Consider the following 71,779-nt stretch of genomic DNA (forward strand, 5'->3'; position numbering starts at 1 on the left):
CACGGGTGCGCTTTCCCTGCTGTTGTTTGCATTAGCAGTAGAACTGTTGAAGAGCAAAGTATGGATGGATTCTCATTATGAGGATGTGTCCTGCTGTGGCAAGCTGCATCATATCAGATTATATGTGGATGATTTGCTGCTATTTCTACAGGACATGCGTTCGGACCCCAACAGAGCCATGCAGCTTCCTGATTGATTTGGGTCATTTTCGGGCCTGAGGGTTATCTGGGAGAAAACCTGCCTGTTTTCGGTTCACTAGACTATGGATGCAGCCCCTACCACACAGGGAGTAGCATAAGAACCCACCTCAATCAAATGTATGGGGGTCCATATATATAAAACGGTAACAGATATTGTGGAAGGCAACATTGGTGCAGCCATAGCACCCTAAGAGCAGCAATAACGTTCTTGAAAACTCTCCCACTATCGGTGGTGAGGAGAGTGGCGGTTGCTAAAATGGTGGCACTGCCTAGGCTCTCATATTTGTTTAACACACTACCAGTTGTGGTTCCCAGAGCAGTATTTAGGGAAATAGACTCTTTACTTATTGATTTATTCTGGAGCGCCAGTAGACGGAGGGTGGCACTTGTTAAACTGCAACGCCTGGTGACAGAAGGGGGCCTGGCGGCCCTGGACTTCGAGACATACTATTTAGTGGTGCAACTACAGTGGATGACAAGAGGGTTTGGGTGGGGGAGGATGGGTGCTGCCCAAGACAGTCTTGAGGGTCCACAGCAACAGTGGCTAGCACAACTGATATTGGAGCGTCACAATGCCGAGGCAGACAAGCAGCAGTTGTGGGCAGTTGCCAAATATTGCTGGACACATTGCCTGCAAAATACCAGGATGAAACACGCATACTGCCCTGATATACTGCTGGCGTGGCTGGCCGCACAATTGCTGATGGCTCACCGGGGCAGGTTGTCTGCATGGGGGAAGCAAGATATTGAGAAGCATGGGGACTTGTATAGAGCGGAAGACCTGCTTACATTTGACAAACTGTGGGCAGATTTTGACATACCGGCTGGTCACTTCTTAGTATATGGGGCGATAGTGGAGGCTATTAGACGCATGTGTCCGGGGTAACTCGGGGAGCCTAAAACACATCAGCGTTTGTGACTTTATCTGTGACAATTCGGGAAACATCAGGGTGGTATGAGCCTGTATAAAGGATAGGTGGAGAGCAGATGTGGAGGACCTTATTGCGAATGATGTCTGGGAGAAAATACTGGAGAGGACGATGAACGTATCCAGGAAAATTAGGTTTAAACTGATTAACTTTTATTTCTTGCATAGGCGTACCTTATGCCTGGCAAAACTCAATACATCTCCCCCCCATTCTCATGGCACATGTCCTAGATATAGGGCTTTGGTTGTTGCATATGGTCTGGGATTGCCCATAGCTTACTTTCCACTGTGAAAATGTCGTTCCTCTGATCAATGCCGTCACTGACCATAACATCGCTGGGGCTGAAGGGGTGTGCTTTTTGGGTTCCTACCTGCGTCCTGCTAAGCACAAACTCACAACTAAATATATAGATCTGGCTCTTAACCTGGCAATTGCTCTGATAGGCTGTAGATGAAAGTGTCATGCTCCTTAGGGAAGAAAAAAGAGGCATGGGCTCCATGGATGCTGAGAAAACATGGGAGGGGCTGGTGGAGGAACTGAGGGCAGATGACCGGGCCTCGGACATTGATTCTCCCTGAGAAGCCAGTGAGCAGGAGCGATGGGATATGGCAACTGGGGAGTACCTGTATGAGAAAGCGGGCAGTTGATTTCGCTGAGCCGATCGAACACACACTTGAGCTCCGCTGTCGCCCCCACTAGCGCAGCACATACATTAGAGAGTACTACAGCACTTCGCTGCCAGTATTTCACTTGCTCAGCCATACATTGCACCACTGAGGAACACAATACTGAAAGGGTTGGTTAGGGGAGGGATGTAACTGGGAGGGTGGTTAGGTAGTTGGGAAATTGGCCGCTCGGGTGGCAGATGAAGGTAGTTGAACTGTACCTGTCACACAAAGAGTCCACGGGTCCAATAAGTGAGTCAAAAGGGTGTACGGATCGAACCAACTATGCTGGAGAGGGGGATCCCTTTTAAGGACGGTTCCCCTCACACACCAAAGGTTGCATGCTTCATCATAGGGGTGCCTCCTCGCGTCACGAGCCTAGTCGTGACGTGAGCTACAACCCCCTCGCTGCGAGGGAGGAGCTCAGGGATGTTTTATTGCAAGAGGGGGTTATCCTAAAACCCTATGTGAGTGTGGTGTGTTGTGTGGGGAGTGCAGTGCTGGGGTAAATAGTGGTTAAAACTGACTACAAGGTTAGCCAGACAAAGTTTATTATGCTACCTTGTGACAGGGTTAAAAACAAATGGCTGATAATGTAACTGCCGACATTAGAGACAGCTGCATTTTGAAATGATCAACATGTTTCGGCCTTCAAACCTATAAAAGTGCTGCAGCCTTCATCAGGATCATATGTAATCTACAGATATTGGTGAACACAACAGTGAAAAGGTGTAAGAAAATAATCAATAAACGGTGGTGTTTAATACTGAAATAGTGATCCTGTAGTTCAGCAGATTCAGTGATGGAACCTGTGGTGAAACAAAAAAACAACACACCGCACCATTTACATTGCGGTAAACGAATTATATAGCGCATGGCTGAGCCACAGCACAAAAGGCAAACAAATGAGTACATAACATTATGTAGTAGGTCTAACCACTATGAATTTTCACCGAGTGGTTACTTGTTAGTGCAAAACTCACCTACATCAGTCAGGGAATTTACCACATCTGTCCTGGGCTATGAGCCATAGGTACATGTGCCAAACCAACCTAATGAATAAAGTTGATGGCTTTAAAGTAAACAGAGAATGTTTCAAATAGCGTTTCAAGTGAAAAGAAAATGTTTCAAAGAGCGAGAACAAGCTGGACAGTGTGTGAGCAATCGTAAGCACAAGTAGTCAACTATAAGGTGCTTCCATCAGAGAGCATTGGGAAACACACGCGTAGCTGTGCACAATAGTTGTAACATAATGTACACAGTCTTGCTGTGTGTAGTCTGCATAGGCAGGTGAGCAGAGTGTCGCGAGAGTCTGGTGTGCCCTAGAGAGGTGTTGTTTCAAATGCAGTGTGTCACCAGTGATGAAAATGGGTAGGTAACTGGCGCATATGGTTCTATGACTCGATGTGAGCGCTGTTGGAAAAATCCAAATCCGCCTCTATGAGAGACTCGGTGCGCGATAGGGAAAGTATATGTAAGAGAGAGCTCTGTCTATAAAGCGCGTGTACTGGTATCCCACTAATGAGAGGGAGACATAAGTCCAGTAATTAGCTCTGCCAGTAAAGTTATTACGTCAAAACCACTATAAAAGGGCAGTGAACCCCCAAAGGTGTTATAGCCATTCTGAGGGGTAAGGACAGATTAGTCACGCACATGTGCACATATTATGCCGCGAAGTGTGCGCTATCGGATTATGCCGAGTACACTTCTCAAAAAGATGCGGTGCGCATTAGGAAATTTCATGTAGAGCGCTGCCCGTAAATGCGCGTGTGCGATATCCCGCAAAAGAGGGCGAATGATAAGTTTTGCCGGTCTAGCACATCTGTACAAACCCCTTCCGTGGAGGGAATCATGGTCGACCCCCAAATGTTCAAAACAAAACTATTAAAGACGCGATAGAGAGGGAGCCTCACAACAAAGTATACTTACTGCTCAACGTGAGCGATGATACCTGATGCGTATGTCTGTCAGACAGGGGGGAACCTGCTAGTGGAATAAACGCTTATATAGTGACAATGCACAGCGGGACCCAGCTGCCTGGTTTTGCCGCCAGGCAAGCTGGGAGTGGTAGTCCATGAGCGAAAGCGCCCGCAATAATGGGAATTCATATGGAAACCCTAATATAACCACTCTGGGGCATGGGATGCAGGAGTAGTTTTGTAGTGGGGGCGGAAAGAACATCCGCAATTGTAAAACTCTGGGAGTAGAGGCCACGTGACCCTGGGTAAATAGTGACACAGGTGATGCAGGTATCACCTGGGCTGTGTTTCAGGGATGACAAGACTGAGAGAATGCGTTAACCAAATCAATAAATGACAAAGTGCCCCAAATAGGTGTCGTGTAATGAAATTGCCAGTAGATAACTACCTCAAAATGTGAGTAGATGTAATGTACTACTTAGACAGCATAATAAAGTGCATGAAACCCTGAATGCTGAATGGGCTATGTGAGTGACAGCCATGGAATATCATCATTCAGCCATCTTTGTTCAATTCACAGCAGTTTTTGGTGAGATTAGGTGCCAGCGAATTTAGGTTGGGTTTTTCAAGCACTGCCCAGGTGAGTGTGTCTGCCTGGTGGTGCATTTCTAAAACATGTTTTGTTAGTTTGGTTGTTTGTTTTGCGCATCTAATCGTGCTCTTGTGTTCTAATATGAGTGTGCGCACTTTGCGCGTCTTTATGTCCACGTATCTGAGGCCACAAGGACAGGTGATGAGATAGATTACCCTCTCGTTGTTACAATTAGTATGGTGTCTGAGCTACCAGGGTCTCCCTGTACCACTGTCAATGGTCTTTCTAACTGTTGTTTATTTCCATTTCTTCTCTCACAGGACCCAATCAGTGTCCTTTTTAACCACCGGCTACTGTTGCAAGCCAATACTTGTTGACAGTATAGGTGAGTTCCATCATTGTCCGGACTCCTATTGATTCCACTAGCCATTGACTAATATTTTAAAATGAATAGTATTCTGAGCACATTGAGCACACGATAGTGGTAACCAGAACACGTTCACTGTCCTGCACCGCGTGATACAGTGATGACATTGTGTGTTTAGGTCTTGTTCGCCAGCACGTTCCCTCTTATAAATAATAGGGAATTAATTGATGAGACACTGTATGCTTGCAGTCCGGATTCAGAGCCAACCACAGCACCGAGACCGCCTCATCGCAGCCACTGACGACATCCGAGCCCTGCTCGACAACGGAGAAACAGCGGCACTCATCCTCCTAGACCTCTCCGCAGCATTTGACACTGTCTGCCACCGCACCCTAGTCCAACGCCTCAATGACACCGGCATCCAAGGGAAGGCTCTGGAATGGATCACCTCATACCTCGCTGGCAGAACACAGAGAGTACGCCTCCCCCCCTTCTGTTCTGAGGCCACCGAAGTCATCTGCGGCGTTCCGTTCACTCAGCCCCACCCTCTTCAACGTCTACATGAAACCCCTCGCTGCCATCGCACGCCAACACAACCTCAACATCATCTCCTACGCCGATGACACTCAGCTTATCCTCTCCCTCACCAGAGACCCCAACACCGCCAGAGCCAACCTACACGAAGGGATGAAAGACGTCGCCGATTGGATGAACATCAGCCGCCTGAAACTGAACACAGACAAGACAGAAGTCCTCATCCTTGGACCATCACCCTCCGCATGGGACGACTCCTGGTGGCCCCCAGCCCTAGGCACCGCACCCAACCCAACAGACCACGCACGCAACCTGGGCTTCATGCTGGACTCCTCCCTATCGATGACCAGACAAGTCAACGCCGTCTCCTCATCATGCTTCCACACCCTCCGCATGCTCCGCAAAATCTTCCGGTGGATCCCGACCGAAACCAGGAAGACGGTCACCCGGGCTCTCGTCACCAGCCGACTAGACTACGGAAACACCCTCTACGCCGGAACCACAGCCAAGCTTCAGAAAAGACTCCAACGTATCCAGAACGCCTCCGCCCGACTCATCCTGGAGTCCCCCGACGCAGCCACATCTCGAGCCACCTGAGAGACCTGCACTGGCTCCCCGTCAACAAGAGGATCACGTTCAGACTCCTCACCCACGCAAACAAATCCCTCCACGACCTGGGCCCCAAGTACCTCAACGACCGCCTGACCTTCTACACGCCCACCCGCCAGCTACGATCCGCGCACCTCGCCCTCGCCGCCGTACCTCGCATCCAGAGAGCCACCACCGGAGGAAGATCCTGGCGGCCAAGACATGGAACTCCCTGCCCATCCACCTGCGGCTGACCCAGGACCACCTCGCCTTCAGGAAACAGCTCAAGACCTGGCTGTTCGAGCAGTAGCAGACCCCCTCCCCCAAGCGCCTTGAGACCCTTTTGGGTGAGTAGCGCGCGGTATAAATTCCATGATTGATTGATTGATTGATTGCACAAACCATGTATTTTCAACATGTTACCACCCCCCCTTTCTCCTCTTTTTCTTTACCTTATAGGTTAACAACCAGAGAACGTGGTATGTAGAATTCACTTACCCTTTCTAGTGTAGATAGCGTTTCTTTGATCCTGAGGAAGTGCCCTGATCTAACTGACACTTATGGCATGAAACATGTTGATCACTCGAGAGCAGGGCATACACATCTAGATACATTGCCACTAGTCCCTTGCCCCTTTCGCTCTTTTATATCAGGCAGTTTACCTCCTTAATAAATTGTTCGCTAGGACTAACTGACCTATTTTAAACTCACATCTCTTCACATCTACACACACTAAGCCCCTAACCCCCACTGCACCCACCGGCAGGAACAAACGATCCCCAATAAAGAGCCCCGGTCTGGGTGCCCGTCAGGTATTGCAGCGCCGACCTGACGAGGGGCAGGCTCATATGATGAAGCATGACACCTAGCTTGCTAGGTGTGTGAGAGCCCTAGTTCCGACAAGGGGAACTCCCCCTTCTTTGCATACATAACAGTGGTCATCAGTGACTCACTCATCTCTACAGCTTCCCTCATCTCCAGCCTGAATCACAGAGGAACTTCGTACTCTTGTTGTACACAAATTCATGTGGAAACCCTGCTTTAGCCACTGTGGGCAATGGATGCAGGGGTAGTTTTGTAGTGGGGAGAACTGTGGAAGGCGGAAAGAACATCCGCAATTGTAAAACTCTGGGAGTAGAGGCCATGTGACCCTGGGTGAATGGTGACACTGGTGATTCAAGTGTCGCCTGGGCTGTGTATCAGGGATGACAAAACTGAGAGAATGCGTTAACCAAATGAATAAAAGACAAAGTGCGCCAAATAGGTAGCGTGTAATGGAATCGTCAGTAGATAACTACCTCGAAATGTGAGTAGATGTTATGTACTACTTACACAGCATAATAAAGTGCATGAAACCTTGAATGCTGGATGGGCTATCTGAGTGTTTTAAACAGGAGGAACCAGGAGCTATATTTAAACAGGTCCCGCACAGGTGCTCAAGTGCAGTAATAAGGAATTCATGGGTATGCAGTTCTGGGGCCCGGAGCATGGTTAGGACAGCCGCTAGTCGCACTACCTTCCTGCCTGCAGAGCAACGAGGTGCTCTGACATCCCCGTCGGCACAATCCCCCATACCCAGGAGTCTTTCACCTCGGGAGCACTGAACCCGGGGTGCTTTATCTGGTTACTAGCTTGGAATGCTCCAGAACCAGACTTGCGGTAGTGCTAAACATACCCATTTGGTCCTGATGAAGTGCCCCCAGACCCGTTAGGGGCCATCTGGCATGAAACATGTCGACCCCACGCACCACACTAGCCCTATAGGAACATTATATCCAGTTGGGGCAGATTACTTCTAATTAGACCAGTGCCCCCTGAGAATAAATACATTTAGCTAGGACATCCCAAGCCCTATTTTATCTCACCCACTTACCCACTGCACTACTAAGCCCACACACCCGCACTCACCCTATGGCTTCATCCAAAACATCTCCGCCAAAGAGCCCCTTCGCGGGTGCCCGTCGGGCATTGCAGCGCCGGCCAGATGAGGAGTAAGGTCCTATCATGAAGCGTGACATCCCTCGGGTGTGTGAGGGCACTTTTTAGAAAATACCTGTCTTCTCTACCCATAGGAAATCCACACCCTTGTATTCCCTACTATGTGAGTGACATCCATGGAAAATCATCATTCAGCCCAGATTTAGATGTACTCAGTTTGAAAACCCATCTTTGTTTGATTTGCAGGAGTTTTTGGGCTAGATTAGGTGTCAGCGCACTAAGGTTGGGTTTATCAAGCACTGTCCAGGTGTGTGTCTTTCTGGTTGGGCATTTCAAAAAAATGGTTTGTTAGTTTGGTTGTTTGTTTTGCGCATCTAATCGTGCTCTTGTCGTCTAATGTGCATGTGCGCACTTTGCGCGTCGTCATGCCCACGTATCTCAGGCCACATGGACAGGTGATGAGATAGATTACCCTCTTGTTGTTACAATTAGTATGGTGTCTGAGCTCCCAGGGTCTCCCTGTACCATTGTCAATGGTCTTTGTAACTGTTGTTTGTGCGCAAGCTGCGCATGTCCCACACGGAAAGTGTCCTTGGACGGGTGGAAGGTCCCACAGGGTGTTGGACCTTTGAATGGCCGCTGGAGGTCTCTTGAATTGCGCCCTCTTTTAAATGCAAACAAGGGTTTTTGCTGGTTTAGTTGGCCCATGTTGAGGAAGTTCCAGTTGCGCATGATGGATTTTTTGACTTCATTAGAGAGGGAGCTAAAGGTGTTGACGCACACCAGTCTCGTTTGTGGTTGTCTATTTGGAGGGTTATCCAATAAGGCATCTCTATTGTTATTCAGTGCTGGTTTCACCAATTGTTTTAACGAGCGCTGCAGGGTAATGCCTGTACAGAAGGTTGCAACGTAATGTCAAAGCGTGTTCCTTGTATTTATCCACACTGGAACAATTCCTCCTCCACCTGAGAAATTAGCCGAAGGGTAGAATTGCACACAGTGACTTGGAGTGGTGACTGTCGTATTAAAGAAGGGTGTTGCGGGCCATGGGTTTTTGGTACAGTTCTGTTCCTAGGTGACCGTCAGATGGAACGAGATGTCAGATTACGCTCAAGTGGAAGTCAGCGTTGGGCCCTATGGTAGTTGGGTGGCAGCAGGAATTGCTCCGAAAGGCTGTAGATAAAAGTATCATGCTTCTCAGGGAAGAAAAAAGAGGCATGGGCTCCATGGATGCTGATTTGGGAAAAAGGGGGTGGTGATGGACAGAGTTTCTGAATGATGCAGAATACTCTTACCAAGTCAAGAGATCATGGTTTTCATCCATCACCGTTTTTTAGCTCACTGCACCATCCCAGCTCAGAACCTGGATACATGCAAATTAGTCTGTACCTGTCCCAGTGCATGATGGGAACAGGGCAAACCAAACTACCAAGCCAGTTCTTATACTGGGTAGGAAACAAGCTTCCGGGGACCGGTTTCTGGCATCACAGCCTTCGTCGGCCCGGCTTGCCTGAATCCTGATGGTGCAATGAGCAAGGGACTCACGTCTGAGCATACCCTCCCACACTGAGTGTGGATAAATTTGATTTGGGAAAAAGGGGGTGGTGATGGACAGAGTTTCTGAATGATGCAGAATACTCTTACCAAGTCAAGAGATCATGGTTTTTATCCATCACCGTTTTTTAGCTCACTGCACCATCCCAGCTCAGAACCTGGCTACATGCAAATTAGTCTGTACCTGTCCCAGTGCATGATGGGAACAGGGCAAACCAAACTACCAAGCCAATTCTTATACTGGGAAGGAAACAAGCTTCCGGGGACCGGTTTCTGGCATCACAGCCTTCGTCGGCCCGGCTTGCCTGAATCCTGATGGTGCAATGAACAAGGGACTCATGTCTGAGCATACCCTCCCACACTGAGTGTGGATAAATTCGATTTGGGAAAAAGGGGGTGGTGATGGACAGAGTTTCTGAATGATGCAGAATACTCTTACCAAGTCAAGAGATCATGGTTTTCATCCATCACCATTTTTTAGCTCACTGCACCATCCCAGCTCAGAACCTGGCTACATGCAAATTAGTCTGTACCTGTCTCGGTGCATGATGGGAACAGGGCAAACCAAACTACCAAGCCAATTCTTATACTGGAAAGGAAACAAGCTTCCGGGGACCGGTTTCTGGCATCACAGCCTTCGTCGGCCCAGCTTGCCTGAATCCTGATGGTGCAATGAGCAAGGGACTCACGTCTGAGCATACCCTGCCACACTGAGTGTGGATAAATTCGATTTGGGAAAAAGGGGGTGGTGATGGACAGAGTTTCTGAATGATGCAGAATACTCTTACCAAGTCAAGAGATCATGGTTTTCATCCATCACCGTTTTTTAGCTCACTGCACCATCCCAGCTCAGAACCTGGCTACATGCAAATTAGTCTGTACCTGTCCCAGTGCATGATGGGAACAGGGCAAACCAAACTACCAAGCCAATTCTTATACTGGGAAGGAAACAAGCTTCCGGGGACCGGTTTCTGGCATCACAGCCTTCGTCGGCCCGGCTTGCCTTAATCCTGATGGTGCAATGAGCAAGGGACTCACGTCTGAGCATACCCTCCCACACTGAGTGTGGATAAATTCGATTTGGGAAAACGGGGGTGGTGATGGACAGAGTTTCTGAATGATGCAGAATACTCTTACCAAGTCAAGAGATCATGGTTTTCATCCATCACCGTTTTTTAGCTCACTGCACCATCCCAGCTCAGAACATGGATGCTGAGAAAGCATGGGAAGGGCTGGTGGAAGAACTGAGGGAAAATGACCGGGCCTCGGACATTGATTCCCCCTGAGAAGCCAGAGAGCTGGAGCAATGGGATATAGCTACTGAGGAGTACCTGTATGAGAAAGTGGGCTGTCGATTACGCTGGGCCGATCGAACACACACTTGAGCTCCCCTGTCACCCCCACTAGCACTAGATAGTACTACAGCACTTCACTGCCAGTATTGTACTTGCTCGGCCATACATTACACCACTGAGGAACACAATACCAGATGGGTTGGGTAGGGGAGTGATGGAGGGGGAATGTAACTGGGAGGGTGGGCAGGTAGTTGGGAAGTTGGCCGCTCGGATGGCAGATGAAGGTAGTTGAACTGTACCCAGTGGTCCACATAACACGGGGGTCGCCTATGGGCGCTCTGGGATTGTGATGAGGATGTGTACTTGCTTAATTGTGTTTCACAGGGTTTTGACCATGATTGCGTTAACTCTTGTTGCCAGTCCTCATCTGTGACTGTAAGGATGTGAAAATGCCAATAAAATGTGTTTATGAAAATAAAAAAGAATGTTTCTTCTCTTCCAAGATGTGCAGTTTTCTAGTTCTTTTGGAACCAAAGAATCGCATTCTAAATGCTGCAGCCTTTTGTGGTGCGGCTGTGCGCTGTTCTTTCCGCAGCAAGTTCCTTCTAGCGGCTACAGAGGGTGCCCTGGCTGATGCTCTCGCAACTTCAAAAGACACATTTGAAAGGAACTCAAACTCATGCTCTATCATTTCTGACAACGTGGAGCACACCAATCCATTTGAACAGCTCTAAATTGCTCCTGGACGCCAGAAATTAAAGATTGAGTGGTGTAAACACAATATATTCAAGCTTTCAAGGCAAGATGCATGCCTTTAAAGACTCTATTTGAAGAAAAATCTACTTTAATCTCTGTGGGATCTTTCAGGAGTGACTCGTCAGCCATAGCAGACACCTCACATGTGGGCTAGTCAGTTGTCCCTGATGTGGTGAGATCATAACATTTGCCAGAAACAACAAGTTGCAGGAGTGGTCCCTTTAATTTTTAAAAGCTCTGCGAAGTACACAAAAATAAATATTCTCTATTTTCGCTTCGTTTGGTTCCCTTATTCCACACAGCCAGGTCTCACTTGGTTTGTATCTCTTGGTGAGACCTTATGTATCTCAGAGGGTCGGGCCGCTGTCTCTTAAAGGGTACATGTATCTCGCAGGGTCAATGCCATCTCAGAGGAACCGTGTATCCCAGACTTCATTGGCAGTTTTCCAGTTCTCCGGGCTCCATCCAGACACTTGTACAGCAATGTGAAACCAAATGCAAATCTCAGTTTTTAATCCCTAAATTTCCATTCAATTAAAAGCCTCTTTGGTGAGCTCCCTGTCTGTGTGTGTGCTTATGTGTGGGTTATTTATTCTAGGCAACCAGGCTTAGACCGAAACTGCCTCAATTAATTCGTTCAATTACTGATTCAGTGAGAGTGGCTGCCATTTGCATGTAGAGGCACGGGGAAATTAATAGGATATACATTACAAAGCACGCTCTTGTGCCCGAGGAAGAGCTTTGTTAAAAAAAAAAAGAGAGAGAGAGAGAGAGCAAAAGAGAGAGAAGGGGGCCTTTCTTCTGACAGACCTGATGAGGGCAGAAAAGAGACATTATCTCTTTAAATAGTCATCTATCTTCTTGACACTAGATCCGCCCCTCGTCCACAGCTCATTGGACGAGGGGAGGTGGCTTCTAATGTGACGTCAGAGCGATGGCTATAAATATGGGTAGCAGCACCAACACTTTCGAATTCGAACGTCGAGAAGGAGAAGTTCTTAAAGAGCCTTTGGAGCGTCGTACTGAGGCAAGCGGCGCCAGGAGGATCAGCTCAGGGCGTAGCGCAGGGGTACGAGGCTCTGATAGCTGCCGGATAATTGCACGGACTGCACCCGGCCTGAGTGTAGGGTATAGTGTAGGGACGGGATCGTGTCCTTTTTAACTCGAGTTTAGAGGCATTTAACGCCCTCGAAGATCCGGGGCTGGAGCAATTGCGCGGCATCTGGACTTGTTCACGTAGGGGCTTCCAGCAGAGTGAGGGCGCCTGACAGACCGAGGGTGCTTCGCACAGCCAGGTAAGGTCCGAGTGGCAGCATTCCTGGGAAGCTGGGGGGGGGGGGGGGGGGTGTCACAGCGCACTGCTGTACCTTTTTGAAGAAAGACGCGAGGCCCTTTCCCACTGCCCCTGGAAGTTGACATCCTCTTAGCACGTATAGAAGCTTTCACTGCCTAGTCGCCTCTCATCTCGTGTCTTCCAGGTAGGATGGTCCTATTGCTACATAACACTCACTCCCTCTGTTTTCCTGGGAGTATAACTCCACCTGTACCCCAGCTGCCTTTACTGCAGTGGCGTAACTCAAAATGATGCCCCCCCCCCCCCCTCTCCGCAAATATGACGAGGAGCCCCGAGTCTCATTTTTTTACAGATATTCCCTTTGTCATGGGTTTAATGGGTACCCTCTGGAAGGACTGGGGAGGGGGGCAATGAAGTTAGCTTCCTCCGTCGCGTGGGCCTGCGTTACCCCCTGCTTTACCGCCTGTGTCTGACGTGGAGTCATCCGATTGAAACTTATGATCTGGTGCACTTTACTGTGGCCTGCACGCTTGACTAAGTGACATAGCCCTGACTTGCGGGGCTGTTAGGCGCGTTTGGAGCTTTTTCAGGGTTTGCATCGCGAATGTTCTGGGTTGGACAGCGTTTTGGGGTTTAAAGCCTGGATCCCCCGTCCAGTGAGGACCCGATACCACTGTGCTCAGCTCAGCAATGTCTCTAGACGTGCACTCTTGGTGCCACTCGCTGCACCCCGCGGGAGTAGTTGATCCGAAGTGTAAGTCTGCGCTGTACGTGTACACTCGTGTACACAGCACACACCCAATTCAGATCGGTCCCCCTGGCTCGCTTGAAGGGCCCCGTCCAGCGAACCAAAAGGTGTCTGATGCAAAGTCGACTCTATGGGGTTTGCCTTCGTCGTGTACGATGTTCGCGAAATGTCATGCCACCCATTGATGCGTCGCTGTACTTGCCGCTGTCTCGGCATAGGTGGTCGCACCTGCATTCTTCGGCTGTGGCAAGGTTTGGCATAACAGCATGGGGTGTTTCTGTAACCTTGTATTTTTATAAACGTCCGTGATTTCAGGTGTGTGTTCTACAGCTCATTGGTTTTCTCAATGCCCTCGTGAGGTTTCTGGACGTGTTCGTTTGTTCATTCACTTGTGCGGTTGTCTCGCTAGGGTGCGCTAAACTGAATTGTTTCAAGCTGTTCACTTCTGTTTCAGACACTTACGTCGTGACATGTTACTCTCTGATAAGTCAGTCACTGCTCTTGACCTCTGGACCCCTCCTTCTTTCGCACTCCCCGCCTAGTGTACTTGATCGCCACTTACCCCCCCCCCCCCCCCCCCCCGTCGGGAGTGCTAGCCTCCCCGTTGCTTCGTAGATGCTGTCATGCCTGCGCAAGCTAGTGACAATACGTTCGCTTTCTCTATAGCTTGTCGTCTTATTCAGTCTTCTTAGGCGTAGACTCTATCGATCATAAGTTTACTTGTTTTGTCTCTGCCTAATATAACTTTAAACTTATTTTTTCATCTACTATAGACCGTCTCGCTCCTTCGCGAGTTGTCTAAGCCGTGAACTCAGTTGCTCGGTCTGTTTGTAAACAGAGCTCATTTGTGTTTTGCTTTCTCTGCGGACTTGTTAAGCTATTGTATGTATTGTGCCCTCACGTCCAGTCCGCTGGGCCAGTTGATTGGGGATGCCCTTGGGCCGCCAGAATGGCGTTGCTGGAGTGCATCGCATGCTCCAAGATTGGCAAAGTGATGTATGCAAAAACGAAAGAAGACCACTTTGGTGGCAGTGAGGTATGTCGTAGACAGCGTTGCCCTTAGCCGAGCAGCAATACCGCGCACTTGTCCTTTTTAAAATAGATCAGTTAAGATTAGATGTTGCTAAGTCCACACAGCACCGTACACGTGGACTCCAGGGTGGAGTGTTAGCAGAGTTCTTGCTCATGCCTGAAGCTAGGTTTGTCATTGGTCCCCAGCATCTTTATGATGAGAGCTGCACACACATTACAGCCAGCCAACCGTGCACAACAGACACTTTATACAATGAGTCCTGTGCAAGAGGTGGTATTTTTGTGACTTGAGACAATTTTGGCGCAGGTCCTCCGTCCCTGCTTGAGCCCGGAAGCGATGTTACACCATTCTCCAGCGTCCTGCAGGCGACAGACATGTTACAGTTTACAAAAACTCCAAATAAAGTTTGCTCAGGTCCACGCCACTTTGTCAGGCTAAACACTATGTAAATGACTTGCGGCGAGGTGCATTGTAAGCGCATTTCTCTTGTGGGTGCCTTAGTAATTGCCCCTCGTGGACCAACGTTGGGCGCGCTGTCTTTATCGAACCCGGCACATTGCAGTTTGGGAAATTGAGGTGATGCACTACTGCCCGATGTTGATTTTGTGAAGTTTGGGGTGGTGTGCTCAGCTGTAGTTGTAACACTCGCGCATTTAGAAAGGGCCCATTCAAAGCATGAATGATGACACCGTGTCACATGGCCACTTAGATCAATCGACTGCGTTGTTCACTGGTTGGCGGCATTCGAGGAGTGAGACTGCTTGCAAGCGGGGCAGAGCTGATCGGTGCAAGCGATCAGATGTTCTGCTAGATACACTTGTAGGCGCTGAATCCGAGGTTCCGTATCATGTGGGTCAGCTAGAATGGATGGACTAGTGCAAGGGCAGAGAACGCCTACGCGTTCCTGTAATTTACAATCAAAATATGTGAAGGACGCTGCTGGTGTTCGCGAGAGGCGTGACTTCCGGTCGGAACTCTTCCCAGAGCCGTGCGCCTGACACGCCCCCCTGTGCGCAGCCCCGCTTCCGAAGGCACGTGGCCGTCAACTTGTCCCGTATGTAAACAATCCTTGCTTGATGAAGTGCTTCTGCAAGTAACCCGCGCTCTGGTATCAGCAGGGCTGTGTGGACACCTCCCAGACCTGGTGAACGGGACAACTTGGCGCTACTTTACAGGGAACATTTACAGTCTTTTCGAAAATACGCAAACAATATTTTTCCAGTAATAATTGAGAGGTCACTGAGTGACCCAAGTTAACAGCGAATACAAGTTAAAGAAACTGTCCGAGGGAGGGAAGTAAGGCGATGCAGGAAGGATGTTCGAAGAAGGGCGGGGCAAGACAAGCGGGGGTCGTACAGCCAGGAAAGTGGGTTCACCAGCAGGGGGTTTAAAGACTGTAGAGTGGTCTCTTCCATTGTGTTGTTTTTTGTTCTTTGGTCAGAGCAGATTAGAGCTGGGCTTTTAACTCCACAGGAGTACAAGTGAATTCACTGGCTTCAAACAGAATACAGTAGCATATCAAAAGATAGGCGGCGACATTGTTACAATGGGTAATTAATGTAGCGGAACTGTTTTGCAGTAAAAAGAATAGTAGTGGAACGTGGTTTAAGTGGCCTTTATTCCTTTCTGTGTTTGAAGTTTCTGCAATCCACGGAGGACAGTGCGGGACCGTGGAGTTTACAGTTAGACGTTGCTGGCCTGTTGTATTACAGCGTTTTAATTTGAAGTCTTTTTAAGGCAACCTTGCTTTGCATGTGTGCCGAAAACTCTTAATACATTCAAATTCGTGCACGAGCTGCAACAAGGGGACTATTCTAGTGCCAGGGATAGCAGTGGTCCCAAGGTGAGGCGTGCGAGGTGACCACCTGCGTGCCACTGTACACGTGTCACACGATGGTTCTCATGTTTATAGTGGTCAGGTTTACACTACGTGTTTTACTTGTGACATCGTTACACTAGGTACAATCGTTGTGCCAGGAATGAGGTGTACTCGTGCATGGTTACCAATGTGCCGTCTTGGTGCCAGTCGCACAGTGGTTGGTTTGTCGTGCCAGGGTTACAAAAAGGTGCCCCTGTGCCATGGCTACAATAATCTCCAGGGTAACATTCAGCAATGCATTTGGGGTGCCAGGATTAAATGGGTTAAATGAACGATGCCATAGTTGTGCCAGGGTTGGACGTTGCAGTGTGGTGCCCAGTACGTGCCAGGGTTTTAGTGAATGGTGCACTATTTGTGCCAGGATGAGTGAACGCTTCGCCGTGCAAGGTATACAGGGGGGTGCAATGTTGTGCTCGAGTTGGTGAAAGGCAGTCATTGTGTCCGGCTTGCAGTGAGTGGTGAGTGGCCGCGTCGGGGTTGCAGCGGAGTGTGATCGCCCAGATAGGTTTATAGAAAACACCGAGGCCATTGTGCCAGGTGCACTATTTGCTCCAGGGTTAGTGAATGGTGCAATCGATGTCCCGGGGTTGTGCAGAACGGGGCAATCGCATTTCCAGTGTTAAAGTGAGTCTTCCAGTAGCTGTGCCAAGCACCAATGCATGGCCCAGTCGTCATGTCTGGTTTACAGTGAACGGTGCAAGGGCTACAGTAAAGTGTGTTCGCTGTGCAAGGGTTTCAGTGAGCTGTAACGTCATTGTGCAAGTGAAATATTTTCCCTTGGTTACCGGTAACATCGCGATCGCTGTCGGGTACAGTCTGTTCCAGGTGTACAGTGAGGTGCAGTGATTTTGCCGGGGTTCCAGTGATGGCGCAGCCACCGGACGAGCGTGCCAGTGAAGTGTCAGTCAGTTTTTACAATGAGCAGCGCCAACTTCGTGAAAGGGAACCCACTAGTGCATACTGCATTGTTGCAGCCACCTTGCTTCTGCTTCCTGGCTCTCTATTTTTCCTCTTTAATGGGTTTCCCTGCCCCCTCTGTCCAGCCCATTATCAAACATAATGTAAGCAATTACTGAGGCCTCTGCTCAAGGACCAGAAAAAACTCATTACACTTGGTTTCCAGAGAACGTCCGCGCATCCTCTCTCCCGGCCCCGCCCCCCACCACCCACCGTGGTCCCTTCATTGCCCTGTAATTGGAAAAACCATGTGGTGCACAGACTGGGGCCACTAACACACCTCAAAACACGCTGTCCAAACGAGTTTCTTGAGGGTCTTGGCTGGCACTCCAGGGTCGACCCTGTCGGCTGTTGTGATGGGCGCGTCCTTTCTCCCTCGCCAGTCTGGTTCCGGAGATACGACAGGTTTAGCTGGTTGGACTGTCTGCCCTTCGTCTGCTCTACGTCTCTTGACCCGGTTCTGCTTCCTGTATCGAAGCCTCTTGGGCAACCGCACACCTGTAGCTTTAAATTAAACGTGCAACTTCCGAGAGACCTCGGGGCGCGAGAGCACGGGTCGGTGCAAGGCACGGTTCACGGCTCCTCGGTACTTCTTACATGAAGCCCTATTATCCTAGGCAGATACTGGTCATAGGCTCGCGTCACTCTTCCCGATATCGGGCCTGTTACACCCTAGTACAGCTCTTGTGCTGTGGAAAGATACTGTTCGTTTTATCCAACGTCTTTGAAGTGAGCAGAGGGTGGCGCCGCAAAGTTAGGTTGCAGATGGACCACCTGAGCTGGTTTCTCATTCAACTTTCACCAGACTTGGTGCACTATCGTGGCGCTTTGCCGCTGGGGCTAACTAATGCTGGTACAATAGCTCGGTGGGCTGAGCACCTGTTGATGCCCTATCACACGACCTGAGGTCTTTAAAGCTCAGTCCTACCAAACCCTCTTTAAATGTCAAGAGCTCCTTGTTGTGGTGCATGTGTTAGTGCACTCAGTGCTAACATTTTCATTTTCTCTGCATAAAGGCCCTTATTTTCCTTATGTTCCAGCACTGCACATCTCCCTGTGCCACGAAGACCCGCTAATTGTGCTGAGTTGGGAGTGAAAGCTGAGAAGCCACGAATTCCATTTTTAATTTGTGCAGATTCACCCCAAAGAGAAGAGGCGGTAACGCGGGGTGTATTTTTTTGCTTGTTTGGGAGCACTTTGTGAGAATATATATATATATATATTTTTATTTTGCTCCCTCAATAAGTTTGTACACTCCAGCTGATATGCGCAGCCTGCATTGCTTACAATTGTACTGATGCAAAATGAAAGCAAATGTTTGTTTGCACCATTTTTCTTCCCTCTTGATGGGGAATAAGAATTTGCTCCACTGCATACAGTTACACACTGGAGTGTCTTACGGAGCACAGATTTTGTTAATTTGTTTCACTTGCAGAAAGTGGAGAGGAAGTTGGGAGCAAAATCAAACTATCCTTTTTCTCCTATTTTACATAAACCCATAGTGCTGTCTGTCTGCTTATTTTTATACATTTCATGCATCAAGCTCTTTGTTTACTAAAATAGTGTTGCAAATGTAAAAGGATTCTTAAGTAAAAGATGTGCAGTTTGTACAGTGTCTTAGCAATGTTTTCTCCATTTCTCCCTGGTCAGGAATGGTTTGTGGACTGCAGTGTGGAATACCTCACCCTAGCCCTTTAAGGCTTTTCTGTCCTGTGTGCATATCTGACCACCAAAACCACCGACTCCGTGTACTCAGTGTTATGGGTTCACAGGGCACAAACCTTTTGGCGGTCAGATATGCTCACGGGACAGAAAAGCCATAGAGGGCTAGAGTGGCGTAAATTCGATGTGCATCGCTCTACCAGCTAACTGAAGAAATGAGAATGCCTAAGCGAACATTAGTGATGCTTTACTCCACTGGGAACAAGTTGAAACACATAAAACAAGGGGCTGCAGTGCGTGTTTGCTAGAATGCAACGCTGAGCTTTGCCAACTTTTAAAACTGGATCGCAGGGAGCATTAGCGACTCACCGGCCCATCAATCCAGAGACCTATTGACGGTGGGACTAGTAAAGCAGCAAAACAAACACAGGCTCTTATGTCACTGTCAAGACTTTTTTTCAGGGCTTTGTGTCCAAGTACTTGCTACATATCCCAAAGATTGTTTGGCAGCATTCTTACATGATAAATGTGTGGTTCTTCATGACTTTGGGCTCTGTGTGCTTTACCTGCTTTTTTTTTTGTATCCTTTTATCGTTTCTGACGTCCAGTATGGAATCCTTTTGGTGTTCAATAATTTTTGTTGGCATTTATAGAACAAAAGTACAGTACAAAGGTGCATAGGCCTTGCGTCAAACAAGGAGTCATAGTACAACATGATTAATTGTTTTACGGTACATAGAATGAAATGTGTAATTATAAATCATCTTACCAAAGGACAAAATAATACAGGAAACATGTTAAGCGGACAAATGGCACAGCAAAAGAAATCCTGTAGAGCAATAAGGTATACGTTTGCGTGCCTTTAATTCCTTATAATAGAGCAAATTGAAGTAAGAGAATCTGAGAACATGTCTAAAGATGGCAAGGAGTGTAGCAAGGTGTAGCACTTGACCTGGTCACGCAAATAATGAATGTAATAAAAGGGGAAGGAGAGGCGGGAAGCGAAGTGCACAGCTAAGTCCCACATGTAGAGTAAAGGCAAGTGTCTAGACTGTAATGTAATTAAATCCTTTAACAATGACTTGCAGCTTACTACGATCTTCTTTGGAAATGTACAGTTCTGTTTTCCCTTTTTTGTTTTGGACTGAACTGCATTCCATACTATTTTGATCTCTTCATTCTCATGTGAAGCTTTGTGCTGGGCCTGCTGCCGGGCAGCGTCCATCTTGTTGTCTTATGGAAGTTACTGTTCTACCTACATAAAACTGATGTGACTCTTCGACTCTTCGAGCTACGTTAATCACGGTTATGCCTTGAACCCTCCCCCGCCTTCCTTCGTTTTCCAGACTACCATCCTTCACAGCTGTAACCCTACAGATGACGCATATGTGGCACCTCTGAGGCTTGTTGAGCTGAAAATGAATACTTCAGCAACTACAGCAGGCACTTAAAGGATTATAAATGTGCGTAGCTTCCCCCCGCCCCCTGCTTTTCTGAGTTGGTAAAACTGGGCACCCTCTTGTCTGCCATCCCTAAGGTGACTGGCAGGAGCAGAGGTCTGATCAGCCTGACACGTTTAGGGCAGGTGCACTCTGTACTAGCAGGGTAGTACTGGAGTGTGACTGCGTTGGTTGATCAAGCCTCCTTGGGTGGTGTTGTCGTCCTCCCCGATGGGTGCGGTTTTAAGGCCTCTGGCTTGCAATATTCGGTGCGCTGCTGTCTTGCCCTGCATTACTTTGCAACCTTCACATTGTTGCTCCATCCATGATACTTCTGTTTTGAAATTCGTTCCAGGAAGTATTAAGCACTTAAAGGTCAGTAGGAGTGTGTGATCTCCGTGCCATGGTACTGGGAGGCCTCTGTAGACCCTTGCAGTTATTGCACCAATTTGGAGGCTTTCTGTGTCACACATCCTTATGTTGAAGCACTGGGGGTCTCTATAGCCTGAACACGGTTCCTCACAGCCCATTACTGCAGGTGTTGGCTTTCTTTTAAGGGTCAACCAGTGTGGAGAACGTTCTTTGTCTTATCATGCTTCTGTAACAATCAGCAGACATTCTAGAATGTTTCTCTTTGTCAGCTGAGGTTTTGAGACCTATTGTGACATCGTTCATCGGATGACATCATCCCCTTTGGTATCGCTCTTTAAAAGGCAAGCCTTGATCCTACTGTGCCCTGGGCTTCCAACAAAGGGCTCAAGTATGACTGTGTCGCAGGCCATTAAGCCTTTCTTGACCATGTTCTGATTTTGTTGGCCTATTTATCTTTAAGTTTGTGGGTTGAGATCTGAAAGATCACTGCCTTTACGGTGCTTGCTGAGCAAGGAAAGATGTATTCACATATCCTGTTCACTTGTAATGTGGCTGATCTGCCCAGACTAGTACGGTTATGGCTCTCATAGAGAGCCTCTATTGTTTTTAAGTTTCTGGAAGTCCTAACGCCTTGCTGTCATTGCTGTCGCGTCACAACAGTTGATAAAGCAGGTTATCCACTATTGAGTGACGTCATAAAGGCCTTCGTCAGCTGAGGGAGCTCTCTGAGAGCCCGTCAGCGCAGCTCTGCTTTGACTGAGACCAGAAAGCAGGAGGGGGGAGGCTGGGAAGGTAGTAGTTTTTACTTAAGGGTAGCATGTAAGATTTTTCACATTTGCGTCTGGGAGGAGGGGCATGTTATGTATAGCTCTCCCATTATCCTCTGCTCTGCACAGTAGTTGAAGGCAGGGACAGGTCATTTTGGGGGCTGTGCAGAACATTATAGAAGGGTAAAAATTGAAATATGGGAATGTTTTTCACCTCGGGGTTCTGAGTGACATGGACAGCTCAAAGCTTCTCTCGTCTATTTGACATCACTCAGAACCTTTGGGTAATTCACTGCCACCCATCTATAATTCTATACTTATTGCAGCAAAAAATGTAAAGGTTGGCCTAGTCATAGCACTATGTGCCGTCCTGAAAATATAATTGTGTAACCGTATCAGGAGCCTTAAAGGTTGCGGCCAGGGCAGGGCCCCGGGTAGGATAGCGGTTAATCAGGACCCTCATCTCCTATAACCGCTCGCGTGCCTTCCCCTCCATAACACCACACCGGCAGGTGCCTACTATCTCTTGTCCTGCATTCATCGGGACATGTGCGACGGCGCGCGACATTTTTAGCTCTTCGATTGAGGAACCGAGTGCTTCTCTTTTGTGGCGTGGCAAAGAGGAAGTGGGAATCTGGGCGGCAGTGTGACAAATAAGCAATGAGAGGATCTTTTCAGAGTTTCTGTGCTGCGCAGGGAGGGGGCGCTGCACCGCGACTTCCGGGTATCCTGGCGGACGCTCGCGCTCTACTCCCAAAGGATCCGTGGCTCTCCTGGTCCAGAGAGCCTGCTGTGTGAACGATGTTCCTGCAGCGACCTGCGCGGCTCCCTGGCCATGTCTTCCTGTCCCTAGGGCTGACCCGGCTTACGGCCCACCTTCTGAGAGGTATCCCCACATGTACCCTTTAAAAAAAAAAAAAAAAAAACACGGAGCTCCATCAGACATTTATACACTAAACTCAGTTGAACAATTTTTAAACATTAACACTCTTCTCTGGTTTCCCTCCGTGGAGGGGTCGTACACAGCGTGGCGGATCAGCCGTTCTTGTCTGGGGCTCACATGCCAAAGAATCAGAGGAGCTGTACCATTGATGGCAGAAAGTTTCTGCAAGATACATTCCAACCAGATGGGCATCTGGCTGCTATATGAATAGCTAACTATTGCCTACCTAGCTGAAACGTTCGTGGACTATACTTGAACATGGGGCCCTCTAAATTTGTCGTATGATGTGTAACGATCTTGTCTGCTTCTGATGCGTGCCTGTATCCTTCAAGTGTTAGCCTATTTCTTTGTAGCGCCCTGACTCCCTCAGGAGGCTGCTTTGTGCTACTTACCGGCACATAAACACCTGAAATGCTGTCCGAGTTGGCATTCGCCCTATAAGCTCCCAGGCAAACAGATGGGGGTTTACCTTCTATCACAAAATCCAAAACACGTTTAGAGAACGTTCAAATGGTTACGAATATACACCCTGAGCTCTGCCATCTCACTCTGGAGTGTATATGTAACTATAGTGTTAGGTCAGTTAACATTATTTTTTGTATCGCTGGCTGCGCATTTGTAATTGGGAGTTGCATTCTTTGATAACAATACTTCATAAACGTGTTTTTGACAGTTTTTTTTGTTTGTTTTAAAAAGTGTATAGCTCAATGAGTTAATGCACCCGCTGCTAAGAGCCGTGTAGTCTTCCCAGCCTGTCGTCCTTTCGATTTAAGAACGTGTACAGAGTGATTTGGGAAATGCCTTAAAGGTACATTGTGATTTCATTGGTAAAGCCCAGCGTCAAGTAGTCAAGTCAGTAGTCAGTAGTCAAGTAATATATTTGTTGTTGGACACCAACAACGGTCTGTCGCTAGAAGCGACTGCGAGCTGGCACACACTGGACACCCTGCAGCTTTCTTTCTCTTCTAATTGAGAGCACCATCGACGCTGATTTCAACAGAAGGAACGTGTGCCTAAAATTGTAATCTTTGTTAATGTGCAGTCTGTCAGGAAAAAACCATCTGAAGCAACGGTGTCCCATGCAAACTCTCTTCTTATGCACCTCATATATACAGTTAACTCTGATATAAGAGATGGGGCATCCCTTATGTTAACCAAATGTGCCATCCATCCGTTTGAAGCTATGTTGAGTGGGGTGCACTCTAAATTTGACTGCCTGAGGTGCTTGTGGAGCAGGTACCGCTGTCCCTTGCTGGAGGCCAGGGTCATTTTATGCAGTTAGTAAGTTTAGCCTGGCACGAGGATACTTGGGCCGTAACTGTAGCAGAATGTGCCATGAGACCTCTGCCAGAGAGAAGAGAGCTATGGGTTGACAAATCTGCTGGTCAGTGCTGCTTGTGCAATTGTGCATAAGCAGTGCATAAGAGTTGCCATTTCTAAATATCAGCAACATTTGAAGTATCGTCTCCAATGCCAAGACTTAGCTAAGATTTGATGTTTTGAGGGAACTTGTGGCACACCTCTACTACACTGACCCTAGCAGGCCAGGATAGTTGACTGGTACCCACCCTTGAAGACTGGTGGTGTCGGTAGAAGCACCTTGGCTTCGGTGCTTCTAAATGCAGGCTGCAAGAGCATGCAAGCAGACTAGCTCCAACTTGACCTCTAGCTGGCCTGGCTGCTGAAGGTCGGACTCCTGGTGGTAACTTAGCAACGCCTTCCTGAGATCACAATGCCAGAAGCACCCCTGCACCAGTGAGGGTGCCTCCGAGAGGGCTGATAAGCAGATCTGGAGTGAGTTGTGACAAAGTAAGAGGATGGTGTACCTGTTCTGTACAGTTCAAAAAGCAACAAGGCGATCACCTTTTTCTTAATCCCCTTTCACTTGCATGAGATTAGTTAAATATATATATATATTTGAGGAAAATTAAAGAGGCCCTAAGTTTGTAACATGGTACTATACAGCTTGATCAGTTTCTGGAGAAATACATGGCTTAATAGTTTACAAGAGACTAGTGGATGTTGCCAACATCACCTGATGACCGATGTGTCAGCAAACCATAGAAGGCCACCTCCATCGACTGGCTGACTCTGACCTTGCTGGAGACTGATTTGCCATTTGTTGAGCATCATCCACTGCAGAGGACATGGACTTCATTGCATGTCATTTTGCCCTGGTATCATTTCAGATATTGGTCTCCACTGAATGTCTGTTCCCATTTCTTGGTTGAGCATCATGTGAGGTAGAGGGAGTTGAGGATTTACATGTCTCATTCAACCTTCGTCTACTGGAGCTGTATTCACCATTTGCCTTCTGTGAGCTCCATTTAAGGGCATATGACACAATCCGGGTGTGATGGCCCTTCACCTCGGCCCTATGTTTTCCGGCGGATGCCTCCTGTGTCCTTTGCACGGGAACACCCTATTCGGTTTTCTTAATCAGCCTTTATATCCTTTGGTCCTGATCCAGACTTATCTGTTTCTTCAAGGTTCTGCTACTCCAAATAACTTTAGTGGTGCAGGCTCATTTGGTACTGAACCACCAAGTCATGTAAATTATGCCAGGCACTGCTGGTACCCATGGTCACAGAGTCTGCCAATTTAGGGGTAAGATATTGTACCTTTTCCCATCAGATCACTGCGTAGTGACCGTGCGAGAATTTCAACTCTGAATAAAGGATTCCAAATCCACCTGGGTTTACATTTCTTTCCTGACCAGGAGTTTGGGGGAGATTGAGAGGCCCCTCATTACTACTTTGAACCAAGGCAGGGGCTTCCTTGCAGCGCTCAGTATATGGACTGTATATATTTGTATGTGGAACGCCACATAATACATTCCAAACTTCGAAAGTATGTTCATACATAGTGCAGAATAACCGCAGCCACGGGTTAGCAGTGGTGCCCCTTCACCCGTACGTAAAAGATGGAAGTGTTCGGTCACTCGAAGGCCCCACGCAAATGGCCCATTCAATAGTGCACAGTGTGAATTTCAGCTGACCCCGTGTATTTGGCACTGGGCTGAGTTAGTGCCGTACAGTTTTCGTTCTTTCCTCATAAAAACGAATTGGTTATGTCCTGTAGTGACCTCCCGTCTAACCTCTGGTGATATTTCAGGCCAACAGATGTGGTCAGCACGTCCTCTATAAGTAGCCCAGACCTGGAAGCACCTCTTGTTCCTTAAGCTTGTAAAGCAACATTACCTGGGCCACTTACCAAGACTGGATCTGTGCGCCCAGCTTTAGAAACACGTTTCTCTACCCGATTTAAAAACCCGACTGAAACCTCGGCTCGGACTTTGCAGCTTGAGAAGGCGTGTTAATGGCTTCGTCGGGAAGGCTGGCCTCAGCAACCTTGAGTCGAAAGATCAAATTCCCACGGCTGACCTTTCGTCTCTCTGCACGAATAAAATGACCACCATTGGATTTGTTTACGTCTGTTGCGAGTGCTAGAGCACTTGATCACCAGAAACGTACATAAATAACTGCATTAAGTAAACACATTACTTTGCTCAATCATTCTTCACACAGCAGTGTTGTGTGCATTGTCTGCATTCTGACCGGGTGAATAAAAGTTGAATAAATGCCCATTCTGTCCACATCTTAGAGGCTGCATTCCAACTATGGTGAATGTGTAGACCACGCTTTCCCACCAGGGTGTTCCACCTCTTATCTAAATGTCGATTTCTGCCCTACTTATTTGTGCATGGCGCTGGGATCAGCTCTGCGCGACGTCACCTTCAGCAGGTTCGCTGGAAACTGTCATTTGTGGTGGCTAAACTTTGTTTACCATGCAAGAGTGTTTACCAAATGGCCACAAGAGGGCACTGTTCCACTCTGATTTTAATCTCAGGGGATTCATGCAGAGGGGATGGAGCAGGGCGACTGGAAATATCCCATTCTGTTGATGAGATCACGTTTCCTCATGCAAATCTTCTGCAGCACGTGAAATGTCGGTCTGGTCTTCACTGTTTTTGCTGTATTGGTTTCCTTTCTTCATAAGGATTCTGTACTAGTTAGGTTTCGTTGTTTTTTTATTCTGCTAACATACAGCCTTCCGGCCACTCCAGAATCCGCACATAGGGGCATCATACAGGTACATGGTTGCCATCTTAGAGTTACTTTCAGACTGTCAGTCCTCGTACTTATCGGATGATACGAAACTAACCTAAAAGTTCCATCATGCAGTGTTGGCTACAAAGCCATGATGTGTCGAAAGTGACCTAATCCGCTCAGCTGCTCTGCAGACCTGTACTTCCTTTTCTTGTTTAATCAACGCTTCCCCAACGAGTAACCATTATTTTAAGTAGAAACAGGTTTTCCATTGTAACCGGAGCCTCAAGCCGCCCCCGCTCGCAGCCGGAGTTCCATTTTCACGGTGAGAATCGGGCACCTTTCATGGCGTTTACTGGGCCTCGCGTCGTCTTCCCAACATGCCTCCAGTGGAGCATGACTGGAAACCCCACGTCGAAACACTCTATCTACAACCCCTGCTCGAGGCCTAACCCAAATCTCAAACGCGTACCAGGCTGGAAGGTAGCACACCTTGTTACTGGATTCTTTTCCTGGTTAAGTACGTGCCTGACTTATTTCATCGTATTTACGTGATGCATGCTGGCAGTCCAGTCAAGGACCACATGTATGTAGTAAAGCACTTTGTACGTGTTCCTACCATTACTCGACCTATGCATGTTTTCAAATTTATGCCTAGACATGGGTCATGAGCTCACTGTGCCACTGGATTCAAGCTATCCTGGCTGAGGGCTGAAAGCCTTAAACCGGTCCTAGGATGCTTGTTTCCGGTCCACGGAGGACCTGGCTTGGCAGCTCCGGGCTGGACAGTTCCCATGAGGCACAGGGTCAAGACTGATATGCATATGGCCAGGTCTAAACTGGGGTGACATGGTGAGCAAAAGAATGATGGCTTTAAACCAGATCTCTTGACTGGGGTGAATGTTTTGATTTGTTCAGCATTCCGTCCATCAATTGTGTGTCTTTTGTTTTCTAATTTTGATGCCACACCGGCCCACTCACCGGGCTTCGCTGATGTCTTACAGCATGATGCTTCACACTGACAGCTAGGGCACATGCCAACCGTGTGACTGACTCTTCCCTGGCCCTTCTGGCCTGCAAAAAGATAGTTGTCAAGTCCTGTCTCCCATTGATGCTAGTCGTCCTCTGCCTGCTCACCTGGTGCTCTTAGTTACAAGCACAGAACACTGGGTGACAAACACACGCACACACTCCCTGCAGTACTCAGAGTGGCAGGTGTTCATAAATGGGACCCACTCGAACATTACCCATCTGAGGTACTTGTGTCTCCTTTGGAAAGGAGACAACGTACCATAGTGGCAGCCGGGGGAGCAGTTGGGAAGACTGTGCAGGAGGCTGTAAGATGTCTTGGAGCTGAGAAGTGAGAATAACATTTTACTGACAGAATTTTGAACTTGGCAGCTATTGAATTTGAGACTACACATTTCTTTGGGAATCTGAGGCGTGTAAAGTAGTCCCCTTCTGTGCAGCTTCTGTACAGGCTCTCGTGTAGATCGCCTGCTTTACCTGCATGCATTAGCTCGTCATTTGCATTCGTTACCCTCTAGCCTCTAAACTGCCCTTTGTTTTCTAGGTAACGCTGTCAGCAGATTAGCCCCTGCCTCCTGAGTAGATAAGCATCTTTTCTCCAGGCAGCCTCAGTAGACTGGTCGGGTCTTGCAGGTAGGCCCTCTTCTGTAGGCTACACTGGCACTCCAGGTCGCACTTCCCCTATAGATTGCTCTGTGCCTTCCAGGTAGCACACCACCTGTGGATTGGCCTGAGCCCTCCAGGTAGCACTTCTGTAGCTTGCCCTGTGCCCATCAGGCATCCCCTCTACAGACAGGCCAGTGCCCCTCTGGAGTACACTGGATTTATCTGGGGGGGTGGGGGGGGGAATGCCCTTCATGAGATTCGTCTGTATGCTGAACATAGCCCCATACAGCCAAGTGAGCCTGTATCTTTATCTCCTATCCTGTGTGTCCCAGCCAACCAGTGCTGCCCACCCCGCCAGCCTACCCAACATTGGTGATGTGTAGCATTGTCTTCGGGTACCTCTTGAGGCACCTTACCACCCTACCTGCGATTAGTTTGGTAACTTAAGTCCTGCAGTGTCTGCGTACCTGACTGCTTCACATTCCAGTTGCAAAACACTTAACGTTTCATTTTTATTTTTATTTTCCGAGCATGATTCTCGAGTACATTGACAGGGAACTTGTATTAGAGCCCTGGCTGTTTAAATTAATCAAAATCATGTGCGGTTTATTGGACACGTGTTTTAAAGGCCTTTTTTTAACCTTTAGCTTGCATTTTCTCTCAACATGACCCATCTTGACTTTATTACCGTTCACTTTTGAATCCTGTGTTTAAGAAGCATGTTGACCAACGCCCTAGATGGATACACTATGATGATGGCTAAATGCGCGCTTGCCCTTTCGAGAGTCCGTGCTTGCTGCTGCTCGCTTTAGTAGGGTGCTTTGAAACGCTGCCGGTCTGACCTGTGCTCTCCTTGCCTTTCATTAGGGACGAATCATGGTGAATAATCGGAACTCGGAGTCCACCACGACAGCCGTGAGCAGCAACGGCTCCCCGCCCAAGAGCTGCGCGGGTTGCGGGGGCAAGATCGCGGACCGCTTCCTGCTCTACTCCATGGAGCGGTACTGGCACACCCGCTGCCTCAAGTGCTCCTGCTGCCAGGCCCAGCTGGGGGAGATCGGCACGTCGTGTTACACCAAGAGCGGCATGATCCTGTGTCGGAATGACTACATCCGGTAAGAATGCTTACTGCTTCCGGGGCTAAGTGGGGCGGAATGGGTCGCTGACATCCGGGGTGGATGGGAGACTGAAAACAGTGGCGTAACCAAGTCTCTTATCCCCGCCAGCACAGTAGCCTGGCCTGAGAGCTCATTTGGGGGGGGGGGGGGGGGGGGGTCGCGTGTACCTTGCGGTCCCCCCTCAAATTTCGTTATGCCTCTGTATGAAAATGTTGGCTTTACAGCTTGAGGTGTGTAGCAGGTTGCAGAGCTTCAAGGGTCGCTCCTGTCAGTTCACCTCTGAAACTGGCTTGTAGAATCAGTAAAAATGTACTTAATCAGGTCTGTTTTGGGGGGAATTTGCTGTAGAGCAAGGGTTCTTATGGAACTGTCCTGGTGAATGACTGCTTCCAGAATCCTACCCCTACTTTGCTGGGCCTCTCAGACTTTGGTGCAGATGCTCCACTTGTTCGAGTGCTGCAAAGCTCCATTTGTCCAAATTAACTGCAAAATAAAAATGTTTCAGTGGTTGGGGAGAAGCTCCCTTCCAGGTCTCCAGTCCGAAGAAGAAAATAATGAAGGAAGGATTTCTGAACTTTTAGCCTGAAGGGTCATTTCATAAATTGCTCAACCTAGTTTGTGTTGACGTATACGCCTCAGCAGCCACCATAGACCAGCGCAGCCTTTCACTTTATTACTCTCCAGCGCTCATCCAGGAGAAGCCCATTCATAAAATGCATAAGGAAAAGATGAGGTAGCATGTCCGAGTTGGTCCATTTGAAGAGACTTGTTCACCCCACCCATCACTCCCTCCGCCTATGGGATGTGCTAGTTACATATGGGGGTGGACTGGATAGAAGGGTAGCCCTAGTACAAGCTTCCCAGGTAGGCAAAAGTGTGGAATTGGGTGTCTTCTGATGCAGTTTGTCAGATTTTGAAGGGTGTATCGCAGTCAGCCAACCGGAAGTACACCTCCCCATTGCTTTAGGCTCCATCTCCCTCTGGATGTTAGTGAATGTTGCCTCTCCGGCATGGCACTTTCTACAGACTCAAATTATTGCATGTTCTATAGTGAAGCACCAGCGTGCGCCATGACGTCCATTCTTTAAAACGCTAGGGCCAGTGGAAGCGACTTCATGCACTCGTGACTGCATGGGGCGCACTTTTTGTTCCTATTTTAGCCCCACAAAAGGCTGTTTGCTGCTGAAAGCCTAGGGCAAGAAGTGTAAATCGGTAGTAAGGAGGGCTGTTAAAGCTCTCTCCTAGACGTGGGAAAACCCGTCACTGCTCGAGTCGGACTCCGGTTGAATATCTGGCGCTAGCTCGGCCCTTGAGGGCGGCTTCCATTGTTTTGAGTCAGTAACTGTTATCGAGGTGCTGATGCACTCTGCCTTTATTCTTTAAGTCACGCGTAGGTAGTGATAGTAACACTAAATCTCCGGTCTTCCCTTACGCCTACATTTTTATTTTTCAAGAACGCCACTTTACATATTATGTATATATCCTGTTAAATTAAATTGTCCTACTTTTATTTTGAACAGAGTACTAATTTAGTTCATGAAATAATTCAAAACAACAAATTGTCTTTTGGAGGTTAATGGAGTCTGAAGGGAGTCTTAAAGTCGAAAAATTGGACATCTTGTAACTAGGAAACTGTTTCAAGCACAGCTTCCTCATTTTAATCAAAATTGTGTTCTCATGGAATCACTTTATTACTTTGTGCCTCATATATGTTTGGAATATCCGACACCACCCTATAGAAATTGATTTCAACGTTTAGTCTGCGTAAATGCTCCAGTTTGTCTTAGTAGACAATTTGATATGGGCCATATATCCAATGAACATGCAAATTGGCCTTTCTTGGTTCACATGGCAGTGTTAATGCATTGAAGGTAGGGGGGGTTCATGTTTAATAAAATATTACCTTTAAGAAATACTAATGCAGTAATACTCTAATGTACTAAAATGAAACACAAGTACTCGAGAAATTACACCTTTTGTTAATCCTAGCTTTACATATTTGGTCTTATTTACATGCTGAATCTTGTTGGCTCGGTTCTTGCTTGGTCTCAGCCACGCCAGACCTCTGGTTCGGCTCCTGCCAGGTATCTCTTGGCAAACCCAACCCGTCCTGTTGCTCAAGGATACCAGGGGCACAAAAGGAGAATCCAGATGCTGCTGTATGTGTGCGGCATTTAAGACCCCAAGGAAATGCCCTTCTGTGGGCTTATGCAACGATTAGGATACAAACTGGTCCCCAGAGTATTACAACTGAGCAGATGCAAGGTGAGAGTTCAGAGTTCAGGCGAGGACTCCATCGGTCCTTTGGAGATGTTGGTGCGCATGTGCGCATCTGTGCCAGCCACTGTCACCACTGCCGTGCTCAGATGTGGCACTTGTATGATTGTTGTCATCCCAACCATTGTTAGTACGTTTTATTAAGGTTGGTTCTAGTAGTCGAGGAAGTCTTGCTCAGACATATGGTGGTGTGTGGGGTGTGAATGAGTTGTGATTGGGGGTTGGGAATTCTAGAGTCCTGAGGGATCATTCATTTTTGTTCCCTAATAAATACAATGCAGGAATTTACCTGCTTTCGACCACCTTGCGCTGTGGCCTCTCTTGGTGCATCCAGACGGGCTGCCTTTTAAAGTTGCGGTATGGGCTTTACGGGCTAAACAGATTGTCAACAGTTTAGCTCGCACACCTTCAGGATATTGGCCGCTACTCCAATGCCAGTCCTTGGCTTACTCACGTCAGCACTGAAGTAGTGGGCTCTGCCCAATGGCCTAGGTGAGGAGTACGAGAGGGGGGTGGGGGGGGGGGGGGGGAAAGAGTGTACGAAACGAGAAACTGTCCTAACATGGAGCAAAATAAGCTACAAACTACAGCTAATTATGGCAAGAGGACCAGCAAAGCTGGGTGGCTGAGGACTGCAGGCGGATGAAGTATGAAGAAAGCGCATTAAATGACAATGGGGTGACCCGGTGTTCCTCGGAACCAGGGAATCCTATGCTCTACTGACAATTTGTTCTGTCGGGAGGGTGAAACATTAGGTATTTGGTTATACAACATTTTATACCAAATTACTTGCATGAATAAATCACTTTCAATAGAAAGAGGAAAAAGTATGGAGGTCTGAGCAGTTCAGTTACTAAAAATGAAATGAGTTTAATAGGTAAAGAATGCATATCCATTCCAAGAATCTAACATTATGGTGCTCAATTTGTGATAAGTGAAAGGTGCTCTATGCTTTTTCCTCTTCCTATTGTAAGTGATTTATTCAATTACTTTGCATAAATTATATAACCAAAAACTAACGTTGTACCCACCCGACAGAACCCATTTTGTCTGCATCGGACTGAAGAAAGAGGCATATCTGATCTCGGCAGGTTTAGGATCTGCGGACCCTCCTCTGCTCCCCAACCCACAACGCCCTAGCTCTGAACCCCCTGCTTTTAGAGGCTCATGGGTGAAAGGCTGCTGCAATGAAGCCACTGTTGCCTGCCACCAAGTGTGCTGCAGCCCTTGCACAGCCGTGCCCCTTTCTAGAGGTGCTATACATGTCTTGTGCCTGAGACTAGTGCTGGCTCAGAGCGATTGCTGTCCTATGCTGAGCACTGCGGCGTCTGGGCTCACACAGCCAGAAAGGCCGCTACAGGTTGCAACTTATTAGCAGGTCTCGATTTGCTCTATTCGAGAACTCAGCAGAACATTACCTGCAGGACAGGTGCACTACCTGCAGTGTCATTGCTGAGAGAGAAGGGACAGCCATTGCTGGAAACCAGGTTACACATTTTAACAGTGCCTACAGAGCAGGACTGAGGGGCAGCGCATAGCTGGTACAATATCTCCAAGTTCAACACTTGCTACTGACCCGATCAAAGGACTTTTTTTTAGGCTCCTTCTGTGAAAGCGAATGCATTATTCATAGCGCTTCAAAGCTGAACCTTGTAGCAGAAGCCGAATAATTCCATTACTGTTCAGATGGGCTAGCTCAGTGCCTGATTAAAAAGGTAACAGTGGTACTTTGTGTGGCAATCACTAATGCAGTCTCATCTTTGCCCAGTCAAGCAGCTCATGGACTGTCTGTGGCTTGCTTCCGAGACGAGCAGTTTTCTTCATTAACTGTGCAGCAGTCTGTGCAGCGTGGTTAGTTCCGCACTTTACTCCCAGGACATCACTAGATAGTATGTCCCCAGTTGCCCTTAGGATGCACTAGCTCAGAATCACCCAGGTGGAAAGTGTTCCGCGTGCTTTGCTTTTCGATGAGTTATGTGGGTCCTGAGCCCTCATGCATCCACTCTGCCTACCCGGACTATTGGGAGCAGTCTCCCATGCAGCCATTTGCAGAGCCTGTTCCCTTGAAGAATTTGACCGTCTATTTCTGGATGTACATCCGTGTATTCCTGAGCATTTCCTCCTTTAATTTGATACAAGCCATCCACCTTTCTTTACTGCCTTTCTGCCATGTAGGAAACTTGTCCTTCAGAAGTGTCCTGAAAACTCACCTGTGGATCCCAGAATTGGGGGCGGGTAGTACTCCTCTGCAGCGCCCAGAGCTGGATGCAGATGCTGCTCACCTGAAGCCCCCAGAACTGAGCCGGTAGTGCTCCCTATGGTCTCAGAACTGGATCTACTCTAATGATTCTTCACGTTGTTCCTGTCAGTACGTCTCTTCATAGTCTGTCCTCCAGTTATCGTTAAAGACAATGGCATTATTGGTTAGTTAGGCTCTCTGACAGATTTGTTGGAAAAAGGTCAAGGCGGGGGAGGGGGTGGCCTCATCACCTTATTCGGGGGTGGGGGATGCCATTATGCTACTGGGACAAGGGGAGATCATTTATTTCCAGATGTCCCAAAAGCTGTTAGTCACTGCGTGAAGAGCAGGTTGAAGTGTGGTAGGGTAAGCTATCGAGTCTAGTGGTCTGTGAAATGGGTATTTGCGGCCCAAATGAGTGATGCTGACCAACACCCGCTAGTGCCTTTGCTCCAGTCTGGGTGGCAATCCATCTGTTGTGGTATATGGTGCAAGCCAGTGCGCTTAGTGTCCTGCTTTTCAGGATTGCCACTCATGCCCATGTTTTTTCACGGTTACATCCACGGTTTTCCCAATGCCCTCTCTGGTTTTGCTTGAAGATTGACTTGTTGCTGTTGGGTAATTGGAAGGAAACATTTTCATTTGTGTACAAATCAACATAATCTTGGTCTCCTATAAATTCGTGGACTTCTGTTTTCAGCAAAAGTACATGCCATGTCCCCTTTGTCCAAATATTCCTTAGGAGCTCTGTATTGCTTAGGGTGCTATTGTAACCTGGTTCCTAAGAGCTAAACTTATCTAACAGTGTGTTCCTCACTACTGCATCTGTAGTAATGCTGAAGGAACCGGACCACCTCAATGATGAGACATTTGGAAGCGGAGCACCTCAACAAGCACTTTTGCTGGTACAGGCAAAGCTGCAAGTGATCAGTTTCCTTTAGTTTAGTCGCGTGCCATACGCAGTCTGCACAGGTCTATTGGTGCTCCACAACTTCTGCTGGAGGTGGAACATCGCTCCAAGCTCTTAACAGATTCCACTAACTCGGGGGAAAATGTTACGTCACAGCATCTCCAGCACATTTCTATCATAGTTCACTGTAGCACTTTAGAGTGTGAACACTTTTCACAAGGTTTTGGGGTTGTTTGATGGAGTCTGGTTGATTGGTGCTGGTTCGTAGCAAAGATTGGTTTGTTAAATGCACTGTTTAATAAAGATAAACATTGGTCAATGTGAACAAAAGATCCATTCTTGTTTAATCTTTGTAAAGTAGTTTGTGCATTGATGCGTGTGTTGAATGATTTTGCAGTTAATCTCAACCTATAGGGATGAATGGTTGCGCTTGTCTGTTGGCCTCTTCAAGCTCTGCTCTATAGACTGTAATCCTTATCAAATTTCCCATCTACCTCTGGAGAGCTGATTGGGGCATTTGCTCCCACTCTCTCTTCCTGTGACCTCCCTTTTGCCCCTCTCTGACACTGCGATATGTCTTAGGCTGTTTTTTTCATCCAAGCCCCTACTTGAGGTTGGTCTGGCCTCGGACCCTCCCTTTCTACAGAGTTTTGGGGCCCTCGATTTCCCACCCACTTACAGAGCTGCACATTTGTGAACACGGACCTCTTCATGGGTCATCGCGAAGTGTGTGCGTGCATCTGCCAATCATCCCCATTGCTAGTAATCTGGAAAAGCTGGCTCCAATCCGTGGGTGGCCAGGGAAATCTGGCAATAGACTTCATGTGATAATTTGTTGCATGTCAAAGTGGCTCACATGGGTCTCTGTTGGCATCACTAGTGGCATGTGTAATTTGCTTCCCCCTACACATGTCTAGCTATTTTTTGTATTCATATTCCCATGCGTCTTTCCCAAGCTGATGGAATGTTTTCATGCTGAGAAAGTGATGGGTGGGATGTGTAATTTAGTCTCCGCCATAAGTAAATTCTCAGCTACATTATTTTCTATATATTCCTGGCTGTGCCACTTCAGATGGGGACTAATATAATGCAAATTAGGTTTGGCTCTGCCCCAAGAGACAGTCAAGCTCTAAGCAGAAGGCCATAGTCCCTCCGAAAGGGGACACAAGCAACCCCCAAACTACTTGAGCCTCGGCCTCGATCACTGCATGAGCTGCAGACAGTGCAGCTGTGAAATGGTGGCAACCATGGCTTCCTTGTTTGAGCTGTGCGTTCCCGACCTCATGCACTATATAGGAGAATGTCTGAGTATGTATGCTGGTTACAGTCGCATAGCCCTGCTCTGGCCCAGCGCACACGGATATATCGCCAATCACGCCTAATGGAACCACTTGTCAACCCTGCCTTTGCCATCTTTGTGCTCTAATGGCCTAACTTACGAGGAGTAACGAATGGACACGGTGGGCCAACTTGAACTGTTTATTCAAATAGTGTGCTTGGGAGGTTCGAAGAAATAAGCTGTTTATGCCTACAGAGGTCGCGCCTCGAGGGTTCGTCGTGCGTGGGCCCGGCCGCGAGCCTCCCGGCCTGCTCCCTTGCTGCGCCGCCGGGTGGAACGGCCCATGCAGGGCAATGCGCCCGAGCCTGCACGCAGCAGAAATTAATTAAAAGCGAACACACACCCTGCTTGTGTTTATTTTAATTTGTCAGGGCAGCAGTGCCGCCCTCCTCGGGCGCTTTCTCGGCTGTTTGCTTTGGCTGTGTCTTGGCAAGTCGTGGTGTTTGGAGAGCAGGAGGCGGCTGGGGGCGGGGTAGGCAGCAGGTCTGTTTGATCACGTTGGTTCTGGAAGCGGAAGAAATGTCTTTTTGAAATTGTGATATTATTATTATTGAACTTGTCTCCCATCAATCGCGCTTAATTGGCTTTTTAGACAGCACAGAGGTGAAGGTAATACAAACAGATTAGTCTACATTACGTAAAAAAAGAGCACGGGCGATGCTCTGGGTGTTCGGACAGAGCCAGCCTTTTTAGAAGTAGGTTATTCCTGTTGATTTTGTTGAGAACCTTTCTAGTGAGTCAATGGAGCGAAGAGCGCATCTGTCGAAGCCATTAAAGATGCTGCCATGTTCTGGGAGTTAAGACCTGCTGCAGTGCGCATGCGCAAGCCCGGGGTAATGTCCAAGCTGCAACTGAGCACGCGAAGTTGCAGCACATGTGCATTGGGCACATGGAACTAGGGTATGAGCGCACACCTGGGCGACAGGATTGGTTTATGGCATTACATCTAGGAGATACATTTATGCACACCTGGGACCATGGGTTACCTCTTGAACACTACCCGAAACCCAGGCCTGCTTCTTTGGGACCGCAACCTTGAACCCTGGGCTGGGCGGGGAGCTCTCACCTTAGAGCCATAGGTGACCCATGGGTTGCACCCCTGGGGAGCCAGGGCTGGGTTGTGTGGTGGTGCAACAGCCCTGGGGAGCGAGGGCTGGGGTGTGCAGCGGTCTCTGGGGCGCCAGTGTTTGGGTGTGTGGTGGTGCGCCCTGGGGCTCCAGTGTTTGGGTGTGTGGTGGTGCGCCCTGGGGCTCCAGTGTTTGGGTGTGTGGTGGTGCGCCCTGGGGCGCCAGGGTTTGGGTGTGTGGTGGTGCGCCCTGGGGCGCCAGGGTTTGGGTGTGGTGGTGCGCCCTGGGGCGCCAGGGTTTGGGGTGAGGTGGTGGTGCGCCCTGGGGAGCCATGTTTGGAGTGAGGTGGTGTAAGTAAGACCATGGAGATCTCTTCTGCCTAGTGAAGATGTACAGACGTAAAAAAACATACCTCATGATAACACACACATCTGTGCCTTTGTTCTGTAGAGCAATACGTGCAGCGTGAGCCAATCTGTAAGAACACGAGTGAATGGTCCCCTCCATTACCACTGTAGGTCGGACACTGTGTTTACAAAGATATCCGAGTTACTATGTCATGAAAGCTATGTTTGTAAAAGTCTAGTTACTCTGGAGATTGTTGGTCACTAGCCCAAAGGGAACCATTTTCTTCTCCAGTCCTGTAAACCTTGGACCTGTCTGCAGGATTGTGGCCAGTGCTCTTCAAGGCCATCTGTGCTGCCGCAGTGTGGGTACTTTTGGTCAGATGTGCAGTGTGGCCCATGGGCGGTATTTCCTGAGTGTCATAAGAGACCAGTAGTGGACACACAGTACCTGTGAAATACCATGTTGATCAAGGCCTTCCACGTTCAGTAATACTGCCCATCCACCATGTTTGGTGGCTCTGCATTCCCTGGTCACTATTTCCTGAGTGACCGCTGAATGTGACACACCTTGTTGCCCAACGCCACCCAGGTTCATAAGTTGGTTGGTATTCTATGTGTTGGTATAGCCAGGAGAGAATGTAGCCTTAGGTTAGAGCGCCGACTTCGAAGCTGGGGAACCGGGTTCGAGTTTTGGCAACAACTCTCAACATCCTGTGATTCTGGGCAAATCACTTGCCTAACAAACAAAAAAATGAATGTGTCTTCATGTAACGAAACTGGTGCTCACGTAAAGTGCTCGGATAAAGAAGTCTCGGGTCTAGTTCGCGCTGTATAAAACGCTTAATAAAAGAAAACAAAACCTAGCTAGGAAGCTAGAGGGCACGTTTGGGTGACTATCTTCTGATCGTGCTAGCAAGCGAGGAACACGCATACATTTTACAAAAATTACATTTCACATCTTTAGGCGCCAGGAATTTAAGTGATTTCCTCCGAATCCCACTGGTAGCCAAGCACCGAGTCCTGGATTACAACCTGGAGCCCCAGGTTCCAAAGTCAGCAGCTTTAGCCGCTAGGCCATGTCTCCTAATCTATACCATCAGGTGGCTTGTTCCGTACACATAACTCCCAACTCTTGTCCAGGGCCATGCTCATCCAAGTGACTGCACGTGCTCCAAGTCACTCACTGGGCTAAAGTGTCCTCCAAGTCACCCCTTACTATTGGGCGAGATGGTGCACTCCACTACAGTCAGTGTGAAAGGCACTCCAGTCCGTTCCCGGTTCATTCAACAGTCCTACACCTACGTGTCCTCCAGAACAACCTGCTGAAATCTTACTAATGATGAAACTAGGCCAGGCTTCATCTTTAATTTACTAACAAACTGGAATAAAACTCCAAGCGCCATCCTTGGCAGTGCTAGCATACCAATGACGCGTGACATTGAAACACATTCCCTAACCCCTCACCTCATATAAAAGCCCCATGTCCTCTCCCACCTTTAGAGCAGGTTACTGCAATGTGGTTTTAAGAGGCTGCAAGGTTTTCTACAGAATTATGGACATGCCTGTTAATTCATATTCTCCTGCATATTCCTCAGATTTTAATTTAAAAAAACAGTTTCTTGCTCAAATGGATTAATTTACTAAAAACGCAGTAACACGTGTTACTGCGTATTGCAAGGCCCTTTGCAAAAGTTGGCTGGTCACCTTTCTCTTGCTTATTGATGAATTTGTATGTTAAACTGATACCAAGGCGGTGAAACCTTTTCCCAGACAGTGTGAACCTGTGTAAAAATGACAAAATAAGGAAGCTATATCACAATGTGCTGCATTATGCCACATAATTTGGCTTTCCTTGCTGCATAAATTGTTCCTTCCCTGCCGCATAATTCCAGTAAACCAACTTTTCAGTAATTCCTACAACAGTGAAGCAGCTCCACTACTTGCAACACCGTTTAGACATTGGAAAGGGAACTGAGCTGCCCCACACCTCCCTGTGCCTTCCATACTAGCATCATTTAAAAAAAATCTATTGTATTTATTTCGTGGTTGGTTAGAACATTGAACCAAGTGTTTACCCCTCTTTTTTATTTTATTATAAAGATATTGGTTAATTGGGCATTCTGGACCTCTCCACTTGCATTGGTTCTGGGTTTGGGAGGCTGCCTTTAACTCCATTATGCCCCTCGGAGGCCCTAGCGGATAGCATGTGGCATGCATTATTATTAATCTTCACCTGCCTCCCCAACACTGCCCCCCCTCCCCCCAACTCTCCCTTAAACCAAAGTGTCGAGTTTCAGGGCCCACTTTCGCGGGTTCCTGGTCTTCAAAGCCTGTTTAGAAGCACCTGAAAGCGTTTAACCCTTTGTACGACCCCTGTTTGTGAAACACGATGACCGCAGGTTCTTTATTTTGGGCACATCAATAACACAAAATAGCTGTGTCATAAGGGCACGGGGCCAGGGCAGAGATGGGGAGGGGTCCGGTGGGGGAAGCTGGAAGCTTGGCAGCTGGGCTTGATTTTAGGTTGAGCCTTGCCCAGAACGTCTGTTCCCCTGCTCCGATGTAGCTCAAAGGAGCCCTGTTGCATCTTTTAGTTAAGTGTTCTGATAATTCTACATTTTGAGTATTCATTTAATCGAGTATAGATTGGTCATCAATCGAAGATCTCTACACAGCCATCTTTTGGTACTAGGGCAGAATGTTTACCTTCAGCAGATCTTTCAATGCCATGACCGTCATCAAGGGGGACCTCCCCATGGTGTGTAGATGGGCTCTTCATACAATCCCAATGTTGGTGTTACTTTGTGGCAAGGTTCCCTCCGTCATGCACACATTTCGGTCATTGTCATGAAAAAGGCTTATGCTCTTCGTCGATTTTGACACATCCCAATGACTCTATAATTATATATACTTTTTTTGCTTCATGATCCTTGCACATTTCGTAGCGCAGCGCTACTCCATTCTTATTATTTTAAAGTGTTGCTTTCCCACCTATTCAAAGTGCAGGGTCTTTATCGTAAAGTGCTTCTCTCCCCTTTGTAAAGTGCTGCTTTTCCCCATCACTTTTCTTCCTTCTCTACACCCCTTTCATATCCATTTAGCGTCTGCCCCTGCACCTCCATTAATTGCTGACTCCACTGCTCAGCCCTCCATATAAGGTGCGGCTTGCTTGTCAGGTGTGCATAGAAGATAATCTTCAAGGAGGGCTCCATGCGTTGTTATGGAGTGCCTCGGAGGCCTTGATGTGGTTTCCTTCTTGTGGTATCTGATAAAGGAAAAGCTATTGAAAGACGACCGTCCTAATATACATTAATGGCTATTAATAGCCTTTTGCAATCAACCCTGTAAGACGTTGTGGCATCTCTGGCACAGGGTATACTGTGCATGGTCAAGCCATCTTGAGTGACCAGCAAGGCATGTTTGACCCAGCTGGTGCTTTGCCCAGTCACTGAGCTCCAGCACTGACTGGTGGGGCAAGTTCAGCCCCACTATCCCTGGCCGCCTTACCTTTATTGATAAGGTGAATAACTGATGCAGAGCAGTCTAGGTCTCGGTGCTTGACACTGTACAGTGTCTGCACTATTACTGACGAGTGAAATGGCTTAGCCACACCATGCGCTCCCTTTAGTCACGGTTTTTAATCGCAGCCCAATGAGTCTTGTGCTTCACTTCCTTATGTCCACTTTTTTTTGTTTGCGTTTTTGTTATATTACATAAGATCAGCACGAACCAGTTGAGGATCACCAGGTTATTGTCCTGGCTACTGAGATGGCATACAACCCAAGGTCGCAGATCCCGATCTTGGGCGGGCGGTCTCGTTCTTTAAAGGTTGTTGATAGTTTTGCTGTGGACAAGGGATAAATACACTGCTCATTGGCAGAGGGCTGACAGCGAGCACCATGTAAAGTTTGAGTACGAGTTACGCCGCTGGTGTTCAGAGACTAAAGGGAGTTGGGAATGGGTACAGGGTCAGAAATGAGGGAGTTGGCCATACAGTGTTAATGGTGCTGTAGAGGTGAATTTTAATCTATTTCCTAATTTCCAAAACAAGACACTAGCAAAAGTAATTGCCTGGAAGCCGGCCAGAGTAACTCGTTTGGCTGATTTTCTTCTCGTTTCTTTGCTTGTGTGCATGCGGTGTAATGCTGTATGTCATGTTGTATTGCTTTGTATACCACCCTTAATCCTGTAAAGCGCTCAGATACCCTCGCGGGTCTGGTTTGCGCTCTATAAAACTATAATCTTTCTTTTTTTGATGGTGGCTGGGTTTTCCATAAAGCACGACTGTCAGACCTCTAATTTTGTGAATCACGAATGTAGCAAGTGGGAGCACAGCCTTTCTCATGGGTAGTTTTCTGCCCTGGAGCAGTCTAATTTTTTGGGTTTGAAGACACTTTAAGCAACAGGCTCTTGCTCAGTGTGTGCTCACGTTTGAGCAGTCTGAGCAGTCTTAGTCAGTCTCAATAGCCAGACCAATTTAATGTATTTTGCCACTTTTAATTCCAATGTTTTTGATTTCCACTTGTTTTTTTTTTTAAGTTTAAAAAATGCTTGATTGAAGAAAATTAGAGAACAAAAGGCAATTACATCAGATAAAGATAAACATCTGAAGGTCAATCAAAGCAATATACAATGTAAGGATAATGAACATAAGCTTGAACTGCAATACATAACTGTAATGAAACCAGTGCATTTTAATTATAAGAGGGAAAGAAGAAACAGTAAAGAGAAGGAATAGAGAAAATGTAACAAGGAAAGGGGGGGAAGGAGGAAAGAAAGGGGGAGGAAATTATGTGGTGATTAGAATTAAATAAGTTGTTTATAGATGGATAATAAACGAACAATTCTAGTCTGTAAGGAGGTTCATAGTTGCGGATCCTAGATACAGGTTGATCCATATCTCTAGATAGAAATGATGTAAGAGTTGACCATAATAAATGATTTGCACATGATTTTAATGTTGGAAAAGTGGACCGTTTTTAAAATGGGTTAGAGCCAATGGAATACATTCCGGACAGTGGTCCACCACTTATCAGATTTCTGATCATGGACATCTGCATGTTTGGTTTGGGAGAGCAGGTGATGGATAATGTATTCTCAAACTTTCACACCTCAAAACGAATGCCAAGAAAATGTTGTCTGATTGGTAGGAATGTTTGACTTTGAGGGACCTGCAGTTGGAAATTATGTAGCAGGGGCAAGCGGTGGGTATTGTGGTCACAATAGGGGTTGGCATTAGACTGGTCTGAATAGTGGTGTGATGGACCAGGGTCACTTGTTCAAAGTGCCCATTTTAAGCTGGGAGTGGATAGGCCGTGGCCTAAGATGCTCTGTGGTGATTGAGTTAGAAATAAGTGGTAACAAAGAACGGAGTGTAGCAGGAGATACGCAGTGTTGGGGATTTGAAGTTGAGACTTCTAACGAGGGATGGCTACCATTTGGTATTTCATTTCTAGTTTGTTTACTTTGCAAGCAAACTTGAGTCAAGTTTGCGGTCTAAATTATGTTGTCCCAGGACCTCTTCAGCCTTCCCTTCCAATAGACTGAAGCACTGGGGACAGAATGGATCCCTGGAGCACCTTGGCACGGGACAGATTCAGATTCTGACCAGGGAGTGGCCTGGCAGATGGACACATTTATTTCACAGTCCGTGATGTCAAATAGTGGGTCCTTTTCCAACCACAGCCTACAAACCAGACCTTGATTTGAACATTTGCCATTTGCTTGACCTCTCTTGACCTAAAAAGGGAAATTGGCTTTTAAAACACTCCAGTCGCAAAGGAAGGTCATTCCTCCTATGCTTTTCCCATAGATCCACTCCCTCTTGTGTTCCTTTACTAGATCCAGATCCCCCTTCTGCTCCTCTGCTGTAGCCTGATCACCGGATTCTCTTCCAGATCACCTTCTGCCACTCTGCTAGATCCCCTGTTTTTCTCAATCAGACCAGAACCCTGTTCTCATCCACCCGTGGAATTTCCGTCATGTTCTAATCCCACTTCAAATTGCATCTTATGGCTCTAGTAGATCTATCCGTCTCTCACCACACTTCCCCGATTCACCCCACCATCCCTGGATCCTCCTCCTACAGTAATCCTAGATAGGATCCACTACCTCTTACAATCTTCCCATACTGGATCTCATCCCTGTCCTCTTCCTCCACTGGATTCCCTCTTCTTTTCCTCTGCGAGATCCCCTTTTTTCCTCCACCAGATCCCCCCCTCATTCCCCCTCTTCCTTCACAAGATCTCCTTTCTTATTCAGCTCGGTATGCTCTCCCTCTTCTCTTCCTCCACTGCATTCTCTCAATTTTATGTCCCACTGCCAGTAGTATCTGTCCTCGATCTCCACCCTTTTCAGATCCTCCACTCAATCCCTCCATTGCCCTCACCTTCTGCTGAGCCCCTCGCCCCCTCCCCGGAATCCTTTCAGCTGTCATCAAATAAAACTTCATTTTCTTCCCAGATTTCTCCTTGCGCAGCGCCCTTCCTTTTTTTTCTAATAAGTATTTTTAATCAATAAGGGGCCACCTCCCACGTTTCACCTTCAGCTGCTGTCGCTTCTTTATTGCTTTCAGGGAAAAAATAATTTTACCTGTTCAGATACCCGGCCCCGGCGTGAGATGGAACGCGCTCCCGCAGTCCCTCCCTGCTCCCCTCTTCCACAGACCCCCCCTTTGTTCCCACTGTTTAGCCTTTCCCGTTTTTTTTTTTAAGGGAGCTCTAAGACAAATATTAATTAGGAGACATAACAGGCCTTTCTTGTTCACTAAATTACTATTTGAATTAAGATCGAAAATTCATTAGCAGCCCTTTATTAGAGCGGAGCCGGGCTGGGCGCGCGCTCCGGCGCGCGGTGTCAGGGAGCCAGCGGCAGGATATTAAACTCAGGCGGCATCAATTACTCTGCGAGCCAGAATAATAATGGATTTTCAGGGAGATTTTCATCTGTTGGAAGAAAACATTTAATAAAGCAGCCGTTCTCACAATTTAATAGAAAGTTTAAAGGGATGCTGCGGTGGCGAATGGATGTGTAATTTCGTTACCCCCCCGCCCTCGGCTTCGCACCCCCCCAGCACATCTGTTAAGTAAACTGCAGCCTGGGTAGCTTTTAGGGACTGTTTGTTAAAGCTCATTCCTATTGAAAGGAAATTATTACCAGCCGGCGCAGAGGACTGTGGACGGGGTGGGGGGGGGGGGGGGGGGGGGGGGTTCGAGGGGCAGACGAGAATGAAAACTAATTTATCGCAAGTCAATCAATAGGCGGCAGAAAGTGTTGACTTGGTGCCGGGCCCGGCCGATGGGTAATTGGATGGGGACAGGGGAGAGACGGTGCAATTGCCTTTTCAGTCTCCAGTTGCTCTCTGTGCGGAAATGGTGTTGTCAGAGGAGCCGGGTCTCGTGGTTGGGTTGTCAATGTCTAGTCTTGGTGGCAGGGCAGTGAAGGAGTGGGAGCGGCAGTAGGGCCGCCTTGCTGCATTCCTGTCCTCTGCACCTTCTCCACTTCCAGCAATGTCTAGTCGTCATCCCTTCCCTGGGCCCTATTCATAGCACTGGCAGCCTCTGCCCAGCTACCATCAACATGAGCCACGTGGGGTCTCCTAACAGCACTTACTTGCCTGTCAGCCAGACCTACAAAGGCCGAATCGTGCCTGTTTCCCGGGCACCATTCCAACATACCATACGTCCCATATCTATCTGTAGGCTCCATACCCTAGCTTCTGAGGCCTGTATCCCAGGCCTGCCCTGATGGATGCTGGTCTTTGTCCTAGCTCCATGGTAACCACCAGCAGGAATTGCCAGTCGTTCATCTCCATTAACCCATGGCTTCCCCCTGCAGCCTTTGCCAAGCTCTCGTCCACTGGGTCCTCGTGGAATGTCTAGTCTTTGCTCCGGTTTACAGCAGCATCCTTTCTGGTCTTGCTTCAACTCTGGCTCCATGGCTGTTTCACACTGGCTGACCCAAGATCGGAGTAACGAGACAATGTCCCCAATCCCTCCGCTGTCCTCACATAATTAACCACAGTTGCCATTTTGATTTGTGTCCTTGAAATCTAAGCAGTACACAGGATGCTGGTGTGTTGTGGGCCATGCTGCAGTGGACTATATGAAGGGCCCTTACTACCAGTGAGGTTCTGGAAAAAGTGAATGCAAACCTCCCGGTTGTTTGAGGTGGGGAGGTGAAATTGCAGCCTGTGGTCGCTTAGCTTGAAGGCTAATTTGTAGACCATGACAAGCGTGGAGGCCGTCCATCATTAGCGGCAAGTTGATCTGCGGTGCATGTGGGGATCCTGAAACCACCCTTACAAGGATGTCTCCTAATGGACTCTATGGCTAAAGATCCTTTGGGTTCTGCTTCCAACCAGGTCTTCAGTTCGAAGCCGTCTTCTACCCGTCCCTGGACTCGTGTTAGTCTAAATTCTTGCTGTCATCTGATTTATGCCTGGGATTGAGGCTCAGTGGTGCTTGAAGGCCCAGAGGAGACCATTTGTCCAGTACCGGAGGGCCTCCGGGACATCTGCAATACATGTAGTCCATCCATTAGACATTGGGTGGAGAGGCTTTCCAAAAGACCATGGTATCCCTTGCATGGGTTGACACGAACTCCCGTTTTGGTGCTTCAATGGCTGGGAGCCCTACAGAGCACCCTGTGCCTTGGGATTAGTCTCGGTTAGGTTGGCATCCTAGTATGTACAGTCAAGCTTTGCCATCTCGCAAGTGGTGCCCTGCAGCTCATCCTTTGAGCTAGGCAACCTTATGTCACTTGCCAGCAAGCAGGCAAACTGATTGCTGTGGGTTTGTGGTGACAAACCCTTCAGCTGTGCCTTCAGTTCAGTTTTTGCTGAGGACTGCCATCTCTCCCCAAAACAGCATGTTCTGGATTTAAAGCTTGTTGAGGCTGAAAAGGCTTTGCAGACTGTGCTGGCCTGTGCAGTTATTTTGCATGCAGTGCACTCCTCCATACTGTTATCGCATTTCGTGTGATTGGATTAACCTTCCTCCGAGTACTATCATTATTCCATACATTCATGACTGCAGCAATAGCCCTCGGCTTGTACCGTATAGGGGGTGCTTGATTGCTTTAAATAGATTTCAGAGACTCTTGTGCATGTTGTGGAACCTCATGCCCTATTTTGTGTTCAGGGAACCCGCAAACCTGTTACTGTTCAAACCCTTGTCTGAGGGTGGCTATTCGAGGGTTATTTAAATAGCATTTTTTCATTCCTCGTTCTGTTGTGTTTTCGTATGCTTCACGTATTTAACCCCTGCTTTCTAACATCTGTCCTTTATTTTCAGGTTGTTTGGCAACACTGGCGCGTGCAGTGCATGTGGCCTGTCCATTCCAGCAAGCGAGATGGTGATGAAGGCCCAGGGAAACGTCTACCATCTGAAGGTGTGTATTCCAGGCGTCTAGCATGAGTAGGGCGATGTGGCCTTGGGGCGAGGGGGAGGGGATTGGGGATGTGGGATGAGTAGTTTAGGTGCACGGGTGAAATGCTGCTGTGTTGAAGGCAGCACTGAGTGTACTATCTAGGTTGCAGGCAGCAATGGATGAGGCTTCAGAGGTTGGACTGATGGATGGTCCTGTGTCATTTGTAAATTCTGTGCATCACTTGCTTCATTTCAGCTGCCACAGACCCCTCTGAAGAGGGATGGGGGCCTAAAAGATTAGCATTTGTGAACCAGGTCTTCGGGTTCTTGGAGTCCGTTATGCTTCACTCTCGTCTGGTGTCACTTTCGCCTTCCTTTAAGTATGGCCTTGATAAGTAGTTACGTTCTATGTAGAGATGCCTGTGGTCCTACTGCTTACCAGGATGGGCTTCTGACCCGTGGGACAAAGGTAGTGGAAGACTGGTAAACCAGGATCTCTAGATTGGGTATTCCACCTTTTCCTTCTTGTTGGGCCTGCCAGAGAAGCTTTGCCAGTTTTTAGGTCCTCAAATTTGGCTGGAGGATGCTGCCCAGTGCTTCATCACCAAACACTGACTGTCCTGTTGACAATCCATAAACTTTCATTTGCCACTTTGACTGAACACTTTTTGCGGCCCTGCATTAAAGAAAGCTATTACCACAGAACTTCTGTTTCAAGACTTTTTAGTTGGAAGGATGTCTTCCTTCTATTGAGTTGCAGACAGTGGATTTATCAGCATGGCAGCTGAAAAAAAATATCCGTTCAAGCATCGCATTTTCATTTTTCAGGGAAACACCATAATGTGTCTCCACTAAGGGATATAATGTTTTCCCATAGCCTGTGACTGTTTTTGTAGTGGTGGGAGTGATATGCATCACTTGACATGTCTATAGTGTAGCAAGTGCTGATCTACTTATGTTGGCGATAATAGGAGCGGCGAAGGAAGGGGGGAATACATGTTTGGGGTGGAGAGTGAGCAGGGTGTGGATTGGTAGGGTCTACTGGCTTTGTTTGTCGTGGTTCTGCCCAGACCCTTGATTTCCTAAGTCGAGTATTTTGTGGTTGCTCTAGACATAATTGCCTGGGTTAGGGAGTACAGAGGAGTCTGCAGAATGCTTCTAGAACTGCATGTTTTAGTGGAGGACGCACTTTTGAGTACTCTTCTTCAACCCCCCACAGTGCTTCACATGTGCCACCTGCAGAAATAGACTGGTGCCAGGCGACCGGTTTCACTACATCAACGGAACAATCTTCTGTGAACGCGACCAGCCCAACGCACATCTAAACGGACACTTAGGCACACTCCAGAGCAACCCTATGCTGTCTGACCAGAAGGTGAGTACCCGTGCGACTCTGTGGTAAGATGGTATGAATGCTTTCTGCAAATGTTGCCTGTGAGGTTGGAATTCAGTCTTTCCTCCACTTCTTAGACAAGACTCCCTCAGGATGCCTTCCCTTCGTTTTGCGTCTTTAATCAGTCTTCCCCATGTCCCCATACTATATAAAGCTGTGTTGCCTCCATATTGCTATGGCAGTCCACCTCCCCTACCCAGATTTAACCACCAACCTTGAAAGCGGTGTTGCCTACCTACGGCAAGCTATCTTCCCCATTCCTGCTTACCAAACACCCTGAAGAGGTGTAATGTTTGTGTGGAATCCTCTCACCAGCCCCAGCTTTCACTTCACCGCCTAAAGTTGTTGCCTCTGTATGCATACGGATTGCATCTTCCCTACCCCACTACTTACCAAACACTCCCAAAAGTTGTGATACCCCAGTACTCAGTAAGAGTATTGGAATGCATCTCCCAACCCCTGCTCTAAAAAACTGAAAATCTGAGTTTCCTCCATAATGGTGTGGGACTCTTTCCTCTAATAGTGTTGGTTTTAATTGGCGCAGGGGGTCTGCAACCTTTTCTATACTGAGAGCTACTTATGTTCAATGAAACTCCTTGAGAGCTACTCATATTAGTGTTGTATAATTTCAATTTTGTTAGATGTATAATAATTCAACCAAGCAATAGCTTTCTAATTTAAGAAGCTGAGCTGCACACAGGTGAGCTACTCGGAAGTAGCTGGAGAGCTATAATGGCTCCCGAGCCACTGGTTGAAGACCCCTTCTTGGCGCATTTGCGGCATAGCTCCAGTCTCTCCAGAGCTACAATCCGTTCATGTGTTGCTACCAATCTGCCATTTTGGACCGTGTTTTTGCACTTTAGTTGCACTCCAGCTGGAGTCATTCGGGTGTTTGGATCAAGACCGTCCATGTGCAAGTCGAATAGCAAGTATACATTTTGAGAAGCACGATGTCGTATTAAGTTTGGGCACTGAATCTAGCCACATTCTTGTGCCTCTTCTGGCATCAAGCACCCACTCTTGGGTCTCTGGGATCAGGCCACGCGCCTCGACTCTGCTGTCCAGCTAGGGGTAGGCGGCAAGGGCAGCGCGCGCTCATCTGTCCCAGGAGCTCTCCCATTGGAGGGTTTGTGCCACTAACATTCCGACGTGGACCAAGAACAGAATTTTGACGTTGAGCTCCCCACACCTGCCAATGGGAGAGTAGGCGATCCTCAGTAAAAGTTTGGGGAGAGTTGCTTCAACATCCCAGGTTCGCTGCAGCCACCACCGACCTTGGACAGCGCTTCCTGTTTGTTTTGGTGGAGTTGCTATTTTCTCCGCTAATGTGCTTTCTGGTTACTTTGAGGGCAGGCCTGGGCATGCGTTTGACTCTCCAGCCACCCATATTTGAATTACTAATGCAGTTTCCTCTCTCCCCGCTTCCTCGCTCTGTTTTCTTTTGGCCTGTTGGGGCTGGCTGGAGTTGACAACACTCCCGCCTCGGAGCCGCCATAACGAGGCCATGTTTTTTGTTCCTTCCCATGCCCTCGCGGCCCAGCCTCAATTAGTGGGCTCTCCACTTTAATCAGTCGGAGGAGGAGGGGGACCTCTGAAATGACATTGTTTCCCTGTTAGGGGTGCGCAAGGAGAGGGGGTCCGGCCGGCCCCGCTCGAGGCTCCTTTAATTAGGCCCTGAATGGTGCTGCGTAATTGCCTGGATATTGCCCCTTTATGGAGGCGCCCGAGGCCCGCGCAGACCGCGCAGAGCACTTTCCATTAAGTCCGTCTTTGGGGGGGGGGGGGGGGGAAATCAGTGCGGTGGTTCGAACATAAAGGGCCCCTTATCCCCCCCCCCCCGTGGAGCTTCTATGATTAATTGGGGAATTTTAGTCGGTGCCCCTGGACAATTTGGTGGAGTGGGGTGAGCAGGCTGAGACGTAAAAGGGTTATTTATTTGGATTCAGTTTCTGACAAGGCAGATTTATTGCCAGTCAGAGAAACCCTTTTTCCTGCTAGAAAAAAATTTGAAAAACGTATTAAATGACTTGCTGACATAGTTTTCACCGCCGACACTTCAGAAATGCATTCCTCTCCTACTTTTCGTCCTGCTCATCCACCAAACCTTGGCCAGTACATGTCACACACACGTGTCCGCGTGCACATGAACATTTTGTGGGGTTGCATGTACGTACATCAGTGATTTTATATATATATATATATATATATATATATATATATATATATATATATATATATATATATATATATATTCTTGTAGTTGTCATCGTCCATACTGTTGTCCCTCAGATGTCTGACTGGACTTGATGTTAATATGCAGCGTGACTGGAAGGGCCTTGTGTGTCCTTGGTTGAACTGTCACGTTTGAAACTGGGCAGATCGAATGATCTTTCATCCTTTTGAGGTCTGCACTGGCGGTGACCATGCACTTTACTGTGGTCTGTTGCATAGTCCCCTGGAAGATGCTCCGGTGTGAGCCGAGAGGGACTTCTGAAAGAACAGTCTACGTTTCCCAGCTGCGTTGGCCTTGTGCAGTTACCGACACCGTGGGCTTTACCGGAAGAGTTTCAAATCCTTTAGTTTTCCACAGGGAACCATACACTTCTCTTTCCCTTGAAAGACGGTCTCCAGCCCCGAGGTAGCCTTTCTTCTGGTGGCAGATCAACACTAATGAGTTTGTCCTAGAAATGTAGTTGTTTCCCGAGTTCACTGTAGTGTATCTGACGTCATACCCTTGCCATGTTCTTGGTCCAGATGTCCCTGCCAGCAGCTGGACTCTATCTTCTGTGCATGCTTAACTCACTTACCTGTGTCTGCCCATCGCTTGCTTCCTGAGCTTGACTCACTTACCGGTCTGCCCTCCTGTTGCTTCCTGTTGAGTTTGCCCTGGTGCCCTGCGTTCTCCTGCAGCCGGTCTTTCATACGAAGGGCAATGGGGGCAGAGAAATGACAAAACGATGAAATGTGGAGCCTTGGGCCCGAATCCCCTAATTGGAGCCTACTTGGGCGGTCATTTCTGGTAACCTTTCAGCCTATGTATCTATTGGAGCTTCACCTGCTGGCCTCGCGCCTCCCCACACCAATTTTTAACTCCTTGTTACCCCCTTTGCTGTAAAACAATTATTTACCCAAAGCTTCCACAGGCCCTCTTCCCTTGGCGTGAGACAATTACGGAAGAGATCTGAAACTAACATGGCTTCTTGGGTTCTGCGCTTGCATTCCTTGGAATTCTCTTGCTGAGGTGCTATCTTTTTAATGAAACTTTGGAAGGGGTTCATTATGAACGTCTCCTTAATGCAGTTGTATAGTATAAATAAAGTAATTATCTGACTCAGTGGTCTCATCTCACTCTAACTTTTTTAAATATCCATTACAGGTTTGTTAAGAAGATGACAAGATGTGTGAGCCCTGGTGCCTTCTGTTCACAAGGAGTCTCTCCGGTTGTGTTTACTATTTTTTTTTGTTGCACAAAAGTCACGCTTGTGTTGTGGTGCACATCTGCCGTCTTGCCGCTGAACCACAATAACTTATTTTGTAACTGATCAAGAAAAAACTTGATGCATAGTTTTTTATATCAAGGCGGGAGGACATTGAAGAGGAAATGAAGAAAAGGTTGAAGCACCCGGATTTTGGTCCAGCCAAGCGGGGAGAGCACAGATGGAACTTTTCAGCGCTTGTTTGTGCAGAGCTTTTGAGAAGTCTTATTTCTGTGAAGGATGTTTTATAAAGACTAAAAAAAAAAGGGACTTTATCGTTATTTTGCAAGACTATTTCTTAAATAAAATAAATATATTATATAGCCTTAAAGTGACAGTACTACCTATTTTAATTATAGTAATTTTCCAACTTTAACATGCTTCTGTGGCATGCCTTTATCAGGACCAATTCTTTGTGTACAAGCAGATGTTCTGAGGCCAGAATTCCAGGAGGTGCTCTTCTGAGGTTTTCCTCACTTATACCCAGGTATGCAGCTGGTGCGGCAGTATCCATATAGGTGGACAGGCCTGCGTATTGCCCTCTCAGATCTATCTTGAGGTTCCTTACCTGATAAATTGCCATGAAGCAGGCTTCTTTCTGCATCCACATCCTTTGGTACCCCCCAAGTCTAGAGAGGCACATGGGCATACTAAGGCCTGCCCAGGGGATCAACAATTTTGAGATTTAGAAAATTCATGAGTTTTTAGGTCTATCTCTGGTGAAATGTTCCAGCAAAAGTTTTCCCCTGGTACCGTGCATTAATTTTTCAAAATGAAATTGTGGTACATTCTTCAGTTCTTCAAACTTTCTGCCGGGGCTAGTTATACTTTCCTCTGTTAATTGAACGTTGGGCTCACCATCTTCTTCCTGATCCTATCCACAGGCCGCATTTCTCACAGCGATGCCTCTCCCACAGCGGGTGGTTTTTAGCGCCTCTTGATCATGGTTTGGTCTTACCCCTTCCATTTTTCAACATTGTAGTGTTCCTGGTGCCCACCACTTCCAGAACGCTAAACCTCTGGCAAAAGCCCCCTCCCCCCCCCCCCCCCCCATTCTGAGGAGGTTTCTTTGACCAACCTGCTGGCTGACATGCATCTCTTTTTCTTAGACCAAGTTTAGAAAGTTTTCATTTCATGTGATGTGTGTACAAGTACGCCACTGTCTACTCTGATCTTATGAGCACTATAACTCGGCAAGTCCTGAATTACTAGCAAGAACCCAACATCTGGAATAAAATGTTTTCCTGTTTGTAGGAATGAAACCTGACAAGGCACTTCTGCTTCTCATACTTGAGGAATCTGTTGTATATTTCCACAAAGGAAAATGTGGACAATTTAGTATTCTGGGTTTGTGTTTAACTTAAAATTTTGTTTCAATTAAAATATGTAGTACTGTGACTTTAAGGTGTGCTACTCCTCTTAGAATCATTCAAGGGCTGTCACGTGTGCATGAGTTGGTCTGGGTTGGCCAGTGGTTAGCCAAAACGTTTGTTGGTGCTTTGGGCCCCTGTCTTTTGAGGGTCCTTGGAAACCCTTCCAAGTTAATTAGAAGATTAGTCCTGTAGCCGTAAACCACTATAAACCATTTAGCCACTGTGGACGTGCCAAAAGGTGCTCATTGCTAAAACTCCTGTGTAAGATGTGCCTAAGAGCATTGAGAGGTTGACCGATTTAATTATAGTGAAAGTAGGGACACCCTTGGACACTGACACAACACAACCCCCAGGGATCAGGATCAAAGATGTGAGCAAGGCACCTGAATACTTTCCCATCTACTTTGTGGTCCAAGTGTGTGCCGGTCTTGACACATCTCTCTCCATGTCTGTGACAGACCACAGCATTGGGTGAATTTCCAGAGGACTCGGCAGATGAGCTCATGCTTGGTGGATTGTGCTAGATTCTTTATTGAGAATGTTATTTCTAGGACCACACTGCACTAATACCTTTCGTAGGAAGGGTGATTGGGCTACTTCCTTATAGAAGGCTGCGTATCAGGCCTTGGATGAGCTCGGCTTGATGTTATGGTCTAAGGTGACAGTTAGCAAAGATTCTGCCAATGCATCTTACCCTTTGTAAACCCTCTGGGTAGCTGGTGTTATCATTCGTCTCATCCGTGCCAATAAAAGGGAGTAGATTGTGACCTATTGGCAGCCTCAACTCTTTTGTAACTGATTCTAGCATCTCTGCTAAAAACAACCCAGTTATTTTTTATCGTGAATACCTATTCAATCTGTTCTTTTATAGAAAACTTTAGGGTTTAATAACAGGTAGGGTTAGCCAACAAATAAATTTCAAGATTTATTCAGTTGCCTCAATAGGAGCAGCATTGAGTATTTTTCCCTGGACATAATAAATACATTTTTATTTGCTAAGCACAGACCTAGTTCCATCCATCTTCCTGACCAGCGCACTATTGGAAGGAGTGATGAGGGATGCATTCCAATCCCAAACTCTCATGGACAATTTCCCAGATAGATGGTTAATATGCGATGCCCTAAGTAAGTGGGCCTACATGTTAAACACTTGCAGACCGCCACCTTCAGTGTATATATTGTCTTGGCAGGAAAAAATGGGTTGACTCTGAAATAGCTGCCATACAAAATTTGTGTATATCTACCATGTAAAGTATTTTTTCTGTAATTTGTGACCGTTCCGTTTTCTTTTCAATTGTACAGTTTTGTTATGTTTTGTTATGGGAGGACATACTGTATATGCAATACCAGCCGAGAGAGAAAAACTTAAGAGCATTATGTAAATATTTTAAAAACAACAAAGTGTTGTGCTTTTATTGTAGGACTTTTGTCTTGGTTTACCTTTGCCGATGCGTGGGATTCCAAGTTTTGGAATCGATAAAAGCAAACCGCTGTTTAAAAAGAAAATGAAAAAGATAATGTTGCTTACTAGACTGCACTTTTCTTCCTTGTAATCTTTCATTGAATATTAAAAATCAAAGTTTCCATGACCGATGTGCCCTTTTATTTGTTACAGAGCCTTCTTGATCGTCCATAAGTGAATTCTTATTGGATCCTGTAAGGGGTTTATGGAATAACTTGTAGATATATACTAGGTAGTTGGTGAAAAGGATTTCCTACTTATTGCTTTCAAATCCAGTGTATTGCTTATAGTTAAACTTAAAAAAACATCGCAAACTACCATTTCAAACAATGTAAAACGAAGTATGGATAAAAACATTTACCGGTCAGTGATTTATAATTACAGCATAAAACTAGCTATTAAAACAGGATTAATATTACATGGGAAGAAATACACCTATACAACATCCAGTACCTATGAATTCATCATAAAACGTGTTGACCGATTATGCACAAAAAACATTTTCCATAAGAGCTAAGAAATGGGAATCAAACTGACCCATCGTTCATTTGGGTCAAATCTCACAAGGCCATGTAGGACACTTGTCCTCTCTCATCCCGCAACACATTTTTCACATCAATGGAAAGCTTGGGGTTCATACAACTCATTGCTAAAGTCTCAGGACTCCTAATGGTGTAGTAATGTTCCAGTTATTCGTATACTGTGGGCGCAGCAATCCCCTATGCTGTAGTATTTACCATTAAACGAATACACCTTCCAAATGGGGAGTACCTGTGGCAATCTTTATTTTGGAACCGATTCACGGATGTTTTCATGAATCCTGTACAGTTCCCAATGCATATTGCGCCAGGTTTTTCCTGAAGTGTGCACCCGAAAAAAACATAGGGAGTGTAGTGTTACACAACTTGTAATCCTGATTGTCACATTGAGAGCCTAAATATGGGGGTGAATGGCTTATTTTTCTATGTCATAGATATGAGTCACCAACTTGTCTAAAGAATTTTCACACAGCTCACTTTAGAAAGTTTTGTGCATTTTGAACAAATTGGTAAGGAGAAAGCTGTAATGTAAATCCCAGTAGTTCATTTAAAATGCTGAAAATAATTTTTGAGAATTGAAAATCCGTCGGCTTAATGTCCAGGTAAGTGTGGACAGAAGTCCCATAACCATGAGCTTACCAAGTACTGCAGTATTGTGTAGTGTGGAAAAAGGTGCAGGCTATTGGTTTTGGTCTGTCTTAAAGTTAGCTATACCCGTCTCCAGCCTCTCTTTTTGATTTTTGATTGTTGTAAACACAGGAAATCCTAATAAATACGTGTATACCTAGATAATGGCACTTTCAGTCAACCTTCTTCCATTGGTCTGTGCAGGTGCCATTAACATCCTCCATAGCATAAAGCAAGTAAAAACACAGTACAGTAGCTGAAGACACTTACTGGCTTTGCCAACCTTTCTCCTGATGTAGAAAATAGTTGTCAGTTTTGTTTACTACCTTATTTTAAAACCAACTTTATTGCCTTTTACATATCGCTCAGCCATTACGCTGATGGTTGTACAGGTAATTGCATAACATTCTCAGGATCCTTATATTGCATGACGTCTAGTGCATACGCATGTTGGTACTGTCCTTGAGTCCATCCAGCCCGCCCACTGCCCCAATAAAGGATCTTCTATGCAGGTTCAATTTTACCCCCTGTTCCTCTCTCCACCCTGACCCCCCCGCCCCCCCACACACACTGCTGGCTCCTAAAGTTGTCTGAGCTCTGTCACTTCCACCGTTCCTTGTGGTGTGTTTGCATTACTCAGTCGCCTCTTTCCAGGGCCAGGTCCTCCCTTGTCTAGGGGATTTACGTGTCCGCATCTCTCGGGATCGGTGTTGACGATCTCCTTTGATAGCAGTTTGTTTGCACCTTCTGCATTGCAAGAACCCATGTTACCCTCCAGGGGGCAAAACACTTTCTCCGAGTTAAGTTTTAAGCCTTTTCAATTCAAATATAACATTTTGACATTGTCCAATGTCCTTGTTCAATCAGGATCCTTTTCGTACAATGTGAGAGATGGAGCTTTTTAAAGGAGACCTCCAATGTAGAAAAACAGTTCACTATGGATTCCCCCTTCTCCATCAATAGGCATCAAATAAGTTGGCACGTTTGAAGTCCGCTGGATTTTTTTTTTTTAGATCTATTGGGACTTGATACTTCAACAGTGAAATTATAAATCTGTGGGAAGTGAATGGGCCTTTGTTCCAGGAATATGATCCCAAATATGATTTAGGGAGTGAAGGGCAACCAAATATTCAGCTAGAACTGCTACACTGGGCCCAGGTTACTGTGTGTAGGGTTCCTGATCAGCTTGATGCTCCTGGGTGTCACTTTGCGAAGCCCTGTGGCATTGAGATTTCTGGACATCACTTCTCGATTATCTGGACCTCTGTCCCGTGGCTCTCTAAACATGGGAAGGCAATCCTTACCGAGGAACTATTCATGCAGTCTTTTAGCACTACAGGCAGCCACTTCGGGCTTGCTGGCGCTGGGACTCTAATCTCCTAAAACAACTGAATTACTTGGTACTTTAACTTTGTGGGGACTTCACTCGCTTGTGGGTGGCATATGTTGCAGTAAGTTTGGCAATGAGACCCCCCCCCCCCATGTTGTCTTCATGCAAGGTCTGGAGGGAAGTGATATTGTCTGACCAGTATATGCTTCACAACTGGGGAAGATAGCCATGGTTGTTGCCTTGTACCTTTTCCAGAATTTAATTTTACCAATACTTTGAAATCATAAAACCTGTTATAATTTGCAAGACTAACCTGGCTGTAATTAATGATACGCTGCAGGAATATTTGCTAAATGTCGTAGGATGAATTTGTGGCACATCACTGGTGTACATTACGTGTTTCCTTCAAGAATTTTATTATATTCTGATGCCAGTCACCATAGCTATGCTCTTGTTTGATGTTCCTACATCAAATCTGTGATCATGCACAACAAACTTTCATCAAAGAATTTTTATTGGCCTGGTGGAATGTTTTGCTGCCACACTGATGGCAGCTGAATTGGCTCTGCTTCCTGGCATGCCACATTCTGAAGAGCAAATGGAGGCTGTTGCGCTGAGCTCACCAGGCCTCCCAGAGCATACAAAAGATGGCCTTCTCTCCATTGGTAAGAAGGTCCTTTGGGGGCTGTGGGGGTATCATGCCCTGTGCTGTCTCTGACTCCATCTCCCAGGAGCTCGCTGCATATCTCTTCGCTGCTGCGCGTCCCTCTCCGCCATGCTCTTCTCACCCTTTGTCTCTGCCCACCGTCTGCTTCTTTGTGTCCTCCAGATCCCCCAGCTCGGTCTCCATTCACACCACCGACATGGATGCTGGGTCCAGCCTCCCTTTAGAAGGCACTGGAGTGGACTAATTCCTCTTTCTTCTACAGGGACAAAACCTCTAATGCGCTGCTCCATTTACGAGGCCATCCTGCCACACTTGCCAACCCCGCTCTGGCTGTGCTGCAGGCCAGCCCAGGACTGCTCCAATGTTTTCGGTTTTTGTTTTTTTTTGCAAGAGTTGGGCAAACAAAGGGCCCTTAAAGTGCAGAACTTTGTCTTTTAAATTTTCCTTCTATCCCTCCCATGGTGGTTTCTCAATTCCCCGTTGATCTCCTTTAAAAAAACCAAAAAAAAAACCTGGACTACAGTGTGCCTTGCTCAGGAGCCTGCATTCTTCTAATGAAGTATGGGGCTTTAATTGGATCTCTTTGGTAAGTAAATTTACAATGCTAAATGCCTCCCTGCGCATGTGTGTCTCTGTGCGTTAATGGAGAGGTGTTCATTATCAGGGTTTAATGAAGCATTAATCTTTTGCAGCTGAGATTGTTGAAACTAATGAGGCCCACATTACTTGCTGATTGCCAGCCGAAGACTGCACACTGGTTCCTTCATGTCCTCCCCGCTTAGCAGATGCTGGGTTCCTTGTACCAAGAAGTCTGGGACTTCAGTCCACTCTCCCGTGGCATATTCAGGGGAGGCCCATGGGATGTTGGCAGCGGTGGTCCTTCCCCGCTCCTGCAATGGCTAATCTACCAAAAAGGCTGTTCCCATGGCTCCTTCAAGACAAACCATACTGCTTGGCAACACTGCGGCCAACCTTCTCCTCTGCCTTGATTTGTAGGCATAATGTGCGCATATTGAACTCTAATCGATAAACTTGCAATACACAGCGTTGCGGTATTGGTTGGCGTGCCTGCTGTCTTATGTACATTATGATGGGAACATGGGGAGAGGTAGACGTCCCGAGTTTACTGGACCACATCATTTGCGCAAATGCCACCATGCAAGGATGAGTAGAGGCATAGTGTCAAGTGGTGGTCACCGCTTGCCTCCACCAATAAACTCTGGGTAGATACACGCACCTGCTGAACACTGCCAGGCAGTACCCTCTAAAGCACAATGCACGGTTCCACACTGCCAAGTCAATGAATTTCCCGATTTCTAATGGTTTACCCCACTGTATGCTCTCGCTCCACTCCTGTGAACCCTTGGTGTTTTCCACTTCTGCCATCCTATTGTGCCCTCAGCTTACCACACCCTGCACGGTTTCGGTTTCCCGTCTCTCTTGGCCATTCTGCCTCTTCTGTCTAGTTTCACAACATCTAGGTGACTCCTTTACACCACCATTGAATCCACTCAACCAACTACTCACGATTTATAATCCTCTATTAGGAGTCTTATTTGAATTGTTGTTTTGAGGCCCTCCTAACCTCACACAGTTTGACTGTTCTCCGCACTGGAGACCCCAAAAGAACAGTGTAGTGTCAGAAGCCCTTCTCCAAATACAGAAGTTGTACCCCCTGTTCCTCCTTGACAAAACTTGTTTTCCCATAATGAACCGACAACCTGAGTCCACTGATGCTTGTTTAATAAAGCATAAGACCGTTGGACAGGTGTCCACTAAATTGTTTTGGGACACACAGTACAGGGAGGCTACTTTCCCCATAATTTGTAAAGATCTAATTGTGCAGGGGTGCAAAGTGATTTTCACCCTAGGAACTTGGTGATGGCGCTGCCGAATGTTGTGGATTGTGGAACACCAAGACTATCTCCTTAGTCCTTAATTCCACCTTATGTCTTTTTTCCTCTATCCCCATGCACTCCCTGCTCCTTTTCTCACTCTAGCAATTTCTTTTTTAGGTCTCGCCTGGACCCAGCGCATGCGCTGGTCTGGCGAGACTTATTGAGAGGGCCCCAAAAAAGTGCTACAAGGCCAGCCTAGAGCTACAGTGCATGTGCGCGGGCGCACGCACCGCGTTTTACCGCAATTACTTTCACTTTCTGCCGCACGGCTGCTTTGATGTTTGATCGTGATCGGATCGCGATCACTTTCACTTTCGCAGCCGCATGGCTGCTTTGCATAGCCAATAGGTCTCGCTTTTGGGATCTTATAAGTATTTAGTTACGCAAATGTTGCATGGCTAAACACTTATAAGGTCCCAAAGGCGAGACCTATTGGCTATGCCAATGCTGGTCATCCTTGATTTCGGTTTGACCCTTAGCAAGAGACAGAACCGGGGAAGAGGAAGATAGAAAAAACAGGGGCTAAGTTTGAGTCCCAGGTGTCAAACGAGTGTCGGTGCCCACCATCGGAGAGGGTTGGGGAACCAAAATGTGTCGTGCCCGGCGAAAGCTCGGCTTTAAACAAAACTTAGTAACACATCTGGGTTTGCAGCTTCGGCAGCACTTCTCTCGGGTCTGCCTGGCGATAGGCTTCCAATGTTCGAGTTGTAGATCGTGTTCTTGGACTACAAGTACCAGAGTCCATGACATGTTGACCACTATTCTGTGTAATATACATTCTTTTTACCACGTGATATTTTTCTTATCCCGTCGAGGGTGCAACTGCCCGGTGAGTTTTCTCAACCGTACAACCTTTATTTGGCCTTGTTCAAATACTGATCTGGCAAGGAAGTCACCCCTAGTAGCCGGTTTTGTTTTAGGTCGAACAAGCATTGTTGTCTAATGGAAAATTAATGAAACTTAAAAAAAAGAAAATGCTCCATGCTTTAAAAAAAAAACGTTTTGTGGGTTCTTAAAGCATTTTTAGCAAACTCTCGGCAACTTGAACTGAAAGCCACTAAGCTGCTCTCCCTTGGGCTATGTAAGTTGCAACAAAGGTCAGTCGTGTTACAGCACTCTTCATATATATTTCCAGCATTCTGTCTGGAACCTTCAATTGTAAAGCATTAGCAAAGCCACTGCGCCTGGTTTATCCCCGGGTGGAAATATTTCCAACAGGCTCTAGTGAACTGTGGTGCTACACAACATGAGTTCTGAAACTGAGGTCATATCCTTTCCACGATGCTCAGACATTGCGGTATTCATCTTAGTAAGGGCTCTACACTTCCCACATGTAAAATACCTATATAGATATATAGATATATAGATATAGATAGATAGATATCTATCCATATATCCCAAGAAAGTGCTCCTTCCGGGAACCCTCAACCCAAGGAAGGTGGTGCGCAGAGCAGGTTGTTAGTTTCAATAAGCAGGTACAGGTTGTATAGTGTGCACTCTGGCCTAACACAGTGGAAATAGGCGTAAAGGGAGTTATTGATAAACCCTGCATGGTTTATGAATCGATAAATCCCTTGATGCATATTTCCACTGTTATGCCCGAGTGTGCGCTATATAACCTGTATCTGCATATATATATTACATACATATATCTATCCCTGGATGTGGACGTGAGCACTGCATTGGAGTTCCAGATCTATTACTGACATGTGCAGTAAGCATAGACTTCCTGCCATTGGAGGTTCAAGTTTACCAAGAGTGACTCGTCATCTAATTGGAGTGTAATAGTATCCAAGTCTCTAAACAGCAGTACCCAACATAGAACAACTCCCAGAAACCCCTCATTTTCCTACAATGATGTTTAATCCTCCACATAGGATGTGTAACCCCCGGAGTTTAACCTTCACTCTGCCATCTTCTGTATTTCTGCCAACACTGATAGTTTGCTACTGTTTTCAGTCGTGGTGCGTATGCTCAAATTAACCTTTATTCATCAAAAATAGGGCCTCAGAATTAATATTTACTTAAATTGTGTTGCTTGATACTTTTGCCATCTGTGCCTGCTAATGTGTCCACCCACATATTGCCATTGTTTGGGTAAACTGGTACCTTGAGTAGTATCGGTCTGTGACTAACTGCGTTTTTGTCCCTGACTGGAGTCCCCTGACTTAACTAACACACTGTGGTGCATTTAGAAGTTGTTTATTTATAATTAATGTTATTTCAAAGTATTAAGGGCCTTATAAAAACTTAGGCTGTCTTCCAATAGGACCACCACCTCAGCGGTCCCAGGAAGACCACCAAGGCCATGGTGAGCCTGTCTGCCGGATTATGAGTTTAATCCAGGGCGGGTGGTGCGACTGCACTCACGGCAACAGCTGTTAGGCTCATAGGAGAGCTTAAACAGCTTACCTCTGCTGTGAGCCTGCAGCACGTTCCCGCATGGTGGGCATGCACCATGTTGTGCATGCCACACTGTACAGGAACGAGGGTGCAATTCCATGGGGACACAAAATATGCCCCCCATGCATCCTCTGGCCCATATTCGGCCGGGGGCCCTATTGAAGCCCCTTTATCTGCATGTCTGCTGCCCTTTTCATGGTGGGCTCCCATAATGAAGAGGGCAATGGATATGCAGGACATAATATGATCAGCAGTGCAGGCATCCGCACCACCAGCATATTCGGGCCTTTTGCAGAGTGCTGCCACAGCGGGATCCTTCATCCCGGAGGATGTGGCAGTCTTGTGGCGGTCCCACCACCACACCCATAATACGGCAGGCTTCCTGTGCTGCCTGGGCCTGCGTTACACCCCTGACTAGAACTCCACTGTGGCTACCATGTTAACAAGGAGTCGATATACAGCTGTACGCGAGAACCAAAACTGGATTTGTTTTATTACTGGTAGAGGTATCGGTGAATGTGAAACAGTTCAATGGTGCCCTTTGACATTAGGTAGGAATGTGGGGACCGTATGGCAGATGGGAATCGAATCTTCAGTTTATAGTTTCACTTTTAATCTTGGATGTACACGGTGAAAGAACTCAGCAATGTATTTGGATAAATAACCTGGATTGGATTAATGTGCTCGCAGTGGGGCAACTTGAACCAAATTGGAGGTTGTGGTGATGAATTACGATGGTTCAGGAGCAGTCTTGGGGAAACATTTTTTCACTAAAGTGGGTTGATAGAGGATTGTCCTGCCGAAGAGAAGCAAGGCAAGCAAACAGTGTGCAACAGTGCAGCATTAGCATCATCGTTACACAGCTGCAAAAGTGATCAAGCAAACTGTGTAACATAATTAGAGCTCCCGGTTTTATGGTATTAAATATTTTCACATTTCAGTCTGTATTCATCCATATGTTCTCATTTTATCTATAGTTGGCCATATTTAGTTTAAGATGGGTGAAAAGATTTAACTTCTTCCATGCTTGTGATGGCCGGGAGCCGTCACGCGTCTCAGTGGGCGTGTGCACACGACGGCTCCCAGCTGTCCGAATCCCCGCCCACTAATGGAAACGCCCACACAGCACGGGAATTCCGCGCGCATGGAAGGGGTTAAGCTGCAATGGGTACATTTACATATTTATTTAATTGCCAAATGCTTGCTTCTCTTACAGTACAATAGTCATCTGAAATCACTTGCATCATAGAACGGTTTCAACCGCTGTACTCCAGTAGTTATTTAAGTTTCTTTTGGAAATCTTTCTTTGTTTTTAGCTCCCCTACCTGTCAGTCTGCACAGTTGTTGTCCCAGCCCACATGAAGGACTGGAGTGAGATCATCCAAAAGAACCTTTTTCCCACATTTTTCCATATTTAAAAAAAAAAAAGTAAATTTAAGAAACCAGATTGTTTTTGGTATGTTTTTATTTGCAATAACGGAAAACTGGGAGCCTTAAATATAACAGATGTTATCAACAGGCACAGCCCTAAAACCTGAACCTGGGGCAAACTAAATACTGGAATCCTAAAAAAGGTTCAAGTATAATATTTAAAGAAATGCAAAGTAACATACCAAAAATTTAAATTAGGCAGGAGGGAAAAAGCAAGAGACCAACATTTCTAATAAAAATTAAGAAAGTGCCCAGGTACTATTTGGACAAAGGATACCCATGTATAAATTATTTCATTAGATAGAAAATTGATTAAGAAACAGAAAATCAGGACAATTATAAAATTATAATGGCACTCAACAAATTACACAGTGATGAAAAATGTGTAATCGAAAAAAGTGGTTATTTCTTTAAATATTCTACTTGAACCTTTGTTAGGATTCCAGTATTAAATATAACATAGGCATTCCAAAATACCTATAAAAAGTTAATATTGTCATTCAATTGAACAATATTATGTCCAACTGAATGACAAGATAGTGTGTGATAGGTGTGAGTGAAGTGGCCAGGCGGTCAAGGTGAATACAGAATCTTGCAGCGGAAATGTAATCTGGCGGTTGACACTAAATCAGGGGTATATCTTCGGTGCTTAATTTGAGCCGATGGTTTCTGGTGCTCTGCACTGGCGCATAACATCGGTGCTTTTTGTGAACACCAGTTAAGGACCCATTCATTTACAGGGAAATTAATTGATTTGCCCAGAATCACAGGATGTTGAGTCAACGCTTACACTTGAACCTGATTCCCCAGCTTGAAGTCAGCAGCTCTGGCCATTATGCCACATTCTCTACCCTCTTTCATGGTTAGTAGTTGGTTTTGTTTTAGGCGGCGCTAAGAAGGAGAAATGGGTTGGTGCAAGCTGCCTCCTGACAAGAGCCCCAGTTGCAAATTAACCACTGTATATATCTCTAAGGATTGCCTTTAGATATCTGGAGGCTGATGGAGAATGAATACTGGGGCCTCTTTGGGAGGTTTTGTTGCCAAGGCATTAGAGTACACTACCCTGATCTTGAAGCCACTCACCATGTGAAAAGTAGCAATGACCATCTCTCAGATCTAAATAGGAAGAGAGATTAATTTCACTAGTGATGCTGAGTTAGCTGCAGTATGCATCTGCCATGCACAATTGCAAGGTCCTCAGACCAAAAGTGCCTTGGGATGAATCTTTGGGTACCAACCGGTCATGGCAGTATTGCAGGGCTCCAATGACTGCAAATTGATTACTTGTGTCTGTAGGCCTCTCTTCATGGCTCGGTCACATTGGAGCAGGTGATGTGGGTCTCTGCCCAGATACATGCAAATATGTTCCTAGGAAGCATGATAGACTCCAGTGTAAACAAGCACTAGCAAAGCCAATGGGTCTCATCAGTGAAACCTGCTTCGACAATGTTTTTAGTGTTCGTCACTGTGGATACGCACACATCTGTGGCAGAAATTTTTCTTTGGGCTTGTTAAAACATTACAAATGCATAAAGACATGGCCTTCTTTGAATGCATTTGTATTATTTTAACACTTTAATTCAAAGGTGGCTATGGTTGGTGTATGTGCCTCTGCAGAGGCTAACTTTTAATGGGTTTCTCAAAATAATGCAGACCTATTTCTCTGTGCCTAACTGTTAGACGGCGACCTCAGAGGAGCCCGGAAGGGGGTCCTGACTTCCCTGAGTCCCACCCGTGTAGTATTGTAGCCGGGCACTGGCGAGAGATTCCCCAGGGGGGAGGAATCTCGCAACTAGGATCGTACTTCTGGCACCACACGACACAGAGAGACCACACTGGGTATTCTCAGAAAACAAGTTTTATCAAATAGGTATCACTGCAAATATGTACAAGGGGAGCACGGGCTCCAGAGTCTCGGAAAGGTAGGGGGTAGCGGGACTGTCTCTGGTATCGGTTCAAAGCAGGGACGTATCCGGCGCACAGCTCACAATCCTCGAGCCGGGGGATACGGGGTCGGAGTCGGGGTCCGGCGGGACCGTGAGAGACTGGGGGAGCCGCGAGTCACTCAGCGGGCTCAGGTACAGGTTCGGAGGTCTTACGATCTTCAAGGAGCCGCGAGTCACTCAGCAGGGCTCAGGTACAAGTTCGGAGGTCTTACGATCTTCAGGGAGCCGCGAGTCACTCAGCAGGGCTCAGGTACGAGTTCGGAGGTCTTACGATCTTCAGGGAGCCGCGAGTCACTCAGCAGGGCTCAGGTACGAGTTCGGAGGTCTTACGATCTTCAGGGAGCCGCGAGTCACTCAGCAGGGCTCAGGTGGGTTCAAGTTCCAGGAGCCGCGACCACGTCGGCAGCTCTCGTTGTTCCAGCGTCAAATCTGCCGGACAGTCTCAGAGCACCCCTTGTTATAGGTCGACCCCGCTTTGATGTCCGGAGTCTGTGCAGGCAGGGGTCTTGTCACCTGGGGGCCGCTTGTCGGGGTTTCCTGCTATTGTCTTTTGATCCTTTCAGGGCCGGGTCAGGAGGAGTCCCAGACACCCAGCAGGCACGGAGCCAGCCCGCAGGGAGGCCGGAGGGCCGATTGAAACCCATCGTCCCAGGGGAGTTAGAGGTGCGACAGAAACTGCTCCTCCCTCTCTCATCCCCTGGAAGCGTGATGTCCTCCAGCCGGAGTGGCGCCTCGAGGCCCGGGTCGCGCTGGAGCCGGGCGGCCATCTTGTTGCATGGAGTGGGCACGCGGGCCCGGGGTGGCCGAAAGGAGAGAGGCCATGGACGGGGATGTCCGGGGTTGGTGCGGGTGTCCTGGTGGGAAGGGCCGGCTGGGCCGCGTGCTTGGGCTGCAGGCGCCAGGTTTCGGTGGTGCGGGGGCACGGAGGGCCATTCTTCGAGGCCGGGTCTAACACGCGTCCCCCCCCCAGCTGAAAGCCGGAGAGAACTGCCCATCACCTTGGGGGGTTCTCTTCGCTGAGGCGGAAGAACCGGGAGAGGCCGTCAGCGTTGGCGTGGTCCGTACCAGGGCGGTGTTCTACGGTGAAGTCCATTCCCTGGAGGGAGATTGACCACCGCAGTAGCTTGGGGTTTTCTCCTCGCATCTGCATGAGCCATCGCAAGGGCCGATGGTCAGTTTGGACTCTGAAATGGGTGCCGAACAGGTAGGGTCGTGGTTTTTGAGTGCCCAGACCACGGCAAAGGCTTCGCGCTCTATGGTGCTCCACCTCTGTTCTCGGGGTAGCAGCCGCCGACTGAGGAAGGCGACGGGCTGGTCTAGGCCTTGATCATTCATTTGGGACAGGACGGCCCCAATGCCATGCTCGGAGGCATCGGTCTGGACTATGAACTCCTTGGTGTAGTCGGGAGCCTGGAGGACGGGGGCAGTGCACATGGCCTTTTTTAGAGCATCGAAAGCTTCCTGGCAGGCAGCCGTCCACTGCACCCTCTTTGGCTGTTTTTTAGACGTGAGTTCAGTGAGAGGGCCGACCAGGCTGCCATACCCCCGAATGAATCGGCGGTAGTAGCCCGTGAGTCCCAGAAAGGCTCGGACTTCCGTTTGGGTGATGGGTGGGTCCCAGGCCAGGATGGCGTCGATCTTTGGCTGTAGAGGGGCGACCTGGCCACTCCCGACTTGGTGCCCCAGGTAGACCACGGATCCTTGCCCGATCTGGCACTTGCTGGCTTTTACGGTGAGGCCTGCCTGGCGCAGGGCGGTTAGCACTCTCCGGAGGTGCTGGAGGTGCTCACTCCACTCTGAACTGAAGACAGCGATGTCGTCCAGATAGGCCGCGCTGAACCGTTCTAGCCCGGCCAGGACCCTATTTACCAGTCTCTGGAAAGTGGCCGGGGCATTTTTCATCCCGAAGGGCATCACGCGGAAGCGGTAGTGCCCATCGGGGGTGGAGAACGCAGACCGTTCCTTGGCCCCTTCGGTGAGCGCAATCTGCCAGTAGCCGCAGGTGAGGTCGAAAGTGCTGAGGAACCGGGCGGCCCCTAGTCGGTCAATGAGCTCGTCGGCTCGTGGAATGGGGTGGGCATCGGCTCGGGTAATGTCATTGAGCCCCCGGTAATCCACGCAGAACCGGAGCTCGGGGGCGACACCGGGGGCTGCTGCCTTCGGAACCAGGACCACGGGGCTGGCCCAGGGACTGTCAGAGGGCTCGATCACCCCCAGGGTCAACATCTTCGAGACTTCAGCTTGAATGCAGGACCGGACCCGGTCAGGAACCCGGTAGGCTCGGTGTCTCACCGGCGGGCTGTCCCCGGTGTCCACATCGTGAACACACCAGTTGGTGACCCGGGGGGTCAGGGAGAAGAGGTCGGAAAATTGTCTGAGGAGCTGGCGGCAGTCCGCTTGTTGCTGGGCAGTGAGGGCTGGGGAGAGGTTCACTCCTTCCACGGAGCCATCCTGCTCCTTGACACACAGGAGGTCCGGGAGGGGATCCGACTCCTCTTCGGCCCCGTCATCGGTGGCCAGCAGGAGGCTCAGTTCTGTCCGCACGAAGTGAGGCTTGAGGCGGTTCACGTGCAGGACCCGGAGGGGATCCCGAGGCGACTGGACGTCCACCAAGTAGGTGACTTGACTCTTCCTCTCAACCACTTTGTAGGGCCCAGTCCATCGGTCCTGGAGGGCGCCAGGCTTCACGGGGGCCATGACCCACACCTGCTGGCCCGGCTGGAACTCGACCAGAGTAGCATTCTGGTCGTACCAGCGCTTCATTTCTTCTTGACTCACCTCCAGGTTGGCCTCGGCCAGTTCTCGGAACCTCCTGGTCTGGTTCCGGAGGGCCAGGACATATTGGAACACATCTCGGGGGGTGGCCTGGGGTGCTGCCTCCCACCCTTCCTTAACCAAACTGAGGGGACCTTGGACGGGGTGCCCATAGAGTAATTCAAACGGGCTGAATCCTAAGGACTTCTGGGGGACCTCCCGGTAAGCGAACAAGAGGCAAGGGAGCAGGACGTCCCACTTACGCCGGAGGGGCTCTTCTAGGCCAGCGATCATCCCTTTCAAAGTCCTATTAAACCTCTCTACTAGGCCGTTCCCTTGGGGATGGTATGGAGTGGTGAACTTATAGGACACCCCACATTGTTGCCACAGGGACGTCATATACCTTGATATAAAATTAGTGCCGCGATCGCTCACGACCTCGCGGGGGAAACCCACCCTGGAAAAGATCCCCATCAGGGCCCGGCCCACCACGGGGGCCGTAATGGTGCGCAGGGGAATAGCCTCCGGATAGCGGGTGGCGTGGTCTACTAGGACCAAGATGAAACGGTGACCTTGGGAGGTGGGGGGGTCCAGTGGCCCCACGATGTCGATTCCAACTCGTTCGAAGGGGGTACTGACGACTGGGAAGGGTTGGAGGGGAGCCTTGCGCTTCCCCCCACTCTTCCCACTGGCTTGGCACGTGGGGCAGGACTTGCAGTGCGCCTCTACCGCTGCTTTCATCTTAGGCCAAAAAAAATGGGTCATGAGACGGCTGTAAGTCTTGTCCTGACCCAGGTGACCGGCGAGGGGGACATCGTGGGCTAAGTCCAGGAGGAAATCTCGGAAGCGGAGGGGTACCACCAGTACCCGTCCGGATCCCAGCTCCACCGATTTCTGCTCACTATACAGGATGTTATTCTCCCAATAGATTCGGTGCGTTCCGGTCTGGTCACCGGCGGCTTGGCCCTCGGCCTGGCGCCGCAGCCCGATCAGGGAAGGACAGGTGGCTTGCTCCCGGCAAAATTCTTCCCGGGTGGGCCCGCCCTCGTGGCGCCAATGGGCCAACTCGTGTAGATCCCCCAACTCGGGGACCGGGGCGGGGTCGGATGGTGCGGGTTCGTCGCTGGCGACGGACCCTTCCGATGGGGGAACGGGAGGACCCTCGGCGGGGACGGTACGGGTTTCTTCGACCGGGGTGCCCTCGACTTCTCTCCCAGGGGTGAGTCGGGCTGTCATAGATCGGGTGGTGGCACACACCCACTCGGGGAGTCCCATCATTCCTAGGTGGGCTTTGCGCTCTACGTGCTTCCAGGGAGAACTCTCCAGGTTGTTCCCTAAGAGGCAGTCGACCGGCTGGGAGGTTCTTACGGCCACCTTGAGTTTACCTATCACCCCTCCCCACTCAAATGGCACCAGGGCTACCTGACACATACTTTCCCTATTGTCTGCGGATATTACTGGGCAAAAGACATTGGGGAGAATCTGCTCCTCGGGAACTAGGTGCCTGAGGACACCGGTGATACTGGCCCCGGTGTCCCGCAGGGCCTCTACCTGGTGGCCATTGATCCTGACGAGCTGCCCATATTTCTGTGTGTTGGACGGTAGGAGGCTACCAGGGATCATCTCCCTATCTCCCAGGGATACTAGGGCCATAGCGGCGGGTTCCCACTCCTCGGCTTCCTCAACCTCCTCCCCCAGGGCTACGTTGGCTATCTGTCTCGCCGGGGTGACTTGGGTGGCCATGGGGCACTCTGGGTCATTGGCGTAGTGCCCGGGTTTCTGGCAACGGAAGCATGTGACGGTCACCCGGTGTCCTCGTCTCCCAGGGGGCCCGGTTACTGGTGGGGGGGCGCCGGGAAAGGTGGAGGTGGTGTCTTCGGGGGGCTAGGCTGGGACTCTCTCGGCCCTCCCTGGTTCCCTCCCCCTCTCTGGCGGGGTGGTCCCTGACTGGTTCGGGGGTACTCTCCTACCATGCCCCGGGAGACCCGGGTGTTGGTCCAGCGGTCAGCCTCCACAGCCAGCTTCCGGGGATCTGTGAGCTTGCTATCCAGCAGATGTTGACGTAGCTCTATGAAGCAGTTCGCAGCCAGATGTTCCCATAGCATGAGATCAGTGAGTTCGGCAAGGGTGGTGACCTTGCTGCCCTTGACCCACCCATCGAAGGCCCGACTGAAAAAGTTTACATACTCCACCCAGGTGGTGCCTGGGATCTTCCTGCAGTCCCGGAACCGTTGGCGGTACATTTCTGGGGTGAGGCCGTATCTCGTGAGGAGAGCCTCTTTCATGTGGCTGTAGGAGGTCTGCAGGGAGAGGGGTAGGTCGAGCAGGGTGTCCCTTCCTTCGCTCAGAAACCGCCCCCACAACCCCGCCCCCCAGTCCTTCTGTGGAATCCGATGGGAGGTCATGGCGACCTCGTAGGCCCGAAACCATTGCTGAATGTCATCGTTTTTATAATATTCCTTGACCACATCCTTGGGGATGTGGACCTTCTGTTCCGCTGAAGGGGCCGTCTCTCGGTTTCCCGAGGGCCTCCCGTCCTCATTTCGGGCCTTGAGCTCGAGTTCTTTTAAGCTGCATTCGTGCTCCAGTTGGAGCTTCCTTCCTTCGTGCTCCCATTGGAGCTACTTTTCTTCCAGTTCGCCTTGTACGCGCATTTGCTCTACCGCTAGCTTTTTCTCCGCTAACTTCAATTCGCCCTCGATTTTGAGTTTGGCTATCTCGAGTTCATGACTGCGGCTTCTCTCTCTGTCCGCGAGTTCCTCCGGGGATAGGCCCCCGTCTGGTACAATGCCTCGCACCTGATTGTTGCTGCTTTCACTTGGAGGGGGTTCGGCTTCGTCGGGGCGCTCCCCCGTGCCTTCCGGGCGGGAGGCCCCGGTCTCCACCCAAGTTTTCAGTGCTTTCTGCAAGTCTTCCTTAGTGTTGAGGCCAGTGGTAGCGATTTTAAGTTCTTTGCAAAATTGCTTTAGCTCTTTGTGTGTGTATTCTTCTAGGTGCTCCACCTGGAACACTCTGTTGGCGTTGGTTTCTGCGGAGCTCATGGCGCTTCCTTCTGCCATTTTTGTTGGTCGTGCGTCCGTTGTTCACTGTACGATCTCTAGGTGATGGGCCCGAATCCCGTCGCTTGCCACCAATGTTAGACGGCGACCTCAGAGGAGCCCGGAAGGGGGTCCTGACTTCCCGGAGTCCCACCCGTGTAGTATTGTAGCCGGGCACTGGCGAGAGATTCCCCAGGGGGGAGGAATCTCGCAACTAGGATCGTACTTCTGGCACCACACGACACAGAGAGACCACACTGGGTATTCTCAGAAAACAAGTTTTATCAAATAGGTATCACTGCAAATATGTACAAGGGGAGCACGGGCTCCAGAGTCTCGGAAAGGTAGGGGGTAGCGGGACTGTCGCTGGTATCGGTTCAAAGCAGGGACGTATCCGGCTCACAATCCTCGAGCCGGGGGATACGGGGTCGGAGTCGGGGTCCGGCGGGACCGTGAGAGTCTTGGGGAGCCGCGAGTCACTCAGCGGGCTCAGGTACAGGTTCGGAGGTCTTACGATCTTCAAGGAGCCGCGAGTCACTCAGCAGGGCTCAGGTACAAGTTCGGAGGTCTTACGATCTTCAGGGAGCCGCGAGTCACTCAGCAGGGCTCAGGTACGAGTTCGGAGGTCTTACGATCTTCAGGGAGCCGCGAGTCACTCAGCA

The 71,779-nt window shown here is 48.2% G+C and overlaps 1 protein-coding gene across 2 annotated transcripts; it reads left to right on the forward strand.

Moving 5' to 3' along the window:
• The first annotated feature begins 12,285 nt into the window (after positions 1 to 12,285).
• LOC146868465 (LIM domain transcription factor LMO4-A) lies at positions 12,286 to 54,611 on the forward strand. Of its 2 annotated transcripts, none has more exons than XM_085610261.1 (5): positions 12,286 to 12,364; positions 28,983 to 29,230; positions 46,706 to 46,802; positions 48,000 to 48,155; positions 51,550 to 54,611. In XM_085610261.1, the coding sequence occupies exons 2-5, from the start codon at positions 28,992 to 28,994 to the stop codon at positions 51,556 to 51,558; spliced, it is 501 nt and encodes a 166-aa protein (XP_085466387.1). In that variant the 5' UTR covers positions 12,286 to 12,364; positions 28,983 to 28,991; the 3' UTR covers positions 51,559 to 54,611. The 2 variants fall into 2 exon arrangements, with proteins under 2 accessions (XP_085466387.1, XP_085466395.1); XM_085610269.1 differs by having other exon boundaries at positions 12,306 to 12,632.
• Positions 54,612 to 71,779: the final 17,168 nt, after the last annotated feature.

Source organism: Triturus cristatus, chromosome 1_2, assembly GCF_964204655.1.
Source record: "Triturus cristatus chromosome 1_2, aTriCri1.1, whole genome shotgun sequence".
Classification (NCBI taxonomy): Eukaryota; Metazoa; Chordata; class Amphibia; order Caudata; family Salamandridae; genus Triturus; species Triturus cristatus.

Bases quoted from the DNA above. Each gene is read 5' to 3' on its own strand.
- LOC146868465 (XM_085610261.1), top strand. From the start codon at position 28,992: ATGGTGAATAATCGGAACTCGGAGTCCACCACGACAGCCGTGAGCAGC. The intron at 29,231-46,705 runs GTAAGAATGCTT...CTTTATTTTCAG, and splicing joins TGTCGGAATGACTACATCCG to GTTGTTTGGCAACACTGGCG. The intron at 46,803-47,999 runs GTGTGTATTCCA...AACCCCCCACAG, and splicing joins GAAACGTCTACCATCTGAAG to TGCTTCACATGTGCCACCTG.